The 72,089-nt window shown below is 47.1% G+C and overlaps 2 non-coding genes across 2 annotated transcripts; one reads left to right on the plus strand and one right to left on the minus strand.

Annotated features, from left to right (window-relative positions):
• Positions 1–2,936: 2,936 nt before the first annotated feature.
• On the plus strand, positions 2,937–3,010 carry TRNAS-ACU (transfer RNA serine (anticodon ACU)). The gene has a single exon. It is a non-coding gene; the product is annotated as a tRNA-Ser (tRNA).
• A 38,299-nt stretch (positions 3,011–41,309) lies between these two features.
• LOC134898949 (U1 spliceosomal RNA) lies at positions 41,310–41,475 on the minus strand. Its single transcript, XR_010172637.1, has one exon. It is a non-coding gene; the product is annotated as a U1 spliceosomal RNA (small nuclear RNA).
• Positions 41,476–72,089: the final 30,614 nt, after the last annotated feature.

A 72,089-nucleotide genomic window follows, 5' to 3' on the forward strand; every position in this document is an offset into this window, starting at 1 on the left:
TAAGGAATTAAGAAAATCTTTATTTAAGGGTGAAAATGTTTCTCACAAAATCGTTGCCCCAATGCATCATTGAAATTCAAGCTGGAAAGATGATTTTAATATATCACTTGTACATTTTGTATTGCTCTTCTGGTGACAATGTAGTTTGTTTTTGTCAATTACCATTTTAATAACAGGGTAAAGAAAATTAAGTGGATTTTTGAAAGAAAACAATACTGTCAATATACTATTAAAACAAATTAAAATGGTAAAAGTTATTGTACTGTAAGTAAAAATAAAAGAGCCAACATATCAATCCCAGTTTTGGATTACTTTAATTAACAAAAAAAATGCATATAGCAGAGGATAGTTTCAATCTGCCTACCTCTGGGTTATGTACCCAGCATGCTTCCATTGCTGTACTCTGCTGCACATGTAAGTGCAATAGAACCTGAAGCACTCACTCATCCTGGGAAAGTACCAATGTGTTTCTTCGTTGGTTGATGGAAGAAACATCTTACAAAAACTCTCCAGATTATTGACTTTTTAAAGTTTTTCTAGGAAACGTTTTAGATGAATGCTTATTAGCCTTTGTCAGTATGTACTTTTGCAAAGTGTCACTGTGGCGCAATCAGTTAGTGTGTATGGCTATTAACCAAAAGGTTGGTGGTTCAATCCCACCCAGGGACGTAATTGACCTTGTTATCAGATTTTGGTGATCTTTAAGTAGACAAGTCAAAATTTCAAACCCCCTCTTATGGTGTAGGGTACCTGGCCTTCTCTGATGTAATCAGAGTTAGATTTGATTCAGTGATTTTATAAAAACAGCTAGGAAGCACAATTTAGCAGTGGGTTGCAGAGAAAAAGAAATATGCTGGCAAAAAAATCCAATTGAGTGATTAAACAGCTTTTCATTTTCTGGCTTTATTTTTATGCTAACAAATTTGTTCTCTGAAAAGTGTCCACAAAGCCAAGTCTCTGATTAACACCTTTGTAAGGATGGTTTTTCACCTATTACTAAATTAAACTTGCTTCATTGGAAAGGCAGCAAGATGCATCCTCATTTCAATGTCTACTGAAATAATACAGGTTGACACCAGGAAACATTAACGCCACTGCATCCTTGCTGCTTTCTCATGTGGAAGTCTGTTTAATGTGAAAACAAGGTGATATCTAATTAGCACACAGGTAAGGAATTAAGAAAATCTTTATTTAAGGGTGAAAATGTTTCTCACAAAATCGTTGCCCCAATGCATCATTGAAATTCAAGCTGGAAAGATGATTTTAATATATCACTTGTACATTTTGTATTGCTCTTCTGGTGACAATGTAGTTTGTTTTTGTCAATTACCATTTTAATAATAGGGTAAAGAAAATTAAGTGGATTTTTTAAAGAAAACTATACTGTCAATATACTATTAAAACAAATTAAAATGGTAAAAGTTATTGTACTTTAAGTAAAAATAAAAGAGCAAAAATATCAATCCCAGTTTTGATTACTTAAATTAACAAAAAAAAATGCATATAGCAAAGGATAGTTTCAATCTGCCTACCTCTGGGTTATGGGCCCAGCATGCTTCCATTGCAGTACTCTGCTGCACATGTAAGTGCAAGAGATCCTGAAGCACTCAGTCATCATGGGAAAGTACCAATGTGTTTCTTCGTTGGTTGATGGAAGAAACATCTTACAAAAACTCTCCAGATTATTGACTTTTTAAAGTTTTTCTAGGAAACGTTCTAGATGTATGCTTATTAGCCTTTCTCAGTATGTAGTTTTTGCAAAGTGTCTCTGTGGCGCAATCGGTTAGTGTGTCCGGCTACTAACCAAAAGGTTGGTGGTTCAATCCCACCCAAGGACGTAATTGACCTTGTTATCAGATTTTGGTGATCTTTAAGTAGACAAGTCAAAATTTCAAACCCCCTGTTATGGTGTAGGGTACCTGGCCTTCTCTGATGTAATCAGAGTTAGATTTGATTCATTGATTTTATAAAAACAGATAGGAAGCACAATTTAGCAGTGGGTTGCAGAGAAAAAGAAATATGCTGGCAAAAAAAATCCAATTGAGTGATTAAACAGCTCTTCATTTTCTGGCTTTATTTTTATGCTAACAAATTTGTTCTCTGAAAAGTGTCCACAAAGCCAAGTCTCTGATTAACACCTTTGTAGGGATGGTTTATTAACCTATTACTAAATTAAACTTGCTTCATTGGAAAGGCAGCAAGATGCATCCTCATTTCAATGTCTACTGAAATAATACAGGTTGACACCAGGAAACATTAACGCCACTGCATCCTTGCTGCTTTCTCATGTAGAAGTCTGTTTAATGTGAAAACAAGGTGATATCTAATTAGCATACAGGTAAGGAATTAAGAAAATCTTTATTTAAGGGTGAAGATGTTTCTCACAAAATCGTTGCCCCCAATGCATCATTGAAATTCAAGCTGGAAAGATGATTTTAATATATCACTTGTACATTTTGTATTGCTCTTCTGGTGACAATGTAGTTTGTTTTTGTCAATTACCATTTTAATAATAGGGTAAAGAAAATTAAGTGGATTTTTTAAAGAAAACTATACTGTCAATATACTATTAAAACAAATTAAAATGGTAAAAGTTATTGTACTTTAAGTAAAAATAAAAGAGCAAAAATATCAATCCCAGTTTTGATTACTTAAATTAACAAAAAAAAATGCATATAGCAAAGGATAGTTTCAATCTGCCTACCTCTGGGTTATGGGCCCAGCATGCTTCCATTGCAGTACTCTGCTGCACATGTAAGTGCAAGAGATCCTGAAGCACTCACTCATCATGGGAAAGTACCAATGTGTTTCTTCGTTGGTTGATGGAAGAAACATCTTACAAAAACTCTCCAGATTATTGACTTTTTAAAGTTTTTCTAGGAAACGTTCTAGATGTATGCTTATTAGCCTTTGTCAGTATGTACTTTTTGCAAAGTGTCTCTGTGGCGCAATCGGTTAGTGTGTCTGGCTACTAACCAAAAGGTTGGTGGTTCAATCCCACCTAGGGACGTAATTGACCTTGTTATCAGATTTTGGTGATCTTTAAGTAGACAAGTCAAAATTTCAAACCCCCTGTTATGGTGTAGGGCAGGCATTCCCAACCGCGGTCCTCAAGGCACACCAACAGTGCAGGTTTTAGTGATATCCAGGCTTCAGCACAGATGGTTAATTCAAAATAACTGAGCTACTAATTAAGTCACCTGTGTTCAAGCCTGGATATCACTAAAACCAGGACTGTTAGTGTGCCTTGAGGACCGTGGTTGGGAAACACTGGTGTAGGGTACCTGGCCTTCTCTGATGTAATCAGAGTTAGATTTGATTCAGTGATTTTATAAAAACAGATAGGAAGCACAATTTAGCAGTGGGTTGCAGAGAAAAAGAAATATGCTGGCAAAAAAAATCCAATTGAGTGATTAAACAGCTCTTCATTTTCTGGCTTTATTTTTATGCTAACAAATTTGTTCTCTGAAAAGTGTCCACAAAGCCAAGTCTCTAACACCTTTGTAGGGATGGTTTTTCACCTATTACTAAATTAAACTTGCTTCATTGGAAAGGCAGCAAGATGCATCCTCATTTCAATTTCTACTGAAATAATACAGGTTGACACCAGGAAACATTAACGCCACTGCATCCTTGCTGCTTTCTCATGTGGAAGTCTGTTTAATGTGAAAACAAGGTGATATCTAATTAGCACACAGGTAAGGAATTAATAAAATCTTTATTTAAGGGTGAAGATGTTTCTCACAAAATCGTTGCCCCAATGCATCATTGAAATTCAAGCTGGAAAGATGATTTTAATATATCACTTGTACATTTTGTATTGCTCTTCTGGTGACAATGTAGTTTGTTTTTGTCAATTACCCTTTTAATAATAGGGTAAAGAAAATTAAGTGGATTTTTTAAAGAAAACTATACTGTCAATATACTATTCAAACAAATTAAAATGGTAAAAGTTATTGTACTTCAAGTAAAAATAAAAGAGCAAAAATATCAATCCCAGTTTTGATTACTTTAATTAACAAAAAAAATGCATATAGCAAAGGATAGTTTCAATCTGCCTACCTCTGGGTTATGGGCCCAGCATGCTTCCATTGCAGTACTCTGCTGCACATGTAAGTGCAAGAGATCCTGAAGCACTCACTCATCATGGGAAAGTACCAATGTGTTTCTTCGTTGGTTGATGGAAGAAACATTTTACAAAAACTCTCCAGATTATTGACTTTTTAAAGTTTTTCTAGGAAATGTTCGAGATGTATGCTTATTAGACTTTGTCAGTATGTACTTTTTGCAAAGTGTCTCTGTGGCGCAATCGGTTAGTGTGTCTGGCTACTAACCAAAAGGTTGGTGGTTCAATCCCAACCAGGGACGTAATTGACCTTGTTATCAGATTTTGGTGATCTTTAAGTAGACAAGTCAAAATTTCAAACCCCCTGTTATGGTGTAGGGTACCTGGCCTTTTCTGATGTAATCAGAGTTAGATTTGATTCAGTGATTTAATAAAAACAGCTAGGAAGCACAATTTAGCAGTGGGTTGCAGAGAAAAAGAAATATGCTGGCAAAAAAAATCCAATTGAGTGATTAAACAGCTCTTCATTTTCTGGCTTTATTTTTATGCTAACAAATTTGTTCTCTGAAAAGTGTCCACAAAGCCAAGTCTCTGATTAACACCTTTGTAGGGATGGTTTTTCACCTATTACTAAATTAAACTTGCTTCATTGGAAAGGCAGCAAGATGCATCCTCATTTCAATGTCTACTGAAATAATACAGGTTGACACCAGGAAACATTAACGCCACTGCATCCTTGCTGCTTTCTCATGTAGAAGTCTGTTTAATGTGAAAACAAGGTGATATCTAATTAGCACACAGGTAAGGAATTAAGAAAATCTTTATTTAAGGGTGAAGATGTTTCTCACAAAATCGTTGCCCCAATGCATCATTGAAATTCAAGCTGGAAAGATGATTTTAATATATCACTTGTACATTTGGTATTGCTCTTCTGGTGACAATGTAGTTTGTTTTTGTCAATTACCCTTTTAATAATAGGGTAAAGAAAATTAAGTGGATTTTTGAAAGAAAACAATGCTGTCAATATACTATTAAAACAAATTAAAATGGTAAAAGTTATTGTACTTTAAGTAAAAATAAAAGAGCCAAAATATCAATCCCAGTTTTGGATTACTTTAACAAAAAAAAAATGCATATAGCAGAGGATAGTTTCAATCTGCCTACCGCTGGGTTATGGGCCCAGCATGCTTCCATTGCTGTACTCTGCTGCACATGTAAGTGCAAGAGATCCTGAAGCACTCACTCATCATGGGAAAGTACCAATGTGTTTCTTCGTTGGTTGATGGAAGAAACATCTTACAAAAACTCTCCAGATTATTGACTTTTTAAAGTTTTTCTAGGAAACGTTTTAGATGAATGCTTATTAGCCTTTGTCAGTATGGACTTTTGCAAAGTGTCTCTGTGGCGCAATCAGTTAGTGTGTACGGCTATAAACCAAAAGGTTGGTGGTTCAAGCCCACCCAGGGACGTAATTGACCTTGTTATCAGATTTTGGTGATTTTTAAGTAGACAAGTCAAAATTTCAAACCCCCTCTTATGGTGTAGGGTACCTGGCCTTCTCTGATGTAATCAGAGTTAGATTTGATTCAGTGATTTTATAAAAACAGCTAGGAAGCACAATTTAGCAGTGGGTTGCAGAGAAAAAGAAATATGCTGGCAAAAAAATCCAATTGAGTGATTAAACAGCTCTTCATTTTCTGGCTTTATTTTTATGCTAACAAATTTGTTCTCTGAAAAGTGTCCACAAAGCCAAGTCTCTGATTAACACCTTTGTAGGGATGGTTTTTCACCTATTACTAAATTAAATTTGCTTCATTGGAAAGGCAGCAAGATGCATCCTCATTTCAATGTCTACTGAAATAATACAGGTTGACACCAGGAAACATTAACGCCACTGCATCCTTGCTGCTTTCTCATGTGGAAGTCTGTTTATTGTGAAAACAAGGTGATATCTAATTAGCACACAGGTAAGGAATTAAGAAAATCTTTATTTAAGGGTGAAGATGTTGATAACAAAATCGTTGCCCCAATGCATCATTGAAATTCAAGCTGGAAAGATGATTTTAATATATTACTTGTACATTTTGTATTGCTCTTCTGGTGACAATGTAGTTTGTTTTTGTCAATTACCATTTTAATAATAGGGTAAAGAAAATTAAGTGGATTTTTGAAAGAAAACAATACTGGCAATATACTATTAAAACAAATTAAAATGGTAAAAGTTATTGTACTTTAAGTAAAAATAAAAGAACCAAAATATCAATCCCAGTTTTGGATTACTTTAATTAACAAAAAAAAAATGCATATAGCAGAGGATAGTTTCAATCTGCCTACCTCTGGGTTATGGGCCCAGCATGCTTCCATTGCAGTACTCTGCTGCACATGTAAGTGCAAGAGAACCTGAAGCACTCACTCATCATGGAAAAGTACCAATGTGTTTCTTCGTTGGTTGATGGAAGAAACATCTTACAAAAACTCTCCAGATTATTGACTTTTTAAAGTTTTTCTAGGAAACGTTCTAGATAAATGCTTATTAGCCTTTGTCAGTATGTACTTTTTGCAAAGTGTCTCTGTGGCGCAATCAGTTAGTGTGTTCGGCTATTAACCAAAAGGTTGGTGGTTCAATCCCACTCAGGGACGTAATTGACCTTGTGATCAGATTTTGGTGATCTTTAAGTAGACAAGTCAAAATTTCAAACCCCCTGTAATGGTGTAGGGTACCTGGCCTTCTCTGATGTAATCAGAGTTAGATTTGATTCAGTGATTTTATAAAAACAGCTAGGAAGCACAATTTAGCAGTGGGTTGCAGAGAAAAAGAAATATGCTGGCAAAAAAATCCAATTGAGTGATTAAACAGCTCTTCATTTTCTGGCTTTACTTTTATGCTAACAAAGTTGTTCTCTGAAAAGTGTCCACAAAGCCAAGTCTCTGATTAACACCTTTGATGGGATGGTTTTTCACCTATTACTAAATTAAACTTGCTTCATTGGAAAGGCAGCAAGAAACACTAGACTAATTGGAGGTGCGCCCTAAAGCAAATTACAATGTTAGGAATAGGGGGTTCGGAAAGACCTCTAGTGTATACTGTCACGATTCGGGTATCTGGACGCCATAACTTACCTTTCAGATGCCTCCTAAGGCTGGCTCAGCGCTCCAGGACCGGATCCCATCTGTTATTCTGATGTCCCCATTCCTGCCTCCTCTCCTGTCACTCTGAGACGCTGTCACAGCGGCACCATGTTACATCTTGAATGGCATCTCCCGCGGCCTCCGCCGCCATCCCTGAGTTTCTGCATGCAGGATGTCAGAGTGGCGCTTATGTCAGCCGCGGCCTCCGCTGTTGCCCGCGTGGTTCAAATGTGCACTCATCAGTCTGGCGTCTCCTGTTTACTGTGGCCGGCGCCGCCATTGCTGTTAAAGTTCCCACATGGATTATCAAACCAATCTTCCCTCCAAGTGTCTGCATGGGCGCAGCCATGTTGGATTCTGTCACCTGTTCATTTCCACCAATCCGCTGTTTCCATTGTAATCTGCATAATTGCCTAGCCAATCCCTTCCTTGCTGCAGGTATAAGTATTCTGTGCCTGAGCAAGGAAGGCGTCAGTGATTTGGTTGTCAAACCTAGTTCCAGTTTGTCTCTCTCCCGTGGTTGTTTTCCAGGTTCCAGTTACCATCTCCAAACCTCCACTAAAGAGACCCGCTCTAGTCTACCACCTGCGGTGCAGCCTGACTCTCCAGTCCTCTGGGACTCATCTGTTTCCAGTTACAGATTTACCTGCTTCCAGCCTAGCTTCCAGCAGAGATCAGCTCTTCTTAAAGTGCCGGTATCATTTCCGCAGATTACCACTCACCACCGGCACTATTATTTCACCGCTCTCAAACTCCATATATCAATCATATTTCATCGCTCTCAAGCTTCATTTATTATTTGGCTGGTTCCATCCAGCAATCCACTCCGTGCTTACATCAGTCTGGTTTCAGCCAGTACCCACAGCAGCCATTTTATCCACAGCAGCCCAGCTTTTCCTGGAACACCAGCTAGTATGATCCTGGGCTATCTCCATTGCTACAGTCGGGCCTGGTAAGGACTTTCCAACTAGAAGATAATAAGAACTGTCTCATACTACCAGAGCCCTGTGGTCCTTGTCCTCCTGTAGTACCCAGGAACTGTATTATTTCTCTGCTGATTTTATGTTTCTCTTTTATTACTGCTGTGATGCATGGAGTTTGTCAAAATAAACATCATTGACTTTTATCCTGGTTGTCGTGGGCACGCCTTCGGGCAATTCTTCTACATTTAACTTACATGTCCAGGGGTCTGATACAACCTCCCAGGTTCCACTACACCTCAGCCCCTACAACTGAGGCTGCCTCCAGTCAGCTCAGGCCCTCAGTTGTGACATATACACTGTATATACATTTTAAGATAGGAAGGTACAAATTACATATTCACATTGCATCTATGGGCTGGATTCAAATGTCCCTTTCCTCCCTCAATCGTGCCCGTCAGCAGCTATTCTATTCTATATAAGGAGCCACGCGTCGCCGCCATTTTCACTTGTGCATTGGAGATGATAGGGAGAGGACGTGCAGCGTTTTCTCAGTTTCTGTGTTCAGTGTGCTGCAAATATCTGTGCTCCGTGTGCTTGCAAATATCTGTGCTCAGTGTGCTGAAAATATCTACGTTCTCTGCCTGAAAAATGCTCCATATCTGTTCTGCATTGTATTATATAGTATGAGGACAGGGCAGAATTTTGCTGACCACCAGTATATAATATATAGCAGTACGGTACAGTAGGCCACTGCTCTACCTACCTCTGTGTCGTCAAGTATACTATCCATCCATACCTGTGGTGTATTTTAGTAGTTGTGCGCAGTATATATAGTAGGAGGACAGGGCAGAATTTTGCTGACCACCAGTATATAATATATAGCAATACGGTACAGTAGGCCACTGCTCTACCTAGCTCTGTGTCGTCAAGTATACTATCCATCCATACCTGTGGTGTATTTTAGTAGTTGTGCGCACTATATATAGTAGGAGGACAGTGCAAAATTTTGCTGACCACCAGACTTCTACTTAAGTCCAATGGTGTAGGATGTGCAAAGCTGTTTGGCTGTGCATTTATTGATCTAAGCATGCATTTTTATCAAAGCGTGATAAAATTGACACATAACGCAGCGTTCAATCAGCGTTAATTTATCTTCAGCTGATATCGATTGTGAATTGACGTTTCTTCTCTTCTTGTCACCTACAGGTAATTACAATTGACTACAACCACCAATCTATTCTGCTGCACTATATCTACAAAGCTAATTCTGCTGGGTAATTACAATTGACTACAACCACCAATCTATTCTGCTGCACTATATCTATATATGCAAAGCTAATTCTGCTGGGTAATGCAAATTGAAACATTATTGCATAGTATGTGATTTTGAAGTACTTATTTAAAGTTTTAAATGATATAGACCCAGTTTAATCTTTGTGGAATGCCTGGTTGTTGTTTTTAAGGTAATTTATTGCCTGGCATTTGAGGGGGTGGGGTGTGGTTACAGATTTCAATTATTGGTTTCACTTGTAATAGTCTTCTACTAAAGTCCAATGGTGTAGGCTGTGCAAAGCCATTTGGCTGTGCATTTATTGATCTAAGCGTGCATTTTTATAAAAGCATGATAAAATTGACACATAACAGCAGTGTTCAATTAGCGTTCAATCGAAGTGAAAAAGAAGGAAAACAGAAGCACACCAATCTAACAAAACAAAGAAACCGAAGAACTAATAACAAATGTGAGTCACTTACTCCTCAGATCACTCACCTCCTGATTGTTGCATCTGATTACATAGCACAGAACTACCTTACTTGGACATTTCATAAACCATCCATTTCACCTACAAATGCCTGTATCTGTATTATTGTAATTTTGTTTTTTAAGCACAGCTGCACCAATGCAATTTTACCTGCAAACACTTAAAACATCTAACATAATTACCATTGCTTCTTAAACCTCTCACAATCCTTTCATTTCTTACACTCCAAATACATTTCTGCACCCACTTTATCTACACTTTTGACTCATTTCATACTAAATCTACACCCCTTGAGCCTACACTGCTTTTCTCACCTGCATTTCTACAATTCTTCTGCTCGGATTCCCTTACAGTCTCCTCTCCTACTTCCACTTTCCCTCAACCTATTTACCTACTTAACACTATGTCAATGCTTTCTTATACTCCCCACATCACTCAGTGTCTACCTAATAATGTATCTTTATCCTTCCCCCCCCTAGTCTCCTCCACCTCCTCCTCTGTCTCCCCTCCATCCCTCTGCTTCCTTCCCCCACCTTTCCTGTTACCCCACTTTCATTCACCTCTGCCCCATGGTCCTGCTACCCCACAACTCAGCCCTGCTCCCTCTCTCCCTTCCCTGTCACCACCCCACACCCCCATCCACATCACACTGACCTCCCTCCCTGCCCACCTCCTGCAGTTTCCCCTCCTATCTCAGGCACCCGTACCATCACTACTCTCTCATCCCTGCCCTCAAAGTTAATCCCACCTCATCGCTACAGCAACCCTGAAAATCTAATTCACATCTCTCCCACAAACTCATACCCCCTATCCTGTGCCCTCTGGAATGCCAGATCCGTTTGTAACAAACTGGTCCCCACTCATGACCTTTTCATTTCCAACTCCCTACACCTACTAGCCATTACTGAAACTTGGATTACGCCCTCTGACACTACTTCTGCTGCTGCTCTCTCTGCTGGGGGCCTTACATTCACACACACACCCCGACCTGGGGGTCGCCATGGGGGTGGTGTTGGGGTCCTTTTACCTTCTAGTTACTCCTACCAACTCATACCACCAGAACCATCCCTTATATTATCTACATTTGAGGTCCACTCCATATGTCTCTTCCAACCAGTCCATCTTAGAGTAGCTGTCATTTACCGCCCCCCTGGCACTGCTTCCAAATTCATCGACAACTTTGCTTCCTTCCTGGCTTCCTCACTTCCTCTCTTCTGACATTCCCACCATTATCCTAGGCGATTTCAACATCCCTATTGACATCCCCACACAATCCCCTGCCTCTAAACTCCTTAACCTCACCTCTTCACTTGGTCTCTCCCAGTGGACCTCCTCACCCTCCCATGTGAATGGGAGCTCACTGGATCTGGTCTTCACTCACCGCTGTGATATTTCTGATTTTTCCAACTCCCCATTTCCCCTCTCTGACCACCACCTGCTCTCCTTCAACCTATCTCTCTCGACTTCCCCATCTCAACCTCCTAAGGCTACCATCACTAAGCGTAACATTGAAGCTATTGACACCACATTCCTTTCCTCCCTGTTTGACTCACTTCTCTCTCCTATTCTCTCTCTCTCTCTCTCTCTCTCTCTCTCTCTCATGCCCTGAACAAGCCACTTCCACATACAATGCTTCCCTTACTTCTGCTCTTGACTCTGTTGCTCCACCAACCACTGTTCACCCTCGCAAATTAACACCTCAACCCTGGCACACCAAATGCACCAGATATCTGCAAAAATGCTCACGTACTGCTGAGCGACACTGGAGGAAATCACGCTCTAAGGCAGACTTCCTCCATTTCAAACTTATGCTCTCATCCTTCAGTGCTGCCCTTTCTCTTGCTAAACAGTCATACTTCAAGAACCTCATCTCCTCCCAGTCTTCCAACCCCCGGCGCCTCTTTGCCACTCTCAACTCACTCCTCTGCCCACCTCCACCTCGTCTCCCTTCCTCACTCTCTGCTCTTGACTTTGCCACTTACTTCACATCCAAAATTGACTCCATACGTCAGGACATCACATCACACCAGACTATCAGTAACCAGCCTTCTCCCATCCCTTACCAACCCTCCCCATCCCTCGCACCAACTCTGTCATCTTTCTCCCATGCATCTGGAGAGGAAGTCATGGCCCTCATTCGTTCCTGTCCCCTCACCACCTCCCCACTTGACCCTATCCCCTCCCGCCTCCTCTGCCACATCTCTTCTTCTGCTTGTTCCCATCTTTCCCACCTTCTCAATCTCTCCCTCTCATCAGGCACTGTCCCCTCTGCCTTCAAGCACGCTCTCATCTCTCCTATTCTTAAAAAACCTACCCTTGATCCAAACACTCTCTCCAACTACCGACCCATCTCTCTCCTCCCTTTTGCCTCCAAACTCCTTGAGCGTATTGTCTACAACCGCCTTACTTCCTTTCTTTCCTCACACTCACTGCTTGACCCATTCCAGTCTGGCTTCCATCCTCTCCACTCCACTGAAACTGCCCTTACAAAAGTATGCAATGACCTCCATGCTGCTAAATCTAAGGGACACTACTCTCTACTTATTCTACTTGATCTCTCTGCTGCTTTTGACACTGTGGACCATCCTCTCCTACTGCAAATCCTTCACTCCATTGGTCTGCGTAACACTGCCCTCTCTTGGTTGTCGTCCTACCTTTCTGACCGTTCATTCTCTGTCTCCTCTCATGACTCCACCTCCCCCTCACTTCCACTAACTGTAGGGGTACCCCAAGGTTCTGTCCTTGGTCCTCTTCTCTCTCTATACGTCCTCACTAGGTAAGCTCATTAGTTCTTTTGGTTTCCAATATCATCTCTATGCTGATGACACTCAAATCTATCTTTCCTCTCCAGACCTCTCCCCTACTCTCCTCACTCGTATCTCCAACTGTCTCTCTGCTATCTCTTCCTGGATGTCCCAGCGCTTTCTTAAACTTAACATGTCTAAGACCGAGCTTATCATCTTCCCTCCCTCCCGCATAACCTCACCTCCTACAATCTCATTATCTATTGATGGCACTACTATCTCCTCTACCCCCCAAGTGCGCTGTCTTGGAGTAATCCTTGACTCCTCCCTCTCCTTCAAACCACACATTCAGCACCTCTCACAAACCTGCCGTTTTCATCTAAAAAATATTTCCAGGATCAGACCCTTTCTGACCCAGGATGCTACTAAGACTCTTATCCACTCACTGGTCATCTCCAGACTGGACTACTGTAATCTCCTCCTGACTGGCATTCCTGACAAATACCTCTCTCCACTCCAATCTATCCTCAATGCTGCTGCCCGGCTCATTTTCCTCACCAAATGCACTACGTCCTCCTCTCCTCTCTTACTAGTCCTTCACTGGCTCCCCTTCTTTTTCAGAATCCATTTCAAGCTTCTCACACTTGCTTACAAAACCCTCACCCACTCCTCTCCCATCTACATCTCTGATCTTATCTCGCTTTACACTCCCACCCATCCTCTTCGCTCTGCTAATGCACGCCGACTCTCCTGCCTACGGATTACTTCCTCCCACTCCTACCTCCAAGATTTTTCACGTGCTGCACCACTTCTCTGGAATTCCCTACCTCTCCCCCTCAGACTCTCCACCTCTCTACAAAACTTCAAATGGGCTCTCAAGACCCACTTCTTCACCAAACCCAGCCAAATCTCATCCTAAACCTCTGTTCCACGCTCTCTATGTACCCCATCTGTCTCACCCCTGTCTGTCTACCCCTCCCCTTTAGAATGTAAGCTCTCATGAGCAGGGCCCTCTTCCCTCATGTGCTTACTCTTTTCTTACTTTAATAATCTTCAGCTGCACCAAATCCAGCAGTCTTCTGCCACCTGATACTTATTCCAGTGTCATCTGCTGATGTAGCTATGTTTATTTACCCTGTACTTGTCCTATATTGTCATCAACTGTAAGTTGCTGTTTTCCTGTTTGATTATTTGTTTATGTACTCTGTAATTTGGTGCTGCGGAACCCTTGTGGCGCCATATAAATAAAGGATAATAATAATAAATAATATAATATATAGCAGTACGGTACAGTAGGCCACTGCTTTACCTACCTCTGTGTCATCAAGTATACTATCCATCCATACCTGTGGTGCATTTTAGAAAAAAAAACATATCTCGGCAGAGCAATCTATAAATCCATCATTTTACAGACAGCAACAGTGGGTATTGTAATAGTCACCCAATCCATCACTTTTATAGGGTTACATGCATCCACATGCTACAGCCTGTCTCAATAATTTTACTGTCACGGTGTGTGTGTTTGTGTTTTTATTTGGGTATTTTTGTTGTTGTAGAACTACAGGTACCAGCGAGCCCGTTATTTCCCCGCCTGCTGGTACTTGAGGTTCTCCAAGTACCAGCAAGTGGGGGAGGCTTGCTGGGCCTTGTAGTTCCACAACAAAAAACAATATTCTTTTTTTACACATATGGCTATCAGCCCGGCACCCACCACCCAGGGGTGCTGGGGACAGCCTCGGGCTTCACCCCTGGCCCTTGTGTGCCTCGAGGGGAGGAACCTCTTGATTTAAGGGGTCCCCACTCCTCCAGGGAACCCCGGCCAGGGGTGACTAGTTGGAGGGGTAATGCCAGGGCCGCAGGGACCTACATAAAAGTGTCCCCTGGCTGTGGCATTATCTCTCTGGCTCGTGGAGCCCGGTGCTGGTTTTAAAAATATGGGGGACCCCTACATCTTTTGTCCCACGTATTTTTGGAACCAGGACCCGTCTAAGAGCCCGGTGCTGGTTGTCTAAATACGGGGAACCTCTGTCCAATTTTCCCCCCAGTATTTAAATAACCAGGACCGGCTCAAAGAGGCTGGTTATACTAAGGAGGGGGGACCTCACACATTTTTTTTAACCCATTCAGACCCTTCTCCTTTAAGTTAATGGAAGCCCTGGACAACAAAATTGCATTCATGTCCTCCTCCCTCACCCTTCCCAGTCCCAAACACTCATTTTTTTTCTTTAAAAATTTATAATATATCACAAGAACAATGAGCAGGCAGGCAGCGGGCATTGGCGGCATCGGACTGAGATAGAAATTAGTGGTGGAGGGCTGGGTCAGTTGATTGTGGGAGAGTTTGTAAGCCATTGGCGGTGGCAGTGGGTATCGGCTCAGAGGCAGTAGCGGGCATTGGCTAAGGGTCATCGGCAGGATTCGGCGGACATTATGGCTGTAGTGCCTCACTAGCCACTGACCTCACCGCACGCCACTGTGGGACAGATGTAACATGCAGAGAGAGGTAGATTTTGGGAGAAGGAATGTCCTAGCATAACTGTTAATTGCAGTGTAATACTGTAATTCAACTGTGCAGCATTTGTGGCTAAATGTCAAAGAAGCCAGTATTTACCCTGCATGCAAAACAATAAATGTATTTGCACATACCTCCCAACTAACCCAATTTTTGCAGGACAGTCACTTTTTTTGGGAATGTCCAGCTAACCCAAATAACCCCCCCCCCCAGTGTCCCATAGTCATGGGGAAGGGGGGGGGGGGGGGGGGTGGAAGGCTCCCTGTAGCTTGTTGCTCTGCAAATATGCACATTGTGGGTAATTCAGACCTGATCGCTAGGGTGTGTTTTTTGCATCCCTGTGATCAGGTGGTTGCCGCCTACAGCGGAAGGGAAAATTTGCTGTGCAGGTGTGTGATCACATGTGCACAAGAGCTGCACAGCTCAGCACTTACTCAGCCATTGAGGTGACGTCACAAATCCTCCCACAAAACGCCGGGTCCCTCCAGTGTTTTTCCGGACACTCCCTAGAAACATTCAGTTGCCACCCACACAAACACCCTCTTCTTGTCAATCTTCTTGTGATCTCCGGACCATCGCACCTACGCATTGTGGCGCATACGCATGTGCAGTGCAGACCTGATTGCCCGCTGGGTGAAAATAAATTGAAGCGATCTGGTCTGAATAAGCCCCAATGTCTATTCACGGGAGACAGAGGGGCTGGGGCATGGTCAGCAGCTCACAGAGCACCTATAATGACAAAAATGGGAGACATGGCTCATGATCGCGATATACCTGCGAAGGTATGCCCTCTATTGATTGACAGGCAGAGGCATTCGCATTTTCTGCGGGGCACCCGGAGAAAATGTAGGCACATGCACAGGATGGACCCTGCGTATATGCCCCCATCCTCTTCATAGTTTTTGGGGTTGGAACGAGCAGTGTGAAAACATCAATCGATGGGGGTAATTCCAAGTTGATCGCAGCAGGAATTTTGTTAGCAGTTGGGCAAAACCATGTGCACTGCATTTACGAACAGATGATTTTTTATATAAATTTTAAAATGTTAGTAAATGTGTGTTTTTTTCAACCTGGAAGCCCAACATCGATTAAGATCGATCTTAAATAGACCCTTGGGTTTTAAGGATAACCATGGTTGAGTCCAATGGTTAATTCACATTGACCGAAGTTCTAATTAAGTAGTGATGTGCACCGGAAATTTTTCGGGTTTTGGTTTTGGGTTCGGTTCCGCGGCCGTGTTTTGGGTTCGGACGCGTTTTGGCAAAACCTCACCGAAATTTTTTTGTCGGATTCGGGTGTGTTTTGGATTCGGGTGTTTTTTTCAAAAAACACTAAAAAACAGCTTAAATCATAGAATTTGGGGGTCATTTTGATCCCATAGTATTATTAACCTCAATAACCATAATTTGCACTCATTTTCAGTCTTTTTTGAACACCTCACACCTCACAATATTATTTTAATTGGTATTTGGTACCGGGGACACAGTACCTCAATCAAGTCTATAGTTGGCTCTGAAATCAGCATTAAACTGGATCCACACTTAGATTATCTGTCCAATTTTTTTTTCTAGTTGAAACAAAATTATGCTAATATGTGGCAGCAAATGACAATTGACCATTTGCTCCCAAACACTGGAAAACATCCAAAAATGGTCATTTAGATAAATTGGTTAAATCCATTTCATTTAGCTAATTTATCCAAACTACCTTTATTGTATCTTTGTGGGTGAATGATGTGTGGGTCAGTGTTGAGGGTGGTGGAGGAGATGGGTAATAGGCACAGCAGGGTGTGGACAGTCAAATAGTGTGCTTAGAGGTGCAGATAAATAGGGATATCTAATAATTCACCCACTATTCTATAGAATTATTAGATATCCCTATTTATCTGCATTACTCACCTAACACTCAGCATTTATCTACATGCTGATGCTATTCATAGCACTTAGCTTGCAAGTATTTTACCCATAAGGAGACACATTAGATGTTCCCTCTCTTTTCATTAAAGACGTCCGCAGCAACCATACTGTACTATACTACAACAGGAATAATTACTGTGGGGGATTATACCATTTGATCTGGAATAAAGGGAAAATATTGTGGAAAGAGTGCTGTAAGTGTATGATATGTAGAACTATTGCCAGGTTCTGACATTTGTCAAGTGAATTACTAATATACATTCAACTAATATTACATAGTGTCCAGTAATTCAGTATCAGACTAATTGATATAGTCAATTTGGATCAATAATAAAGACACAACACAGGTAGCGAACCTTGATATTAATAAATGTATTTCCATTTATTATATATGGTAATTACATTATACAAACTTATTGTACTTTATTTCGTGTTTAGACAATTTTAACGAATTTATTAAAAGTTAATTTTTAAATCATCATTTGTGCGCCAGCAAAAGAGACATTCTTTTCTCTTCTCCTTTCCTGCATAACATTACTTGTCTCTGGTAGCACCCCCGAACGTCCTACAATTAATATTTAATATAACTGATGGACATTTATTGGGGCCTCTTCATACAAATATTTAGAATTTAATAGCTGGTGCAGAACACATCCCCTTCCCTGTATATCTGGATTCACCAAGGAAATGCTGATACTGACTCCAAGAAGAAAGGGAGTCTCTTCCCTATGAAGGTGAAGCCTTGTTTGGCGACGGCCTAGTTAATTTGATCTCGGCAGCTCCCGCAGGTAAGTCAACCTTCTTGCACTATGTTCCCTCTCAACGGATAAAGACGCATCATTATCTGATGCAGTCATTTCGGCCCAATAGATATGCAAGAAGTTAAGATTCCCCTTTCTTTGCAGGTAGAGGAAGGAGAAGAGGGAAGAGGTCTGTAGCCTCTTCAAGATTGCAGGAGCAGAGATTGTCCTCTGCTTCTGCCAAATCCACTGCATGACGCTAGGGCTTTCTACCTAAAGAAATTCAATTTCAAGATGGAATCTCTCACGGTAGTGATCTCCAGTCCGGAGGAAGGAGATTTCATGGTTTTGGTAAACTTAAAGGATGCCTACTTACATGTTCCCATTTAGCCACTGCATCAAGCTACCTGAGGTTTGCAATTCAGGATTGTCATTACTAATTTCAGACGTTGCCATTTGGTCTGTCCACGGCTCCGAGGATTTTCACCAGGGTGATGGCGGAAATGATGGTTCTCCTTCGCAAGCAAGGAGTCACAATTATCCCGTACTTGGATGTTCTCCTGATAAAGGCGAGATCCAGGGACCAGTTGGTGCAAAACATTGCACTCTCCCTGACAGTTCTTCAACAACATGGTTGGCTCCTAAACTTGCCAAAATCGCAGTTGGTCCCAATGACGCGGTTGTTGTTTTTGGGAGTGATACTGGACACAGAAGAGGTTTTCCTCCAGTGGAAAGGCTATGGAGATCCAGAGTCTGGTCAAACAAATTCTGAAACCAGCAAGAGTGTTAATCCATCAATGCATTCGGTTGCTGGGGAAAATGGTTTTGGCCTACGAGGCCATTCAGTTTGGCAGGTTCCATGCCAGAGTGTTCCAGTGGGACCTGTTGGACAAGTGGTCCGGATCCCACTTACACATGCACCGGAGGATAATCCTGTCTTCCAAGACCAGAATCTCACTCCATTGGTGGCTGCACAGTTCTCACCTCCTAGAGGGGCGATGGTTCGGGATCCAGGACTGGATCCTAGGGACCACGGATGCAACCCTTTCGAGGTGGGGAGCAGTCACACAGGGGGAAAACGTCCAAGGAAGATGGTCAAGTCAGGAAAGTTGTCTCCACATAAATGTTCTGGAGTTAAGGGCCATTTAATAACAGCAGACACAGTACACACTGGGACGGGTGCCCAGCATCCTCTACGGACTAAGAGAAAGGGATTTACCGGTAGGTATTAAAATTCTAGTTTCTCTAATGTCCTAGAGCAGGGGTGTCAAACTCAAATTCATCGGGGGCCGCATCAGCAGTTTGGTCCCCATCAAAGGGCCGGTTGTATCTGTAGGTCTATGTGTCCACTCTTTATTATCATAAATTAATGTCACTGCATTCAATTATTACTGTTTTTTGTAATAATGTAAGTAATAACTAGCTCTGAAAGGGGGAGACGCAGAGAGAGAGCGCGAGGGGGGAGACGCAGAGGGGGGAGAGACGGAGAGAGGAGCAGAGAGAGGGGGAGACAGAGAGGGGAAATGGATAGTGAGGAGATAGGGATAGAGAGGGGGGAGAGACGGAGAGAGAAAGGGGGGAGACAGACAGAGAGCGAGAAAGGAGGAGAGACGGAGAGTGGGGGGAGACAGAGAGGAAGGAGATGCATAGAGGGGGATACATGAAGAGAGAGGGGGGGCAGAGGAGCGAGAGAGAGGAGGAGCAGCACTTTCCACTTGTACAACAATAGTATTGCATTTTCCTGCCTGGCATCAGTAGTGCTTACAATCAGGGGCTGTCACTGTGCATGGAGATGGCTGCCAGTGACTCTATGCATCCCTCCCATGAACTTTTGGCGCTGGTGACAATCAGGACCGGGGTGTAACAGCCAGGTGTCCGTGTGAACAGCAATAGAGAGAGGGACTTGGAATAGTTAAACAAGTCGGGCACATGCAGCATTTGAGTCTATGGTGGAGGAGCTGAAAGCAGAGCATCTCCTTCTCCCCCTCCGGCCGGGAGTCGGGACCCGAGTCACTGACTGTGCAGTGACTGTCTTAATGCACAGGGCTCCGGGGCACTGGTGGTGGGCAGACAGGCGCAGCGTTGGTGGCGGCATTAAATGAGTCAGTGAGACTCATTGTAATGCCGGAAGCTCGGGGACCTGAACCAGCTCCCACCGCGGGAACAGTCAGCCCCCCTGTCACCGCTGATTGTAACAGCTCAGAGCTAAAGCAGCATCACCACCCGGAGCTGGCCGCAGGATCACGGAGTACCCAGCCCCGATCCCCGGCTGCGGAACACTGGCAGCTCTCAGACCCCAACACCCTCCTCCAGCCGCAGGTTATCCACTGTCCGAAGCACAACTCACCAAATCGAGGAGAGCTGCGCCATCAAGTCCGCACTGGCAAGGCTCCACCTCCTATTTTTAAAGTTTGCAGCCGGGCCACAGAGCCATCAATCAATCTGGCAGGCTAGGGATTGGCTGCAGCGAAGCGCGTCCCACGGACCCACCCATGTTTGAAATGTGAGTCCGCGGGCCATCAGACGAGGTCTGGCGGGCCGGATTTGGCCCGCGGGCCTTGTGTTTGACACCCCTGTCCTAGAGTATGCTGGGGACTCCGTAAGGACCATGGGGATAGACGGGCTCCGCAGGAGACATGGGCACTTTAAGAAAGACTTTAGTTCTGGGTGTGCACTGGCTCCTCCCTCTATGCCCCTCCTCCATACCTCAGTTTGATACTGTGCCCAGTTGAGACTGGGTGCTTTTCAGGAGCTCTCCTGAGCTTTCTGACAGAAAGTATTTTGTTAGGTTTTTAATTTTCAGGGAGCACTGCTGGCAACAGACTCCCTGCATCGAGGGACTGAGGGGAGAGAAGCAGCCCTACTCGCTGAGTTGCAAGGTCCTGCTTCTTAGGCTACTGGACACCATTAGCTCCAGAGGGATTGGTACGCAGGATCTCACCCTCGCCGTCCGTCCCAGAGCCGCGCCGCTGTCCCCCTCGCAGATTCAGAAGATAGAAGCCGGGTGAGTATGAGAGGAAAAGAAGACTTCAGAGGCGGCAGAAGAGTTCATGATCTTCACTGAGGTAACGCACAGCACTGCAGCTGTGCACCATTGCTCCCATACACCTCACATACTCCGGTCACTGTAAGGGTGCAGGGCGCAGGGGGGGCGCCCTGGGCAGCAATATAAACCTCTTTTTGGCAAAAATATAAAATATATACAGCTGGGCACTGTATATGTATGAGCCCCTGCCAATTTTACAGTTTAAGCGGGACAGAAGCCCGCCGCCGAGGGGGCGGGGCTTCTCCCTCAGCACTCACCAGCGCCATTTTTTCTCCACAGCACCGCTGAGAGGAAGCTGCCCGGACTCTCCCCTGCTTATACCATGGTAGACAAGAGGGTTGAAAAGAGAGGGGGGGCACATAATTCGGCGCAAATGACATACAGCAGCGCTACTGGACAAACATTAAGTTACTGTGTTATTTCTGGGTTATATAGCGCTGGGGTGTGTGCTGGCATACTCTCTCTCTCTGTCTCTCCAATGGGCCTTGTGGGGAAACTGTCTTCAGAAAAAGCATTCCCTGTGTGTGTGGTGTGTCGGTACACGTGTGTCGACATGTCTGAGGAAGAAGGCTATATTAGAGAGGAGCGGGAGCAAATGAATGTGGTGTCTCCGCCGACACCTGATTGGATGGATATGTGGAATGTTTTAAATGCTAGTGTAAACTCATTGGCCCTCATTCCGAGTTGATCGGTCGCAAGGCGAATTTAGCAGAGTTACACACGCTAAGCCGCCGCCTACTGGGAGTGAATCTTAGCTTCTTAAAATTGCGACCGATGTATTCGCAATATTGCGATTACTAACTACTTAGCAGTTTCAGAGTAGCTCCAGACTTACTCTGCCTGTGCGATCATTTCAGTGCTTGTCGTTCCTGGTTGACGTCACAAACACACCCAGCGTTCGCCCAGGCACTCCCACCGTTTCTCCGGCCACTCCTGCGTTTTTTCCGGAAACGGTAGCGTTTTCAGCCACACGCCCCTGAAACGCCGTGTTTCCGCCCAGTAACACCCATTTCCTGTCAATCACATTACGTTCGCCGGAGCGAAGAAAAAGCCGTGAGTAAAAATACTTTCTTCATAGTAAAGTTACTTGACGCAGTCGCAGTGCGAACTTTGCGCATGCGTACTAAGCGGATTTTCACTGCGATGCGATGAAAAATACCGAGCGAACAATTCGGAATGAGGGCCCTTGCACAAAAGATTAGACAAGGCTGAAGCTTTGGGACAGTGAGGGACTCAACCCATGCCTGATCCTATGTCGCAGGGACTGTCAGGGTCTCATAAGTGCCCACTATCCCAGATTGTTGACACAGATACCGACACGGATTCTGACTCCAGTGTCGATTACGTTGATGCAAAGTTACAGCCAAAATTGGCAAAATCCATTCGATATAGGATTATGGCAATAAAAGATGTTTTGCACATCACAGAGGAACCCCCTGTCCCTGACAAGAGGGTACATATGTACAAGGGAAAGAAGCCTGAGGTAACCTTTCCCCCCTCACACGAGCTGAACGAGTTATGTGAAAAAGCTTGGGAATCTCCAGATAAAAGACTGCAGATTTCCAAAAGGATTCTTATGGCGTATCCTTTCCCATCAACGGATAGGTTACGATGGGAATCCTCCCCTAGGATGGACAAAGCATTAACACGCACAGCTACAGCTGGAAAATCAAATTTTTTACCTTATGTTCCCTCACAGCATAAGAAAGCTCTGCATTATCAAATGCAGTCCTTTCGGTCACAAAGAAACAAGAAAGTGCGAGGTGCGTCCTTTCTTGCCAGAGGTAGGGGCAGAGGAAAAAAGATGCACAACACAGCTAGCTCCCAGGAACAGAAGTCCTCCCCGGCCTCTACAAAATCTACTGCATGAGGCTGGGGCTCCACTGGCGGAGTCCGGCCCATGTGATGTCATGCAGCCGCTCTGACCACGCCTCCTGTTTCTCCGTTGCCGACCCAATATTGAAACCCTGCCCCCGCACCGCTCCATCTCCGACTTGGAAATGGAGTGTTGTTGACCCCCCTCCCCCCCCCCCTGCACCGATTGACAGGCAGAGGCGATCGCATTATCTGCAGGCGGATGCGTATGCTCTTAGCAATTTTTGCAGTTGGATTGCTTATTGCGATTGCAATCCAACCTGAATCAGGCCCTATTACCTATCACAATGCACTGCGGGAAGTACAAAATGGGGTTAATATAGGAGAAAAACCCCCAGAGCTGTGCTCCTTAACTGTCCCTGGTGGCTAGTGGAGCAGCTGCCCAGTAATCAGTGTCCACGCCAGTGCGCACACGGCCCGCCCCCTACAGCCACGCTGGATCACGGTATAAAGTGGGCACAGAAGCCCCTTACCACCCTTTCATCAGCGGCCTAGTGATCCCGGAGGGCGGTGTGTGTGTGTGTGACTGACCTTAGGAAGAAACCGGAGCCTCCGCTGCAGTGACCCAGCAACCGGGGCACTGGAGTATACTGTGCCGCTGGGAGTGATGGAGCTGCAGTAAATATGTCTATTAGACCTAGGCTGCTGCAGCCCTTGTAGATTCTTATTAAAAAAGTTCTTCTTTTCTTGTCAAAATTAATAGCTAAGAATAAGATGCCTGAGGCAGCCCCCTGTTAAGTGGCCTGCTACTGAAGGCACCAACTACAAACTGAGCTCCCTGTTCATGGAAGCGAGGTTATAGAGGAGGGGGCGCTGAGTATCTTGTGAACAGTCAAAAGCTTTGAGCTTGTTGGTGCCTCAGATCAAGATCCTACTCTACACCCCAATATGAATCCTTGTGGAGTCCAGTGTACCCCACAGAAGAAAAAAATGTGTCACAACCATTGGCAGCAACATAAGAATAGCTGCTGATGGGCACAATTGAGAAAGGAAGGGGGGAAAACATTTGAATCCAGCACATATATGTAATTCGAATATGTAATTTGTACCTTCCTACTTTAAAATGTAATGGATGAACCTCACCCTGTGAGAACTATCTTCATGATCAAGAGATCTCATATGCAAGATAAGTATGTGTTGGGATAGGGCTGTGGAGGGCGGCTGCTCGGGCACACCCCCGTCAAGTTAAGGAGATTCAACTGAGGAAGCACAAGGGAACTCTCATCTGGGGACAACAACTGCAGGGAGAACACATTTTCAGATGAATGTGGGAGGGCAGAAGGCTGCCTAATACTGAAGCACCCCCAAACAACAAACCAAATGCAACAACTAGTGCAAGCATTCCTGGGGGAAGGCCTGCAGCAGATGGATCCAATATCAGCTCCAGAGTTGCTCTACAAGACAAGTAAAAGGGTGTGAGCCCTGCAGCACCACCTGTACTTTGCATACACACATATAGGACAGCATCTCTTATATGCCCCAGGGTCAATAAAATAGTATCCTTATCTAGGGTATCCATCCCCTCAGATAAGGTATCCGTCCATGCTGCTACAGCACTACACACCCAGGCCGACGCAATTGCCGGTCTGAGTAAGGTACCCGAATGTGTATAAATGGACTTCAGGGTTATCTCCTGTTTGCGGTCAGCAGACTCTTTGAGGGTAGCCGTATCCTGGGACGGGAGGGCTACCTTCTTGGATAAGCGTGTTAATGCTTTGTCCACCCTAGGGGAGGATTCCCATCTTAACCTATCCATTGATGGGAAAGGATACGCCATAAGAATCCTTTTGGAAATCTGCAGTCTTTTATCTGGAGATTCCCAGGCTTTTTCACATAACTCGTTCAGCTCGTGTGAGGGGGGAAAGGTTACCTCAGGCTTCTTTCCCTTGTACTTATGTACCCTCTTGTCAGGGACAGGGGGTTCCTCTGTGATGTGCAAAACATCTTTTATTGCCATAATCCTGTATCGTATGGATTTTGCCAATTTTGGCTGTAACTTTGCATCATCGTAATCGACACTGGAGTCAGAATCCGTGTCAGTATCTGTATCAACAATCTGGGATAGTGGGCGCTTATGAGACCCTGACAGTCCCTGCGACATAGGATCAGGCATGGGTTGAGACCCTGACTGTCCCGAAGCTTCAGCCTTGTCTAATCTTTTGTGCACTGAGTTTACACTAGCATTTAAAACATTCCACATATCCATCCAATCAGCTGTCGCAGAGACACCACATTAATTTGCTCCCGCTCCTCTCTAATATAGCCTTCTTCCTCAGACATGTCGACACACGTGTACCGACACACCACACACAGGGAATGCTTTTTCTGAAAACAGTTTCCCCACAAGGCCCTTTGGAGAGACAGAGAGAGAGAGTATGCCAGCACACACCCCAGCACTATATAACCCAGGAATAACACAGTAACTTAATGTTTGCCCAGTAGTGCTGCTGTATGTAATTTGCGCCGAATTATGTGCCCCCCCCCCTCTTTTCAACCCTCTTGTCTACCGTGGTTTCAGCAGGCGAGAGTCTGGGGAGCTGCCTCAGCGGTGCTGTGGAGAAAAAATGGCGCTGGTGAGTGCTGAGGGAGAAGCCCCGCCCCCTCGGCGGCGGGCTTCTGTCCCGCTTAAACTGTAAAATTGGCGGGGGCTCATACATATATACAGTGCTCAGCTGTATATATGTTATATTTTTGGCAAAAAGAGGTTTATATTGCTGCCCAGGGCGCCCTGCACCCTTACAGTGACCAGAGTATGTGAGGTGTATGGGAGCAATGGCGCACAGCTGCAGTGCTGTGCGTTACTTCAGTGAAGATCATGAAGTCTTCTGCCACCGCTGAAGTCTCTTTTCTTCTCATACTCACCCGGCTTCTATCTTCCGGCTCTGCGAGGGGGACGGCGGCGCGGCTCTGGGACGGACGGCGAGGGTGAGATCCTGCGTACCAATCCCGCTGGAGCTAATGGTGTCCAGTAGCCTAAGAAGCAGGACCTTGCAACTCAGAGAGTAGGGCTGCTTCTCTCCCCTCAGTCCCTCGATGCAGGGAGTCTGTTGCCAGCAGTGCTCCCTGAAAATTAAAAACCTAACAAAATACTTTCTGTCAGAAAGTTCAGGAGAGCTCCTGAAAAGCACACAGTTTCCACTGGGCACAGTATCAAACTGAGGTATGGAGGAGGGGCATAGAGGGAGGAGCCACTGCACACCCAGAACTAAAGTCTTTCTTAAAGTGCCCATGTCTCCTGCGGAGCCCGTCTATCCCCATGGTCCTTACAGAGTCCCCAGCATCCTCTAGGACGTTAGAGAAAATAGGATTTTAATACCTACTGGTAAATCCTTTTCTCTTAGTCCGTAGAGGATGCTGGGCACCCGTCCCAGTGCGTACTGTGTCTGCAGTTATTAAATGGCCCTTAACTCCAGAACATTTATGTGGAGACAACTTTCCCGACTTGACCATCTTCCTTGGATGTTTTCCCCCTGTGTGACTGCTCCCCAGCCTCGGAGGGTTGCATCCGTGGTCCCTAGGATCCAGTCCTGGATCCCGAACCATCGCCCCTCTAGGAGGTGAGAACTGTGCAGCCGCCAATGGAGTGATATTCTGGTCTTGGAAGACAGGATTATCCTCCGGTGCATGTGCAGGTGGGATCCGGACCACTTGTCCAACAGGTCCCACTGGAACACTCTAGCATGGAACCTGCCAAACTGAATGGCCTCGTAGGCCACAACCATCTTCCCCAGCAACCGAATGCATTGATGGATTAACACTCTTGCTGGTTTCAGAATTTGTTTGACCAGACTCTGGATCTCCATAGCCTTTCCACTGGAAGAAAACCTCTTCTGTGTCCAGTATCACTCCCAAAAACAACAACCGCGTCATTGGGACCAACTGCGATTTTGGCAAGTTTAGGAGCCAACCATGTTGTTGAAGAACTGTCAGGGAGAGTGCAATGTTTTGCAACAACTGGTCCCTGGATCTCGCCTTTATCAAGAGATCATCCAAGTACGGGATAATTGTGACTCCTTGCTTGCGAAGGAGAACCATCATTTCCGCCATCACCCTGGTGAAAATCCTCGGAGCCGTGGACAGACCAAACGGCAACGTCTGAAATTGGTAATGACAATCCTGAATTGCAAACCTCAGGTAGCTTGATGCAGTGGCTAAACGGAACATGTAAGTAGGCATCCTTATGTCTACCAAAACCATGAAATCTCCTTCCTCCGGACTGGAGATCCCTACCCTGAGAGATTCCATCTTGAAATTGAATTTCTTTAGGTAGAAATTGAGGGATTTCAGATTTCAGGTTGGTCTGACTGAGCCTTCCGGCTTCGGGACCACGAAGAGGCTTGAATAAAAGCCTTCTCCCTGCTGACTAAGGCCGATTTGAACAATCGGTGAGGGGGAACGTCTTGAAACCCCAGTTTGTACCCTTGGGACACTATTTGTAAAACCCACGAGTCCAGGTCCAAATTAATCCAGAACTGACTGAAGTGTTTTAGACGTGCCCCCACTGGTGTGGGCTCCTGCAAGAGAGCCCCAGCGTCATGCAGTGGATTTGGCAGAAGCAGAGGACGATCTCTGCTCCTGCGATCTTGAAGAGGCTACAGACCTCTTCCCTCTTCTCCTTCCTCTACCTGCAAAGAAAGGGGAATCTTAACTTCTTGCATATCTATTGGGCCAAAATGACTGCGTTAGATAATGATGCGTCTACATCCGTTGAGAGGGAACATAGGGCAAGAAGGTTGACTTACCTGCGGGAGCTGCCGAGATCAAATTAACTAAGCCGTCGCCAAACAAGGCTTCACCTTCATAGGGAAGAGACTCCCTTTCTTCTTGGAGTCAGCATCAGCATTCCCTTGGTGAATCCACAATGCCCTCCTATCCGAGACTGCCATGAAATTGGCCCGTGAACTCAAGAGTCCTATATCCCTTGCAGTCGTAAGTATGCTGCAGTGTCCTTGATATGATCCAACGTAAGGAGCATCCCATGTCTCCAGGATATCTATATCGGATGACAAGGTATTCGACCAATTCTTGAATACTACTACTCACCCATGCGCATGTAATGGCAGGTCTAAGTAATGTACCCGTGGTTACATAACTAGAAATAATGTAGCTTCCTGCATACGATCCGCTGGATTTGTGACAGGGCCCCGTGCAGAACAGGGGGTGATTCCCACTTTATTCTGTCCGCGGCAGGAAATGAATAAACAACCGGAAACCTTTTGGGGATTTGAAACCATCTTGTCGAGCTGGCCCAGACTTTCTCAAACAGAGATGGAGGAACGTTACATCAGCTTTCATTATATATCTATATATACATACATATAGACCCCTTTGTCAGGAACAGCAGGGTCCTCAGTGATGTTAATATGTCCTTAATATCCACAATCATGTACTGAATGCTCCTTGCCAATATTGGATCTAATCAGGAAATATTATGGTCGACATAGGAATCAGTATCCGAGTCAGTATCAGTGTGTAGTAACTGGGCAAAATAACATTTTTGCGGGGCCTGAGGGAGAAGAAGCATAGCCATGAACATCACATCTTTTCTCTACGTCTGTGTCTGGGACACAGATTTATCCAACCTCACTCTGATATTACTGAAACTTTCACCCAGTCAGTTATTGGTGGTGCCAACAGGGCCACCATCATATGTCTGCATTCCTAATATAGTTTCCTCTTGGAAAAACATTCAGCCACCGACATGTTGACACACATGTACCAAGTACCCACAGACACATCGGCTTATGGGGGATAGACCTACAGTAAATCTGTCAGAGGGACAGATGGGATTTTTCAGCTCACAACCCAGCGTCAAAAGTACACAGTCTGGGAAATAATAAACTCTATAGTGATAGACTTGTAACGCTCTATAGATGTGCTGGTGAGGTGAGGAAGAAGCCCCGCCGCTGTAATGGCACGCTTCTGTCCCGCTCAGAAACAAATAATTAATTACGCTGGTGGGGTAAGGACAGTGCCCAGGCACTAATGTCCACTTTTGCCAGCCTTTTGTGAGGAATTTATGCGCCCAGGGTGCCCCCCCCCCCCCCCAACGCCCTGCACCCTGCAGTGCCTGTGTTTGTGTGGGAGCATGGCGCACAGCATTCCGCTCGCTGCGTGGTACCTCAGAATGCCATCTGTTCTTCTGCTACTCGCCTGTCTTCTGACTTCTGGCTCTGTAAGGGGGTGACGGCAGGCTACGGGAGTGGGCATCTAGGCGTACCCAGCGATCAGCACCCTCAGGAGCTAATGGTGTCCTGTCAGCCAGAAGTAGAGCCATTGAACTCACTAGAAGTTGGTCATACTTCTCTCCCCTAAGTCCCACGAAGCAGGGAGACTGTTGCCAGCAGCCTCCCTGAAAATAAGAAAAACTAACATAAGTCTTTTCAGAGAAACTCAGTAGAGCTCCCCTGTAGTGCATCCAGTCTCACTGGGCACAATTCTAAAACTGGAGTCTGGAGGAGGGGCATAGAGGGAGGAGACAGTTCACACCCTTTGAAAGTCTTAAAGTGCCCATGTCTCCTGCGGATCCAGTCTATACCCCATGGTTCTTAATGTGATCCCAGCATCCTCTAGGACGTATGAGAAAACAAATAACGCACACACGAGGAGAGAACAAAGGAAGCTATAAGGAGGGGAGGGGAGGGGAGGGGGGGGGGTAAGGTAAGGTAGTAAAGGCATATTGGATAAACTACAACCTTATACATATTCATTAATGTACCAGTAGTTAGAAGTAGAAGAACTCTGACAGAAACCACAAAGCTTATCTAAAGCCACACCACACTGGATATGCCCAATCTCATTTGATCTTTGAAGCAAAGCAGTATTGGACTTTGTTACTACCAAGCAGTCTCCCATCCATGTATTATCAGATTCTTTAGGTGTTTTTAAACTACCAACACCCTTTTCTTGGTACATTTAATTTTTACACATATTCTTTTATGTACCAGAAGTTAGAAGTAGAAAAGCTCTAACAGAAACCACCAGCTCATCTACAGCCACAGCACAATGGATTTGCCCAATCTCTCCTGATCATGGAAGCGGAGCAGTGTTGGTCCTGGTTTTAGTACTAGGATGGGAGACCACCAGGAAATACCAGGAGCTGTGTGTATTTTTACAATACCAACACCGTTCTCTTGATGCATTCCATTTTGAAACATTGGGGCAGATCTATTAAGCCTGGTGAACTGATAAAGTGCAAGGTGATAAAGTACCAGCCAGTCAGCTCCTAACTGTCATTTTTCAAACCCAGCCTGTGACATGGCAATTAGGAGCTGATTGGCTGGTACTTTATCACCATGCAAATTATCATTCCACCAGGTTTAATAAATCGGCCGCTTATTCATTTATGTACTAGTAGTTAGAAGTAGAAGAACTCTAACAGAAACCACTAAGCTCATCTACAGCCACACCACACTGTATATGCCCAATATCACCTGATCTTAGGCCTGGTTTGTTCTTGGATGTGAGACCACCTGGGAATACCAGGTGCTGTAGGTAGTTTTATACTACCAACACCGTTCTCTTGATGCATTCTATTTTGAAACTTATTCATTGATGTAGAAGTTAGAAACAGCAAAAATCATCTACAGCCGCATCACACTGGATATGTCCAATCTCATCTGATGTTGGAAGCTAAGCAGTGTTGTGCCTGGTTAGTTTTTGGATTTCAGGTCCTGCCTTCTGGTTTGGCCACGGCACCTCGGAAATTCACCAAGGTCATGGCCGTGATGACGACCCTTCATCATCGGTGGACCAGGGAGGAATCTCTCCTCCCGATAAACATTCTGGAATTGCGGGCAGTGTTCAATTCATTGATACTGGCCCTGCCTCTAGTACAGAACAGTCCTGTTCAAGTACAATCGGACAACGCCACCACGGTAGTGTACACAAATCATCAAGTCGGCACTCGAAACTGCATGGCAAAGCTGGAAGTATAAAAAAATCCTCAGTTGGGTAGAACGTCATCTGCCAGCAATATCGGCAGTGTTCATTCCCGGAGTCCTCAACTGGGAAGCGGATTTCCTCAGTCGTCAGGACGTTCACGCTGGAGAGTGGAGAGGCTGCAGCAGAAATATCTGCACTGGTGTCAGTAGGTGACTGAGGCAGGGATGACTGGGAGATAGTGGGTGACTGAAGCATGTATGAGTGGGATATAGTGGGTGACTGAAGCCGGGGTGACTGGGAGATAGTGGGTGACTGATGCAGGGGTGACAGTGATAGTGGGTGACTTAGGCAGGGGTGACAGGGAGATAGTGGGTTACTGAGGGAGGGGTGATAGGAAGGGGTTGGGTAAGTATGGGAAGAAAGTGGGTGACAGGGATAATAAATGAATAAGGCAGGGATGATAGGGAGATAGTGGATGACTGTGGCAGGGGTGACAGGGACAGTAAGAGACTGAGGCAGGGTTGACAGGGATAGTGGGTGACTGAAGCAGGGGTGATAGAGTGACAGTGGGTGACTGAGGCAGGGGTGACAGGGATAGTGGGTGACTGAGTCAGGGGTCGCAGGTATAGTGGTTGACTGAGGCAGCGGTGACTGGGAGATAGTGGGTAACTGAGGCAGGGGTGACAGGGAAAGTGTGCGACTCAGGCAGGGGTGATAGGGAGATAGTGGGCAGCATATCTCTGCCTCACTGCAGCAGCACATTCCTGCTTCACTGACAGCAGCACATCCCTGCAACGTTGACAGCAACACATCCCTGCAACATTGACGGCAGCACATCCCTGCCTCATTGACGGCAGCACATCCCTGCCTCACTTATAGCAGCACATCCCTGCCTCGCTGACAGCAGCACATCACTGCCTTGCTGACAGCAGCACATCACTGCTTCACTGACAGCAGCACATCACTGCTTCACTGACAGCAGAACATCCCTGCCTCACTGGCAGCAGCACATCCCTGCTTTACTGACAGCTGTATATAGGGCCTAATTAAGACCTGATCCCTGCTGTGCATATTCACACAACAGGAGATCAGGTCTGAAGTGCGTGTGTGCTGGTGCCACAGTGCACCGGCACATGCCAGAGATGCGATCAGCATCTCTGCCCAGTGAGCACCTCTGCCTGATTGACAGGTAGAGGCGGTCACTGGGCAGGAGGAGTCGGGCCAGCGGCGTTGTGCCGCCATTGGGGGCACAGTCAGGACAACGCAGACATGACCGGACCGTATGGGGGCGGGGCCGTGACGGCTATGTGACCCGGACAGCAACGGGCCTTATTTACTAAAATCTCAGATAAATTTTATGGCATTTATGTGCAGTCTAGTTTGCACAGTTGATAGAGTGTTGATCTTGCACTATCAATGTAAGCCTCACATAGGTTTGATACACATGTAAGTTTGTTTTTATTTTACTACATTGTGGTTTGTGGCTCTATACCATGTAATGCATGTCTTTTAACAGTAGTCAAGTCTTCCAATGTGCTTGTTAGTGAAACCCAATACATAGCTTTATTTTATTTTGTTTCTTCAAATATTACATAGTAACATAGTAACATAGTATCTGAGGTTGAAAAAAGACAATTGTCCATCGAGTTCAACCTATTTGTGGTGTCCTATGCATGATGATTTTACTAAAATTTCTGACTGATGCTGCTATCAGCCATTGCATTTTATCCCTATTTATAGTAACTGTAATGCATGACTATGCACCATACCCCTGGATATCCTTATCCAATAGGAATTTATCTAACCCATTCTTAAAGGTGTTGACAGATTCCGCCATTACAACTCCCTCGGGCAGGGAATTCCAAACACGTATTGTCCTTACCGTGAAAAAGCCTTTACGCTGTATTGTGCGGAATCTCCTCTCCTCTAACCTGAGCGAGTGTCCACGAGTCCTCTGTGTTGATCTAACCAGAAACAGGTCCCGCGCAAGCTCTGTGTATTGTCCCCTTATATATTTGTAGATGTTGATCATATCCCCTCTTAGTCTCCGCTTTTCCAATGTAAACATGCCTAGTCTTTCAAGCCTTTCCTTGTATTCCATCATCTCCATGCCCTTAATTAGTTTGGTCGCCCTCCTCTGTACCTTTTCAAGCTCCAGGATATCCTTTTTGTAGTACGGTGCCCAGAACTGTACACAGTATTCAAGGTGTGGCCTCACTAGTGATTTATATAACGGGAGTATAATACTCTCGTCCCTAGCATCAATACCCCGTTTTATGCATGCTAATATCTTATTAGCCTTCTTTGCTGCAGTCCTACTTTGGGTACTACTGCTTAGCTTGCTATCTATGAGGACACCTAAGTACTTTTCCAGTACAGAATCCCCTAATTTTACCCCATTTAGTAGGTAGGCATATGTCTTATAACTTTTTTTTTCAATATATAAACATTTTTATTATAAGATTTTCAATGACACAAGTACATCCAAGTTGCAGATTATGGATTGTGAAGGACAAATCAACCATATAAACAATTTAAGCAATTTAAATTGCATGCAGGTAGTAGAATATCAAACTCCTTGGATGAAAGTTGGTCGTAATAAACTAGGATAGAAAAGAATAAAGTAGAAAATAAGATTTTAAACCTACCGGTAAATCTTTTTCTCGTAGTCCGTAGAGGATGCTGGGGACTCCGTAAGGACCATGGGGATAGACGGGCTCCGCAGGAGACATGGGCACTTTAAGAAAGACTTTAGTTCTGGGTGTGCACTGGCTCCTCCCTCTATGCCCCTCTATGCCACAGTTAGAGAAACTGTGCCCAGAGGAGACTGACAGTATGAGGAAAGGATTTTGTTAATCCAGGGCAAGATTCATACCAGCCACACCAATCACACCGTATAACTTGTGATAAACTACCCAGTTATGAGTACGAAAAAACAACATACTGTAGCATCAGTGCAGGACCGATGCAACTCTAACATAACCCTTATTGAAGCAATAACTATATACAAGTATTGCAGAAGTAGTCCGCACTTGGGACGGTCGCCCAGCATCCTCTACGGACTACGAGAAAAAGATTTACCGGTAGGTTTAAAATCTTATTTTCTCTAACATCCTAGAGGATGCTGGGGACTCCGTAAGGACCATGGGGATTATACCAAAGCTCCAAAACGGGCGGGAGAGTGCGGATGACTCTGCAGCACCGATTGAGCAAACATGAGTTCCTCCTCAGCCAGGGTATCAAACTTATAGTATTTTGAAAAGGTGTTTGAACCTGACCAAGTAGCAGCTCGGCACAGCTGTAGTGCCGAGACCCCTCGGGCAGCCGCCCAAGAAGAGCCCACTTTCCTCGTGGAATGGGCCTAGACCGATTTCGGTAACTGCAATCCAGCCATAGAATGCGCTTGCTGAATCGTGTTACAAATCCAGCGAGCAATAGCCTGCTTTGAAGCAGGGGCACCAATCTTGTTGGTTGCATACAGGACAAACAGCGCTTCAGTTTTCCTGACTCTAGCCGTCCTGGCCACGTAAATTTTCAAAGCCCTGACCACATCAAGTAACTCGGAATCCTCCAAGTCACGCATAGCCAAAGGCACCACAATAGGTTGGTTCATATGAAAAGATGAGACCACTTTTGGTAGGAATTGAGGACGGGTCCGCAATTCCGCTCTATCCACATGGTACACCAAATATAGGCTTTTATGTGACAAAGCCGCTAATTCCGACACTCGCCTAGCCGAAGCCAAGGCTAATAACATGACCACCTTCCATGTGAGATATTTTAACTCCACCGTTTTAAGTGGTTCAAACCAGTGTGATTTTAGAAAACTTAACACCACGTTAAGGTCCCAAGGTGCCACCGGAGGCACAAAAGGAGGCTGAATATGCAGCACTCCTTTTACAAAAGTCTGAACTTCTGGAAGAGAAACCAATTCTTTTTGAAAGAAAATGGATAAGGCCGAAATCTGGACCTTAATAGAGCCTAATTTTAGGTCCAAATTCACTCCAGTTTTTAGGAAGTGAAGGAAACGGCCCAGATGGAATTCTTCCGTAGGAGCATTCCTGGCCTCACACCAAGAAACATAATTTCGCCATATACGGTGTAATGTTTTGACGTTACATCCTTCCTAGCCTTTATCAGCGTAGGGATGACCTCAACCGGAATGCCTTTCACTGCTAGGATCCGGCATTCAACCGCCATGCCGTCAAACGCAGCCGCGGTAAGTCTTGGAACAAACAGGGCCCCTGATGCAACAGGTCCTGTCTTAGAGGAAGAGGCCACGGATCTTCTGTGAGCATTTCCTGCAGATCCGGATACCAGGTCCTCCGTGGCCAATCTGGAACAATGAGGATTGTTCTCACTCCTCTTTGTCTTATTATCCTTAACACCTTGGGTATGAGAGGAAGAGGAGGAAATACATAGACCGGCCGGAACACCCACGGTGTCACTAGGGTGTCTACAGCTACTGCCTGAGGGTCTCTTGACCTTGCGCAATACCTCTGTAGCTTTTTGTTGAGCCGGGACGCCATCATGTCTATCTGTGGCAGTTCCCACCGACTTGTAATCTGTGCAAAGACTTCCTGATGAAGTCCCCACTCTCCCGGATATAGGTCGTGTCTGCTGAGGAAGTCTGCTTCCCAGTTGTCCACTCCCAGAATGAACACTGCTGACAGTGCGCTTGCGTGATTCTCCACCCAGCGAAGAATTCTGGTGGCTTGTGCCATCGCCACTCTGCTCCTTGTGCCGCCTTGGCGGTTTACATGAGCCACTGCGGTGACGTTGTCTGACTGGATCAGAACCGGTTGGTCGCGAAGTAAGGTCTCCGCTTGACGTAGGGCATTGTATATGGCCCCTAGTTTCAGGATGTTGATGTGAAGACAAGTCTCTTGACTTGACCAAAGACCTTGGATATTTCTTCCCTGTGTGACTGCTCCCCAACCTTGGAGGCTTGCCTCTGTGGTCACCAGGATCCAGTCCTGAATGCCGAATCTGCGTCACTCGAGAAGGTGAGCACTCTGCAGCCACCACAGGAGTGATACCCTGACCCTGGGGGACAGGGTGATCAACCAATGCATCTGCAAATGTGACCCAGACCACTTGTCCAGTAGGTCCCATTGGAAAGTCCTCGCATGGAAATTGCCGAATGGAATGGCTTCGTATGATGCCACCATCTTTCCCAGGACTCGAGCGCAGTGATGCACTGACACAAGTTTTGGTTTCAATAGGTTCCTGACAAGAGTCATGAGTTCCTGGGCCTTTCCTATCGGGAGATAAACTCTCTTCTGGTCTGTGTCCAGAATCATGCCCAAGAAAGACAGACGAGTCGTAGAAACCAACTGCGACTTTGGGATATTGAAAATGCAGCCGTGTTGCTGTAACACTTTCAGTGAAAGTGATACGCTGTTCAGCAACTGCTCTCTTGATCTCGCTTTTATGAGATCGCTCAAGTACGGGATAATTGTGACACCTTGCTTACGCAGGAGAACCATCATTTCCGCCATTACCTTGGTGAAAATTCTCTGGGCCGTGGAGAGACCAAACAGCAACGTCTGAAATTGGCAATGACAGTCCTGTACCGCAAATCCGAGGTACGCCTGATGAGATGGATAAATGGGGACATGAAGGTATGCATCCTGTACACAAATGCGGACAACAGGTGTCAAGCCGTGTGTTGCCTTTGTCAAGCTGTAATAAGTAGGGGTAAGGACGTTAACCACCTCAGAACATCCTCCCTTATACGTCACCTGCAGCGCATTAATCATGTCAGTGACAAGTTCAAAAACTTTGGATGACAGCGGAAGCAGTCCACTGACCACTAAATCCCTTCCTCTTGTAACCAAGCTCCTGCAAACCACACCACCAACTCCCTCAGTGTCAATTTCCTCCTTAGACAGGAAAGCCAATAGTCCTGCAGGCCATGTCACTGGCAAGTCTGACGAGTCCTCTCCTGCCTGGGATTCCTCCGATGCATCCTTGAGTGTAACGCCTACTGCTGCTGGCGCTGCTGTTGTTGCTGCTGGGAGTCGATCGTCATCCCAGAGGGGAAGTCGGAAGACCACTTGTACTACTTCCAGTAGGCAATTGACTGTCCAACAGTCCTTTGCGAGGAAGATGAAATATCACAGCAGTCATCCTGCTGCAAAGCGGATAACTCAGGTCTTGTCAGCCTGGGTGGTGAGAAACGTGGTTCCGGTATCCATCGTTAATTCAGAGGCAACTAGAGACTTGATTGAGGTACTGTGTCCCCGGTACCAAATGCCATCTAGGTTCCATTTCTCTAGGCAGGCGATACCGAAAATGTACACAGACCTCAGAAAAAGAGTCACCAGTGTCCTAAAAAATGCAGTTGTACCCAAGGTGCACTAGTCCACATGTCCGTGGTTAAGTGGAGCAGGGCAGACTCAGGACTATATGACTGTGACAGCCCACTGGGTAGATGTATTGCCTCCCGCAGCAAGAACAGCAGCGGCGGCACCAGTAGCAGCATCTCGCAAATGCCAACTCGTTCCTAGGCAGACTACGCTTTGTATCACCGCTTTCCATAAGAGGCACACAGCTGACAACCTCTTACGGAAACTGAGGAACATCATCGCAGAATGGCTTACCCCAATTGGACTCTCCTGGGGATTTGTGACATCGGACAATGCCACCAATATTGTGCGTGCATTACATCTGGGCAAATTCCAGCACGTCCCATGTTTTGCACATACATTGAATTTGGTGGTGCAGAATTATTTAAAAAAACGACAGGGGCGTGCAAGAGATGCTGTCGGTGGCCCGAAGAATTGCGGGCCACTTTCTGCATTCAGCCACCGCGTGCCGAAGACTGGAGCACCACCAAACATTCCTGCACCTGCCCTGCCATCCTCTGAAGCAAGAGGTGGTAACGAGGTGGAATTCAACCCTCTATATGCTTCAGAGGATGGAGGAGCAGCAAAAGGCCATTCAAGCCTATACATCTACCCACGATATAGACAAAGGAGGGGGAATGCACCTGACTCAAGCGCAGTGGAGAATGATTTCAACGTTGTGTAAGGTTCTGCAACCCTTTGAACTTGCCACACGTGAAGTCAGTTCAGACACTGCCAGCCTGAGTCAGGTCATTCCCCTCATCAGGCTTTTGCAGAAGAAGCTGGAGACATTGAAGGAGGAGCTAAAACAGAGCGATTCCGCTAGGCATGTGGGACTTGTGGATGGAGCCCTTAATTCGCTTAACCAGGATTCAATCTGTTGAAATCAGAGCAATACATTTTGGCCACCGTGCTCGATCCTAGATTTAAAACCTACATTGTATCTCTCTTTCCGGCAGACACAAGTCTGCAGAGGTTCAAAGACCTGCTGGTGAGAAAATTGTCAAGTCAAGCGGAACGTGACCCGTCAACAGCTCCTCCTTCACATTCTCCCGCAACTGGGGGTGCAAGGAAAAGGCTAAGAATTCCGAGCCCACCCGCTGGCGGTGATGCAGGGCAGTTTGGAGTGAGTGCTGACATCTGGTCCGGACTGAAGGACCTGGCAACGATTACTGACATGTCGTCTACTGTCACTACATATGATTCTGTCACCTTTGAAAGAATGGTGGAGGATTATATGAGTGACCGCATCCAGGTAGGCACGTCAGACAGTCCGTATGTATACTGGCAGGAAAAAGAGGCAATTTGGAGGCCCTTGCACAAACTGGCTTTATTCTACCTAAGTTGCCCTCCCTCCAGTGTGTACTCCAAAAGAGTGTTTAGTGCAGCCGCTCACCTTGTCAGCAATCGGCGTACGAGGTTACTTCCAGAAAATGTGGAGAAGATGATGATCATCAAAATGAATTATAATCAATTCCTCCGTGGAGACATTTACCAGCAATTGCCTCCAGAAAGTACACAGGGATCTGAGATGGTGGATTCCAGTGGGGACGAATTAATAATATGTGAGGGGGGCGATGTACACAGTGAAAGGGGTGAGGAATCGTAGGATGATGAGGTGGACATCTTGCCTCTGTAGAGCCAGTTTGTGCAAGGAGAGATTGATTGCTTCTTTTTTGGTGGGGGCCCAAACCAACCAGTCATTTCAGTCAGCCGTGTGGCAGACCCTGTTGCTGAAATGATGGGTTCGTCAATGTTTTTCTTTTCAATCTAAGCCCCTGCAGTTTTCTGTAAGAATCTGCTTCGCTATGATGATCAACAAGTCACAAGGGCAAACACTCAGGGCTGGAGGCGTAGATCTTAGGACCAGCTGCTACAAGCATGGCAAAGGTGTCACTATCATTGGTGACACCCAGAGAGGCAGCGAGGGAGATTGTAATGCAGTGCGCGCAGATAAGCAGCGCAATGGTAAAAAGAGGCATGGTCTCATAGGTAGGGGTGTGGCCTGTTTTCCTGAATCTCCATTTTGTTGCTCCGGGTATCCCGGGGGTTGAGTGCTGCACCCGGGGACTAGTGTGTGAGTTTTGCTGGCTCCTGCACAGTGACAGAAACTGGGTGTTGCACGTAATGTTACAGTGAAACACCCATATTCTGTCACTGAAGAGGAGCTGGCACTTTGGTGTCACCCCCCTTGGCGGGTGACACTCGGGTGTGGGCCGCAACCCCGTTGTGATGCCACTGACCCATGGGAAGCTTTACGTGGCTTACCCATGTGTTAGTAGCCCCAAGCATCTTTTGTGTTAGTCCCTGAAGAAAAACTTCAAATATTTACAAATACATTTTGTAATCAATGGGCCTAATTCAGTAAGGATTGCAAATTCTGCTAAGTAACAGAATTTGCAATCCTTTGGTTCGCATGCTGGGGCCACCCAGCATGCCGCCTCCCTTCTTGACCACGCTGAAATTGCAGTCTCAGTGCAGTTCAGCGTGATCATAAAAAATGGGTTAGCCTCCTGTTGGTGCAGACTGTATGTGTGCGCAGGAAGCCGCCACCATTTTTGTGATCGCAGCTGTTGCATGTGATGTCATGCAGCAGCTCTGACCACGCCTCCTGTTTCTCCGTTGCCGACCCCATTTTGTAGCCCTGCCCATGCACCGCTCCATCTCCGACTTGGAAATGGATTGTTGCTGACCCCCCCCCCCGAGCACCAATTGACAGTCAGAAGCGATCGCATTATCTGCGGGGTGCCGCAGAAAATGCAGGCGCATGCGTATGCTCTTAGCAATTTTTGCAGTTGGATTGCTTATTGCGATTGCAATCCAACCTGAATCAGGCTCTATTACCTATCACAATGCACAGCGGGTAGTACAAAATGGGGTTAATATAAGAGAAAACCCCCCCAGAGCTGTGCTCCTTAACTGTCCCTGGTGGCTAGTGGAGCGGCTGCCCAGTAATCAGTGTCCACGCCAGTGCGCACATGGCCCACCCCCTACAGCCACGCTGGATCTCGGTATACTGTGGGCACAGAAGTCCCTTACCTCCCTTTCATCAGCGGCCTCGTGATCCCGGAGGGCGGTGTGTGTGTGACTGACCTTAGGAAGAAACCGGAGCCTCCACTGCAGTGACCCAGCAACCAGGGCACGGGAGTATACTGCGCCGCTGGGAGTGATGGAGCTGCAGTAAAGATGTCTATTAGACCTAACCTGCTGCAGCCCTTGTAGATTCTTATAAAAAAAGTTCTTCTTTTCTTGTCAAAATTAATAGCTAAGAATAGGCTGCCTGAGGCAGCCCCCTGTTAAGTGGCCTGCTACTGAAGGCACCAACTACAAACTGAGCTCCCTGTTCATGGAAGCGAGGTTATAGAGCAGGGGGCGCTGAGCATCTTGGGAACAGTCAAAAGCTTTGAGCCTGTTGGTGCCTCAGATAAAGATCCTACTCTACACCCCAATGTGAATCCTTGTGGAGTCCAGTGTACCCCACAGAAGAAATGAATGTGTCACACCCATTGGCAGCAACATTAGAATAGCTGCTGATGGGCACAATTGAGAAAGGAAGGGGGGAAAACATTTGAATCCAGCACATATATGTAATTTGAATATGTAATTTGTACCTTCCTACTTTAAAATGTAATGGATGAACCTCACCCTGTGAGAACTATCTTCATGATCAAGAGATCTCATACGCAAGAAAAGCATGTGTTGGGATAGGGCTGTGGAGGGCGGCTGCTCGAGCACACCCCCGTCAAGTTAAGGAGATTCAACTGAGGAAGCACAAGGGAACTCTTGTCTGGGGACAACAACTGCAGGGAGACCACATCTTTTCAGATGAAAATGAGAGGGCGGAAGGCTGCCTAATACTGAAGCACCCTCAAACATCAAACCATATGCAACAACTAGTACAAGCATTCCTGGGGAAAGGTCTGCAGCAGACGGATTTGCATACGGTGATGTCATCCAAGCAGTGGGCCAAAGTTGGCTGGAACCCTCATCTGCATATGAAAAAAGAAAAGGGGCGCTTGGATGACCCCTAGTTCGCATTGAACACCCCCCACCCTCCTTTGGTGTGGGGCTCATGTTGGCCATGCCCCAGCCCCTGAAGCATTCAAGCTGATTTCTTGCAGCAGCTGGGCACTGTAACAGCTCCAGAGCTGCTCTGTAAGGCAAATAAAAGGGTGTGGGCCCTGCAACACCACCTGTAGTTCGCATTGTGCGTTGGAAGGCACAAAGTAAGCAGACGGGAGAAGTCAGGATAGTGCGCAAGGGCATAGAAGGGAGGGGCTCAAGAAAAGAGAAGTGGAAACAGACAGCAAACTAGGCTGGAGAGAGACCTGAGACAATGAGATCTAAATTATACCAGAGCCAACCAGGGGAAAGCACAAATGCAGCCCCCCCCCCTACCACAAATTATGCAGTCGAGATTCCCACATTTGGGGAAATCACAGAGGTCAGCATACCCAGAATGCAATGAATGAACCTCACCCTGGGAAAACAATCTTCATGACCATGGTATCACCTAAGCAAAATAAGTATGATTTGAGAAAGGGCTGGGGAGGGCCGCTGCTCAGGCACACCTCCGTCAAGTAAAGGAGATTCAACTGAGGCAGCACAAGGGAACTCTCATCTGGGGACAACAACTGCAGGGAGAACACATTTTCAGACGAATGTGTGAGGGCAGAAGGCTGCCTAATACTGAAGCACCCCCCAAACAACAAACCAAATGCAACAACTAGTGCAAGCATTCCTGGGGGAAGGCCTGCAGCAGATGGATTCGCATATGGTGATGTCATCCAAGCAATGGGTATAGTTGGCTGCAACCCTCGTCTGCATATGAAAAGAGAAAATGGTCGCGCAGGGCATGGCGGCCTTTGTGGGGTTGCGCTTGGATGACCCCTAGATCGCTTTATACACCCCCATCAGTGTGGGGCTCATGTTGGCCATGCCCCAGCCCCTGAAGCATTCAAGCTGATTTCTTGCAGCAGCTGGACCCAGTAACAGCTCCAGAGTTGCTCTACAAGACAAGTAAAAGGGTGTGAGCCATGCAGCACCACCTGTAGTTTGCATACACACATATATAGGACAGCATCTCTTATATGCCCCAGGGGCAATAAAATAGTATCCTTATCTAGGGTATCCGTCCATGCCGCTACAGCACTACACATACACACCCAGGCCGACGCAATTGCCGGTCTGAGTAAGGTACCTGAATGTGTATAAATGGACTTCAGGGTAATCTCCTGTTTGCGGTCAGCAGACTCTTTGAGGGTAGCCGTATCCTGGGACGGGAGGGCTAACTTCTTGGATAAGCGTGTTAATGCTTTGTCCACCCAAGGGGAGGATTCCCATCGTAACCTATCCGTTGATGGGAAAGGATACGCCATAAGAATCCTTTTGGAAATCTGCAGGAGATTCCCAAGCTTTTTCACATAACTCGTTCAGCTCGTGTGAGGGGAAAAGGTTACCTCAGGCTTCTTTCCCTTGTACATATGTACCCTCTTGTCAGGGATAGGGGGCTCCTCTGTGATGTGCAAAACATCTTTTATTGCCATAATCATATATCAAATGTATTTTGCCAATTTTGGCTGTAACTTTGCATCATCGTAATCGACACTGGAGTCAGAATCCGTGTCGGTATCTGTGTCAACAATCTGGATAGTGGGCACTTATGAGACCCTGACAGTCCCTGCGACATAGGATCAGGCATGGGTTGAGACCCTGACTGTCCCAAAGCTTCAGCCTTGTCTAATCTTTTGTGCAATGAGTTTACACTAGCATTTAAAACATTCCACATATCCATCCAATCAGGTGTCGGCGGAGACACCACATTCATTTGCTCCCGCTCCTCTCTAATATAGCCTTCTTCCTCAGACATGTCGACACACGCGTACCGACACACCACACACACAGGGAATGCTTTTACTGAAGACATTTCCCCCACAAGGCCCTTTGGCAGAACTGGCCCTAATCAATATGATGCCCTAGGCAAAATTTTGCCTGGTGCCCCCTAGCACCACCGCTGGTTCCGCCTCTGACCTTGCACCTCTTTCCCAGCACCATCAACCCTCACCCATAACAGTACTTATTTTGGTGTTTGTACCCCCTATATTTTAAACAGGAACAGTTCGCACATTTGGCGCACAGTCCAAAAAGGGGTGTGTTTTTGCTGGCAATGGGCATGTCCACACAATAGTACCCCCAATTAAAATTCTGCCACACAGTACTGCAATTTTATTCACATTTGATCACGCGATAGTGTCCATAATTCACATTACATCCCACAGTAGTATCACTTTACCTTATAAACGTTACTTCTCACAGTAGTGCTCCTTATTCACATTACATCACACTGAATTGCTCCTTATTTACATTACACCACACCCTATTGCTCTTTATTCACATTAGACGACACAGTAAATGCCCTTTCTATACACAACGCTACATATTAGAGCACCTTATACACATAATGCCACACATTAGTAATGCATTTATACACATAATTCCACACAGTAATGCCCCTTACACATATGAGACACATCATTAATGTCCTTATAAACATAATGCGTCTTACACATTATGACAACCTTTATTAATGCCCTTTTACACATAATGGCCCTCATTCCGAGTTGTTAGCTCGCAAGCTGCTTTTAGCAGCATTGCACACGCTAAGCCGCCGCCTACTGGGAGTGAATCTTAGCTTATCAAAATTGCGAACGAAAGATTAGCAGAATTGCGAATAGACACTTCTTAGCAGTTTCTGAGTAGCTCCAGACTTACTCGACAACTGTGATCAGTTCAGTCAGTTTCGTTCCTGGTTTGACGTCACAAACACACCCAGCGTTCGCCCAGACACTCCCCCGTTTCTTCAGACACTCCCGCGTTTTACCCAGAAACGGCAGCGTTTTTTCACACACACCCATAAAACGGCCAGTTTCCGCCCAGAAACACCCACTTCCTGTCAATCACACTACGATCAGCAGAACAAAGAAAAAACCTCGTAATGCCGTGAGTAAAATACCTAACTGCATAGCAAATTTACTTTGCGCAGTCGCAGAGCGAACATTGCGCATGCGCAATTAGCGGAAAATCGCTGCGATGCGAAGAAAATTACAGAGCGAACAACTCGGAATGACCACCCTTGCGCATGCGCAATTAGCGGAAAATCGCTGCGATGCGAAGAAAATTACCGAGCGAACAACTCGGAATGACCACCAATGTCCCTTACACATATGCCGCACATTATTAATGCCCTTATACACATAATGACACACATAGTGCCCCTTACACATATGTTGCACATTATTAATGCATTTTTACATGACACACATAATGCTCCTTACTCATATTCCGAACACTACTGCACAATCAACCCACTCACATGCACACAGCACTCACACTGCCACTAACACTGTGACCTCTGCCTCTGCTTGGATACAGATGTGTCCTCATAAATCTTGCCTCAATGCTAACGTTGGGGCACCTTTTTTTTATTAAAATGCATCTTATTTGCATTGCTATGTTGTTAGGATGCACACGCAGCTTCTGCCGATTAAAATGATATGCAGCACGCCTATATACTGTGTGAGACTGTGGCTGTATCTGCATATGAAATGCTACACACAGAATATAGGCATGCCGCATATCATTTTAATCAGCAGAAGTTGCTGATGCCCCTAGGCATATCAAATGCCCTAGGCAATTGTCTAGTTTGCCAATGCCTATGGCCGGCTCTGCCCTTTGGAGAGACAGAGAGAGAGTATGCCAGCACATACCCCAGCGCTATATAACCCAGGAATAGCACAGTAACTTAATGTTTGCACAGTAGCGCTGCTGTATGTAATTTGCGCCAAATTATGTGCCCCCCCCCCTCTCTTTTCAACCCTCTTGTCTACCGTGGTATAAGCAGGGGAGAGTCCGGGGAGCTTCCTCTCAGCGGTGCTGTGGAGAAAAAATGGCGCTGGTGAGTGCTGAGGGAGAAGCCCCGCCCCCTCGGCGGCGGGCTTCTGTCCCGCTTAAACTGTACAATTGGCGGGGGCTCATACATATATACAGTGCCCAGCTGTATATATATGTTATATTTCTGCCAAAAAGAGGTTTATATTGCAGCCCAGGGCGCCCCCCCTGCGCCCTGCACCCTTACAGTGACCGGAGTATGTGAGGTGTATGGGAGCAATGGCGCACAGCTGCAGTGCTGTGCGTTACCTCAATGAAGATCATGAAGTCCTCTGCCGCCTCTGAAGTCTTCTTTTCTTCTCATACTCACCCGGCTTCTATCTTCCGGCTCTGCGAGGGGGACGGCGGTGCGGCTCTGGGACGGACGGCGAGGGTGAGATCCTGCGTACCAATCCCTTTGGAGCTAATCCCTTTGGAGCTAATGGTGTCCAGTAGCTTAAGAAGCAGGACCTTGCAACTTGGAGAGTAGGGCTGCTTCTCTCCCCTCGATGCAGGGAGTCTGTTGCCAGCAGTGCTCCCTGAAAATTAAAAACCTAACAAAATACTTTCTGTCAGAAAGCTCAGGAGAGCTCCTGAAAAGCACCCAGTCTCCACTGGGCACAGTATCAAACTGAGGTATGGAGGAGGGGCATAGAGGGAGGAGCCAGTGCACACCCAGAACTAAAGTCTTTCTTAAAGTGCCCATGTCTCCTGCGGAGCCGTCTATCCCCATGGTCCTTACGGAGTCCCCAGCATCCTCTAGGACGTTAGAGAAAATAGGATTTTAATACCTACCGGTAAATCCTTTTCTCTTAGTCCGTAGAGGATGCTGGGCACCCGTCCCAGTGCGTACTGTGTCTGCAGTTATTAAATGGCCCTTAACTCCAGAACATTTATGTGGAGACAACTTTCCCGACTTGACCATCTTCCTTGGACATTTTCCCCCTGTGTGACTGCTCCCCAGCCTCGGAGGGTTGCATCCATGGTCCCTAGGATCCAGTCCTGGATCCCGAACCTTCGCCCCTCTAGGAGGTGAGAACTGTGCAGCCACCAATGGAGTGAGATTCTGGTCTTGGAAGACAGGATTATCCTCCGGTGCGTGTGTAGGTGGTATCCGGACCACTTGTCCAACAGGTCCCACTGGAACACTCTGGCATGGAACCAGCCAAACTGAATGGGCTCGTAGGCCGCAACCATCTTACCCAGCAACCAAATGCATTGATGGATTAACACTCTTGCTGGTTTCAGAATTTGTTTGACCAGACTCTGGATCTCCAGAGCCTTTCCACTGGAAGAAAACCTCTTCTGTGTCCAGTATCACTCCCAAAAACAACAACCGCGTCATTGGGACCAACTGCGATTTTGGCAAGTTTAGGAGCCAACTATGTTGTTGAAGAACTGTCAGGGAGAGTGCAATGTTTTGCACTAACTGGTCCCTGGATTTCGCCTTTATCAAAAGATCATCCAAGTACGGGATAATTGTTACTCCTTGCTTGCGATCACCCTGGTGAAAATCCTCAGAGCCGTGGACAGACCAAACGGCAATGTCTGAAATTGGTAATGACAATACTGAATTGCAAACCTCAGGTAGCTTGATGCAGAGGCTAAATGGGAACATGTAAGTAGGCATCCTTTATGTCTACCAAAACCATGAAATCTCCTTCCTCCGGACTGGAGATCACTGCACTGAGAGATTCCATCTTGAAATTTAATTTCCTTAGGTAGAAATTGAGGGATTTCAGATTTCAGATTGGTCTGACCGAGCTGTCCGGCTTAGGGACCTCGAAGAGGCTTGAATAAAAACCTTCTCCCTGCCGACTAAAGCCGATTTGAACAATCGGTGAGGGGGAACGTCTTGAAACCCCAGTTTGTACCCTTGGGACACTATTTGTAAAACACACGAGTCCATGTCCGAATGAATCCAGAACTGACTGAAGAGTTTTAGACGTGCCCCCACTGGTGCGGGCTCCTGCAAGAGAGCCCCAGCGTCATGCGGTGGATTTGGCAGAAGCAGAGGATGATCTCTGCTCCTGCGATCTTGAAGAGGATGCAGACCTCTTCCCTCTTCTCCTTCCTCTACCTGCAAAGAAAGGGGAATCTTAACTTCTTGCATATCTATTGGGCCGAAATGACTGCATCAGATAATGATGCGTCTTCATCCGTTGGGAGGGAACATAGGGCAAGAAGGTTGACTTACCTGCGGGAGCTGCCGAGATCAAATTAACTAGGCAGTCACCAAACAACGCTTCACCTTCATAGGGAAGAGACTCCCTTTCTTCTTGGAGTCAGCATCAGCATTCTCTTGGTGAATCCACAATGCCCTCCTATCCGAGACTGCCATGAAATTGGCCCGTGAACTCAAGAGTCCTATATCCCTTGCAGTCTCACGTAAGTATGCTGCAGTGTCCTTGATATGATACAACGTAAGGAGTATCCCATCTCTCCAAGGTATCTATATCGGATGACAAGGTATTCGACCAATTCTTGAATACTACTACTCACCCATGCACATGTAATGGCAGGTCTAAGTAATGTACCCTTGGTTACATAACTAGAAATAATGTAGCTTCCTGCATACGATCCGCTGGATTTGTGACAGGGCCCCGTGCAGAACAGGGGGTGACTCCCACTTTATTCTGTCCGCGGCGGGAAATGAATAAACAACCAGAATCCTTTTGGGGATTTGAAACCATCTTGTCGAGCTGGCCCAGACTTTCTCAAACAGAGATGGAGGAACGTTACATCAGCTTTCATTATATATCTATATATACATACATATAGCCCCCTTTGTCAGGAACAGCAGGGCCTTCAGTGATTTTAATATGTCCTTAATATCCACAATCATGTACTGAATGCTCCTTGCCAATATTGGATCTAATCAGGAAACATTATGGTCGACATAGGAATCAGTATCCGTGTCAGTATCAGTGTGTAGTAACTGGGCAAAATAACATTTTTGCGACCCCGCGGGGCCTGAGGGAAAAGAAACATAGCCATGAACATCACATCTATTCTCTACGTCTGTGTCTGGGACACAGATTTATCCAACCTTACTCTGATATTACTGAAACTTTTATCCAGTCAGTTATTGGTGGTGCCAACAGGGCCACCATCATATGTCTGCATTCCTAATATAGTTTCCTCTTGGAAAAAACATTCAGCCACCGACATGTTGACACACATGTACCAAGTACCCACAGACACATCGGCTTATGGGGGACAGACCGTCAGTAAATCTGTCAGAGGGACACAGAGGATTTTTCAGCTCACAATCCAGCGCCAAAAGTACACAGTCTGGGAAATAATAAACTCTATAGTGATAGACTTGTAATGCTCTAAAGATGTTCTGGTGAGGTGAGGAAGAAGCCCCGCTACTGTAATGGCGCGTATCTGTCCCGCTCAGAAATAATTAATTACGCTAGCGGGGTAAGGACAGTGCCCAGGCACTAATGTCCACTTTTTCCAGCCTTTTGTGAGGAATTTATGCTGCCCAGGGTGCCCCCCCCCCCCCCGTGCCCTGCACCCTGCAGTGCCTGCGTTTGTGTGGGAGCATGGCGCGCAGCGTTCCGCTCGCTGCTCGGTACCTCAGAATGCCATCACTGGAGAAGAAGTCTTCTGTTCTTCTGCTACTCACCTGTTTTCTGGCTCTGTAAGGGGGTGACGGCAGGCTGCGGGAGTGTGCATCTAGGCGTACCCAGCGATCAGCACCCTCAGGAGCTAATGGTGTCCTGTCAGCCTGAAGCAGAGCCATTGAACTCACTAGAAGTTGGTCATACTTCTCTCCCCTAAGTCCCACGAAGCAGGGAGACTGTTGCCAGCAGCCTCCCTGAAAATAAAAAAAACTAACAAGTCTTTTCAGAGAAACTCAGTAGAGCTCCCCTGTAGTGCATCCAGTATCACTGTGCACAATACTAAAACTGGAGTCTGGAGGAGGGGCATAGAGGGAGGAGACAGTTCACACCCTTTGAAAGTCTTAAAGTGCCCATGTCTCCTGCGGATCCCGTCTATACCCCATGGTTCTTAATGTGACCCCAGCATCATCTAGGACGTATGAGAAAACAAATAACGCACACATGAGGAGGAGAGAACTAAGGAAGCTATAAGGAGAAGAGGGGAGGGAGGGGGGGTTGAAAGGTAAGGTAGTAAAGGCATATTGGATAAACTACAACCTTATACATATTCATTAATGTACCAGTAGTTAGAAGTAGAAGAGCTCTAACAGAAACCACAAAGCTTATCTAAAGCCACACCACACTGGATATGCCCAATCTCATTTGATTTTTGAAGCAAAGCAGTATTGGACTTTGTTAATACATGGATGGGAGACTGCTTGGTAGTATCAGATTCTTTAGGTGTTTTTAAACTACCAACACCATTTTCTTGGTAGATTTAATTTTTACATGTATTCTTTTATGTACCAGAAGTTAGAAGTAGAAGAGCTGTAATAAAAACCACCAGCTCATCTACAGCCACAGCACACTGGATTTGCCCAATCTCTCCTGATCATGGAAGCTGAGCAGTGTTGGTCCTGGTTTTAGTACTTGGATGGGAGACCACCAGGAAATACCAGGAGCTGTGTGTATTTTTACAATACTAACACCGTTCTCTTGATGCATTCCATTTTGAAACATTGGGGCAGATCTATTAAGCCTGGTGAACTGATAAAGTGCAAGGTGATAAAGTACCAGCCAGTCAGCTCCTAACTGTCATTTTTCAAACCCAGCCTGTGACATGGCAATTAGGAGCTGATTGGCTGGTACTTTATCACCATGCAAATTATCATTTCACCAGGTTTAATAAATCGTCCGCTTACTCATTTATGTACGAGTAGTTAGAAGTAGAAGAACTCTAACAGAAACCACTAAGCTCATCTACAGCCACACCACACTGTATATGCCCAATATCACCTGATTTTAGGCCTGGTTTGTTCTTGGATGTGAGACCACCTGGGAATACCAGGTGCTGTAGGTAGTTTTATACTACCAACACCGTTCTCTTGATGCATTCTATTTTGAAACTTATTAATTGATGTACCAGTAGTTAGAAGTAGAAGTTAGAAACAGCAAAAATCATCTACAGCCGCATCACACTGGATATGTCCAATCTCATCTGATGTTGGAGGCTAAGCAGTGTTGTGCCTGGTTAGTTTTTCGATTTCAGGTCCTGCCTTCTGGTTTGGCCACGGCACCTCGGAAATTCACCAAGGTCATGGCCGTGATGACGACCCTTCACCATCGGTGGACCAGGGAGGAATCTCTCCTCCCGATAAACATTCTGGAATTGCAGGCAGTGTTCAATTCATTGACACTGGCCCTGCCTCTAGTACAGAACAGGCCTGTTCAAGTACAATCGGACAACGCCACCACGGTAGTGTACACAAATCATCAAGGCGGCACTCGAAATTGCATAGCAAAGCTGGAAGTATCAAAAATCCTCAGTTGGGTAGAACGTCATCTGCCAGCAATATCGGCAGTGTTCATTCCCGGAGTCCTCAACTGGGAAGCGGATTTCCTCAGTCGTCAGGACGTTCACGCTGGAGAGTGGAGAGGCCGCAGCAGAAATGTCTGCACTGGTGTCAGTAGGTGACTGAGGCAGGGATGACTGGGAGATAGTGGGTGACTGAAGCATGTATGAGTGGGAGATAGTGGGTGACTGAGGCCGGGGTGACTGGGAGATAGTCAGTGACTAAGGCAGGGGTGATAGGGATATAGTGGATGACTGTGGCAGGGGTGACAGGGACAGTAGGAGACTGAGGCAGGGGTGACAGGGATAGTGGGTGACTGAGGCAGGGGTGATATGGAGATAGTGGTTGACTGAGGCAGGGGTGACAGATAGTGGGTGACTAAAGCAGGGGTGACTGGTATAGTGGGTGACTGAGGCAGGGGTCGCAGGTATAGTGGTTAACTGAGGCAGCGGTGACTGGGAGATAGTGGGTAACTGGGGCAGGGGTGACAGGGAAAGTGTGTGACTCAGGCAGGGGTGATAGGGAGATAGTGGGCAGCAGATCACTGCCTTGCTGACAGCAGCACATCCCTGCTTCACTGACAGCAGCACATCCCTGCCTCATTGACAGCAGCACATACCTGCCTCACTTATAGCAGCACATCCCTGCCTTACTGACAGCAGCAGATCACTGCCTCACTGACAGCAGCAGATCACTGCTTCACTGACAGCAGCACATCCCTGCCTCACTGGCAGCAGCAGATCCCTGCCTCACTGGCAGCAGCAGATCCCTGCCTCACTGGCAGCAGCAGATCCCTGCCTTACTGACAGCTGTATATAGGGTCTAATTCAGACCTGATCTCTGCTGTGCATATTCACACAACAGGAGATCAGGTCTGAAGTGTGTGTGTGTGCTGGTGCCGCAGTGCACCGGCACATGCCAGAGATGCGATCAGCATCTCTGCCCAGTGAGCGCCTCTGCCAACACATACTTATCTTGCATATGAGATCTCTTGATCATAAAGATAGTTCTCACAGGGTGAGGTTCATCCATTACATTTTAAAGTAGGAAGGTACAAATTACATATTCAAATTACATATATGTGCTGGATTCAAATGTTTTCCCCCCTTCCTTTCTCAATTGTGCCCATCAGCAGCTATTCTAATGTTGCTGCCAATGGGTGTGACACATTCATTTCTTCTGTGGGGTACACTGGACTCCACAAGGATTCACATTGGGGTGTAGAGTAGGATCTTGATCTGAGGCACCAACAGGCTCAAAGCTTTTGACTGTTCCCAAGATGCTCAGCGCCCCCTGCTCTATAACCTCGCTTCCATGAACAGGGAGCTCAGTTTGTAGTTGGTGCCTTCAGTAGCAGGCCAGTTAACAGGGGGCTGCCTCAGGCAGCCTATTCTTAGCTATTAATTTTGACAAGAAAAGAAGAACTTTTTTTTATAAGAATCTACAAGGGCTGCAGCAGGCTAGGTCTAATAGACATCTTTACTGCAGCTCCATCACTCCCAGCGGCGCAGTATACTCCCGTGCCCTGGTTGCTGGGTCACTGCAGCGGAGGCTCCGGTTTCTTCCTAAGGTCAGTCACACACACACCGCCCTCCGGGATCACGAGGCCGCTGATGAAAGGGAGGTAAGGGGCTTCTGTGCCCACACTATACCGAGATCCAGCGTGGCTGTAGGGGGCGGGCCGTGTGCGCACTGGCGTGGACACTGATTACTGGGCAGCCGCTCCACTAGCCACCAGGGACAGTTAAGGAGCACAGCTCTGGGGGTTTTTCTCCTATATTAACCCCATTTTGTACTACCTGCAGTGCATTGTGATAGGTAATAGAGCCTGATTCAGGTTGGATTGTAATCGCAATAAGCAATCCAACTGCAAAAATTGCTAAGAGCATACGCATGCGCCTGCATTTTCTGTGGCACCCCGCAGATAATGCGATCACCTCTGACTGTCAATCGGTGCGGGGGGGGGGGGGGGGTCAGCAACAATCCATTTCAAAGTCGGAGATGGAGCGGTGCAGGGCTACAAAATGGGGTCGGCAACGGAGAAACATGAGGCATGGTCAGAGCGGCTGCATGACATCACATGCAGCCGCTGCGATCACAAAAATGGTGGCGGCTTCCTGCGCACACGTACAGTCTGCACCAACAGGAGGCTAACCCATTTTTTATGATCACGCTGAACTGCACTGAGACTGCAATTTCAGCGTGGTCAAGAAGGGAGGCGGCATGCTGGGTGGCCATGCCCTGTGATGGGTGGCCCCAGCATGCGAACCAAAGGATTGCAAATTCTGTTACTTAGCAGAATTTGCAATCCTTACTGAATTAGGCCCATTGATTACAAAATTGTAAACAATATTTGAAGTTTTTCTTCAGGGACTAACACAAAAGATGCTTGGGGCTACTAACACATGGGTAAGCCACGTAAAGCTTCCCATGGGTCAGTGGCATCACAACAGGGTTGCGGCACACACCCGAGTGTCACCCGCCAAGGGGGGTGACACCAAAGTGCCGGCTCTTCTTCAGTGACAGAATATGGGTGTTTCACTGTGACATTACGTGCAACACCCAGTTTCTGTCACTGTGCAGGAGCCAGCACCACTCACACACTAGTCCCCGGGTGCAGCCCCCAACCCCCGGGATACCCGGAGCAACAAAATGGTGATTCAGGCCACGCCCCTACCTATGAGACCATGCCTCCTTTTTACCATTGCGCTGCTTATCTGCGCGCACTGCATTACAATCTCCTTCGCCACCTCTCTGGGTGTCACCAGTGATAGTGACACCTCTGCCATGCTTGTAGCAGCTGGTCCTAAGATCTACGCCTCCAGCCCTGAGTGTTTGCCCATGTGACTTGTTGATCATCATAGCGAAGCAGATGCTTACAGAAAACTGCAGGGGCTTAGATTGAAAAGAAAAACATTGATGAACCCATCATTTCAGCGACAGGGTCTGCCACACGACTGACTGAAATGACTGGTTGGTTTGTGCCCCCACCAAAAAAGAATCAATCAATCAATCTCTCCTTGCACAAACTGGCTCTACAGAGGCAAGATGTCCACCTCATCATCCTCCGATTCCTCACCCCTTTCACTGTGTACATCCCCCTCCTCACAGATTATTAATTCGTCCCCACTGGAATCCACCATCTCAGATCCCTGTGTACTTTCTGGAGGCAATTGCTGGTGAATGTCTCCACGGAGGAATTGATTATAATTCATTTTGATGATCATCATCTTCTCCACATTTTCTGGAAGTAACCTCGTACGCCGATTGCTGACAAGGTGAGCGGCTGCACTAAACACTCTTTTGGAGTACACACTGGAGGGAGGGCAACTTAGGTAGAATAAAGCCAGTTTGTGCAAGGGCCTCCAAATTGCCTCTTTTTCCTGCCAGTATACATACTGACGTGCCTACCTGGATGCAGTCGCTCATATAATTCTCCACCATTCTTTCAAAGGTGACAGAATCATATGCAGTGACAGTAGACGACATGTCAGTAATCGTTGCCAGGTCCTTCAGTCCGGACCAGATGTCAGCACTCACTCCAGACTGCCCTGCATCACCGCCAGCGGGTGGGCTCGGAATTCTTAGCCTTTTCCTCGCACCCCCAGTTGCGGGAGAATGTGAAGGAGGAGCTGTTGACGGGTCACGTTCCGCTTGACTTTACAATTTTCTCACCAGCAGGTCTTTGAACCTCTGCAGACTTGTGTCTGCCGGAAAGAGATACAATGTAGGTTTTAAATCTAGGATCGAGCACGGTGGCCAAAATGTAGTGCTCTGATTTCAACAGATTGAATCCTGGTTAAGCGAATTAAGGGCTCCATCCACAAGTCCCACATGCCTAGTGGAATCGCTCTGTTTTAGCTCCTCCTTCAATGTCTCCAGCTTCTTCTGCAAAAGCCTGATGAGGGGAATGAACTGACTCAGGCTGGCAGTGTCTGAACTGACTTCACGTGTGGCAAGTTCAAAGGGTTGCAGAACCTTGCACAACGTTGAAATCATTCTCCACTGCGCTTGAGTCAGGTGCATTCCCCCTCCTTTGCCTATTTCGTGGGCAGATGTATAGGCTTGAATGGCCTTTTGCTGCTCCTCCATCCTCTGAAGCATATAGAGGGTTGAATTCCACCTCGTTACCACCTCTTGCTTCAGATGATGGCAGGACAGGTTCAGGAATGTTTGGTGGTGCTCCAGTCTTCGACATGCGGTGGCTGAAGGCAGAAAGTGGCCCGCAATTCTTCGGGCCACCGACAGCATCTCTTGCACGCCCCTGTCGTTTTTTAAATAATTCTGCACCACCAAATTAAATGTATGTGCAAAACATGGGACGTGCTGGAATTTGCCCAGATGTAATGCACGCACAATATTGGTGGCGTTGTCCGATGTCACAAATCCCCAGGAGAGTCCAATTGGGGTAAGCCATTCTGCGATGATGTTCCTCAGTTTCCGTAAGAGGTTGTCAGCTGTGTGCCTCTTATGGAAAGCGGTGATACAAAGCGTAGCCTGCCTAGGAACGAGTTGGCAATTGCGAGATGCTGCTACTGGTGCCGCCGCTGCTGTTCTTGCTGCGGGGGGCAATACATCTACCCAGTGGGCTGTCACAGTCATATAGTCCTGAGTCTGCCCTGCTCCACTTAACCACAGACAAGTGGACATTGGGTACAACTGCATTTTTTAGGACACTGGTGACTCTTTTTCTGAGGTCTGTGTACATTTTCGGTATCGCCTGCCTAGAGAAATGGAACCTAGAGGGTATTTGGTACCGGGGACACAGTACCTCAATCAAGTCTCTAGTTGCCTGTAAATTAACGATGGATACCGGAACCACGTTTCTCACCACCCAGGCTGACAAGACCTGAGTTATCCGCTTTGCAGCAGGATGACTGCTGTGATATTTCATCTTCCTCGCAAAGGACTGTTGGACAGTCAATTGCTTACTGGAAGTAGTACAAGTGGTCTTCCGACTTCCCCTCTGGGATGACGATCGACTCCCAGCAGCAACAACAGCAGCGCCAGCAGCAGTAGGCGTTACACTCAAGGATGCATCGGAGGAATCCCAGGCAGGAGAGGACTCGTCAGACTTGCCAGTGACATGGCCTGCAGGACTATTGGCTCTCCTGTCTAAGGAGGAAATTGACACTGAGGGAGTTGGTGGTGTGGTTTGCAGGAGCTTGGTTACAAGAGGAAGGGATTTAGTTGTCAGTGGACTGCTTCCGCTGTCATCCAAAGTTTTTGAACTTGTCACTGACTTATGATGAATGCGCTGCAGGTGTCGTATAAGGGAGGATGTTCCGAGGTGGTTAACGTCCTTATCCCTACTTATTACAGCTTGACAAAGGCAACACACGGCTTGACACCTGTTGTCCGCATTTGTGTACAGGATGCATACCTTCATGTCCCCATTTATCCACCTCATCAGGCGTACCTCAGATTTGCGGTACAGGACTGTCATTGCCAATTTCAGACGTTGCTGTTTGGTCTCTCCATGGCCCTGAGAATTTTCACCAAGGTAATGGCAGAAATGATGGTGCTCCTGTGCAAGCAAGGTGTCACAATTATCCCGTACTTGGGCGATCTCATAAAAGCGAGATCAAGAGAGCAGTTGCTGAACAGCGTATCACTTTCACTGAAAGTGTTACAGCAACACGACTGGATTCTCAATATCCCGAAGTCGCAGTTGATTCCTACTACTCGTCTGTCTTTCTTGGGCATGATTCTGGACACGGACCAGAAGAGGGTTTATCTCCTGATAGAAAAGGCCCAGGAACTCATGACTCTTGTCAGGAACCTATTGAAACCAAAACTTGTGTCAGTGCATCACTGCACTCGAGTCCTGGGAAAGATGGTGGCATCATACGAGGCCATTCCATTCGGCAGGTTCCATGCGAGGACTTTCCAATGGGACCTACTGGACAAGTGGTCCGGGTCACATTTACAGATGCATTGGTTGATCACCCTGTCCCCCAGGGTCAGGGTATCACTCCTGTGGTGGCTGCAGAGTGCTCACCTTCTCGAGGGACGCAGATTCAGCATTCAGGGCTGGATCCTGGTGACCACAGACGCAAGCCTCCAAGGTTGGGGAGCAGTCACACAGGGAAGAAATTTCCAAGGTCTTTGGTCAAGTCAAGAGACTTGTCTTCACATCAACATATACAATGCCCTACGTCAAGCGGAGACCTTACTTTGCGACCAATCGGTTCTGATCCAGTCAGACAACGTCACCGCAGTGGCTCATGTAAACCGCCAAGGCGGCACAAGGAGCAGAGTGGCGATGGCACAAGCCACCAGAATTCTTCGCTGGGTGGAGAATCACGCAAGCGCACTGTCAGCAGTGTTCATTCCGGGAGTGGACAACTAGGAAGCAGACTTCCTCAGCAGACACGACCTACATCCGGGAGAGTGGGGACTTCATCAGGAAGTCTTTGCACAGATTACAAGTCGGTGGGAACTGCCACAGATAGACATGATGCCGTCCCGGCTCAACAAAAAGCTACAGAGGTATTGCGCAAGGTCAAGAGACCCTCAGGCAGTAGCTGTAGACGCCCTAGTGACACCGTGGGTGTTCCGGTCGGTCTATGTATTTCCTCCTCTTCCTCTCATACCAAAGGTGTTGAGGATAATAAGACAAAGAAAAGTGAGAACAATCCTCATTGTCCACGGAGGACCTGGTATCCGGATCTGCAGGAAATGCTCACAGAAGATCTGTGGCCTCTCCCTCTAAGACAGGACCTATTGCATCAGGGGCCCTGTCTGTTCCAAGACTTACCGCGGCTGCGTTTGACGGCATGGCGGTTGAATGCCGGATCCTAGCATTCCGGTTGAGGTCATCCCTACGCTGATAAAGGCTAGGAAGGATGTAACGTTAAAACATTACACCGTATATGGCGAAATTATGTTTCTTGGTGTGAGGCCAGGAATGCTCCTACGGAAGAATTCCATCTGGGCCGTTTCCTTCACTTCCTACAAACTGGAGTGAATTTGGGCCTACAATTAGGCTCTATTAAGGTCCAGATTTCGGCCTTATCCATTTTCTTTCAAAAAGAATTGGCTTCTCCTCCAGAAGTTCAGACTTTTGTAAAAGGAGTGCTGCATATTCAGCCTCCTTTTGTGCCTCCGGTGGCACCTTGGGACCTTAACGTGGTGTTAAGTTTTCTAAAATCACACTGGTTTGAACCACTTAAAACAGTGGAGTTAAATTATCTCACGTGGAAGGTGGTCATGTTATTAACCTTGGCTTCGGCTAGGCAAGTGTCGGAATTAGCGGCTTTGTCACATAAAAGCCCATATTTGGTATTCCATGTGGATAGAGCGGAATTGCGGACCCGTCCTCAATTCCTACCAAAAGTGGTTTAATCTTTTCATATGAACCAACCTATTGTGGTGCCTGTGGCTACGCGTGACTTGGAGGATTCCGAGTTACTTGATGTGGTCAGGGCTTTGAAAATTTACGTGGCCAGGACGGCTAGAGTCAGGAAAACTGAAGCGCTGTTTGTCCTGTATGCAACCAACAAGATTGGTGCCCCTGCTTCAAAGCAGGCTATTGCTCGCCGGATTTGTAACACGATTCAGCAAGCGCATTCTATGGCTGGATTGCAGTTACTGAAATCGGTCAAGGCCCATTCCACGAGGAAAGTGGGCTCTTCTTGGGCGGCTGCCCGAGGGGTCTCGGCACTACAGCTGTGTCAAGCTGCTACTTGGTCGGGTTCAAACACCTTTGCAAAATACTATAAGTTTGATACCCTGGCTGAGGAGGAACTCATGTTTGCTCAATCGGTGCTGCAGAGTCATCCGCACTCTCCCGCCCGTTTTGGAGCATTGGTATAATCCCCATGGTCCTTACGGAGTCCCCAGCATCCTCTAGGACGTTAGAGAAAATAAGATTTTAAACCTACCGGTAAATCTTTTTCTCGTAGTCCGTAGAGGATGCTGGGCGCCCGTCCCAAGTGCGGACTACTTCTGCAATACTTGTATATAGTTATTGCTTCAATAAGGGCTATGTTATAGTTGCATCGGTCCTGCACTGATGCTATGTTGTTTTTTCATACTGATAACTGGGTAGTTTATCACAAGTTATACGGTGTGATTGGTGTGGCTGGTATGAATCTTGCCCTGGATTAACAAAATCCTTTCCTCATACTGTCCGTCTCCTCTGGGCACAGTTTCTCTAACTGTGGCATAGAGGGAGGAGCCAGTGCACACCCAGAACTAAAGTCTTCCTTAAAGTGCCCATGTCTCCTGTGGAGCCCGTCTATCCCCATGGTCCTTACGGAGTCCCCAGCATCCTCTACGGACTACGAGAAAAAGATTTACCGGTAGGTTTAAAATCTTATTTTCTACTGTATTCTTTTCTATCCTAGTTTATTACGACCAACTCTCATCCAAGGAGTTTGATATTCTACTACCTGCATGCAATTTAAATTGCTTAAATTGTTTATATGGTTGATTTGTCCTTCACAATCCATAATCTGCAACTTGGATGGTTTTGTGTCATTGAAAATCTTATAATAAAAATGTATATATATATATTAAAAAAAAAAAAGTTATAAGACATATGCATTCAATATTTGAAGAAACAAAATAAAATAAAGCTATCTATTGGGTTTCACTAACAAGCACATTGGAAGACTTGACTACTGTTAAAAGACATGCATTACATGGTATAGAGCCACAAACCACAATGTAGTAAAATAAAAACAAACTTACATGTGTATCAAACCTATGTGAGGCTTACATTGATAGTGCAAGATCAACACTCTATCAACTGTGCAAACTAGACTGCACATAAATGCCATAAAATTTATCTGAGATTTTAGTAAATAAGGCCCGTTGCTGTCCGGGTCACGCAGCCGTCACGGCCCGCCCCCATACGGTCCGGCCATGTCTGCGTTGTCCGGACTGTGCCCCCAAAATGGCGGCACAACGCCGCTGGCCCGACTCCTCCTGCCCAGTGACCGCCTATGCCTGTCAATCAGGCAGAGGCGCTCACTGGGCAGAGATGCTGATCGCATCTCTGGCATGTGCCGGTGCACTGCGGCACCAGCACACACGCACTTCAGACCTGATCTCCTGTTGTGTGAATATGCACAGCAGGGATCAGGTCTGAATTAGGCCCTATATACAGCTGTCAGTAAGGCAGGGATGTGCTGCTGCCAGTGAGGCAGGGATGTGCTGCTGGTAGTGAAGCAGTGATGTGCTGCTGTCAGCGAAGCAGTGCTGTGCTGCTGTCAGCGAGGCAGAAATGTGCTGCTGTCATCGAGGCAGGGATGTGCTGCTGTCAGCGAGGCAGGGATGTGCTGCTGTCAGCGAGGCAGGGATGTGCTGCTGTCAGCGAGGCAGGGATGTGCTGCTGTCAGCGAGGCAGGGATGTGCTGCTGTCATTGAAGCAGGAATGTGCTGCTGCAGTGAGGCAGAGATATGCTGCCCACTATCTCCCTGTCACCCCTGCCTGAGTCACACACTTTCCCTGTCACCCCTGCCTCAGTTACCCACTATCTCCCAGTCACCGCTGCCTCAGTCAACCACAATACCTGCGATCCCTGCCTCAGTCACCCACTATACCAGTCACCCCTGCTTTAGTCACCCACTGTCACCCCTGCTTCAGTCACCCACTATCCCTATCAACCCTGCCTCAGTCACCCACTATCTCCCAGTCACCCCTGCCTCAGTCAGCCACTATCCCTGTCACCCCTGCCTCAGTCTCTTACTGTCCCTGTCACCCCTGCCACAATCATCCACTATCTCCCTATCACCCCTGCCTTAGTCATTTATTATCCCTGTCACCCACTTTCTTCCCATACTTACCCAACCCCTTCCTATCACCCCTCCCTCAGTAACCCACTATCTCCCAGTCACCCCGGCCTCAGTCACCCACTATCTCCCACTCATACATGCTTCAGTCACCCACTATCTCCCAGTCATCCCTGCCTCAGTCACCTAATGACACCAGTGCAGACATTTCTGCTGCGGCCTCTCCACTCTCCAGCGTGAACGTCCTGACGACTGAGGAAATCCGCTTCCCAGTTGAGGACTCCGGGAATGAACACTGCCGATATTGCTGTCAGATGACATTCTACCCAATGGAGGATTTTTGATACTTCCAGCTTTGCCATGCAGTTTCGAGTGCCGCCAAGTTTCGAGTGCCGCCTTGATGATTTGTGTACACTACCGTGGTGGCGTTGTCAGATTGTACTTGAACAGGCCTGTTCTGTACTAGAGGCAGGGCCAGTGTCAATTAATTGAACACTGCCTGCAATTCCAGAATGTATATCAGGAGGAGAGATTCCTCCCTGGTTCACCGACCCTGGAGAAAGTGTTGCTCCAACACCGTGGCCCAGCCCAAAAGACTGGCATCCATTGTCAGGAGGACACAGCTGGAGATCCAGAAGGGATGGCTCCTGCTCAACTGTTGGTCCTGTAGCCACCAGCTCAGTGTCAGACGAACCTCCGGAGTCAAGGAGATCATTTGAGACATTATCCAATGAGGCAGGCCGTCCCACTTGGAGAGGATTAACCTCTGCAGAGGGCGGTAATGAAATTGAGCGTACTCTACCATATCGAAAGCCGACACCATGAGGTCTAGTACTTGCATCGCCATGTGTATCAACACTCTTGGGCGAGAGAGAAAGATACTGTCCTGAATTTTCAGGACTTTCTCTGGAGACAGAAACAATTGTTGGCTGTGTGTGTCCAGCAGTGCCCCTAGGTGCACCATGTTCCGAGCAGGGACCAGCAAGGACTTTTTTCAGTTGATGAGCCACCCGTGGACTTGTAGGAATTGGACCGCCAGTTCCAGATAACTGTGGAGAACCTCTTGGGAGTTCACCAGGATCAGCAAGTCGTCCAGATTTGGCAGGATCCTGATTCTCTGATGGTGAAGGGTCGTCATCACGGCCATGACCTTGGTAAATATCCGAGGTGCCGTGGCCAAACTAGAAGGCAGGACTTGAAATCCAAAAACAAACCAGGCACAACACTGCTTAGCTTCCATCATCAGATGAGATTGGACATATCCAGTGTGATGCGGCTGTAGATGATTTTTGCTGTTTCTAACTTCAACATCAATGAATAAGTTTCAAAATAGAATGCATCAAGAGAACGGTGTTGGTAGTATAAAACTACCTACAGCACCTGGTATTCCCAGGTGGTCTCACATCCAAGAACAAACCAGGCCTAAAATCAGGTGATATTGGGCATATACAGTGTGGTGTGGCTGTAGATGAGCTTAGTGGTTTCTGTTAGAGTTCTTCTACTTCTAACTACTCGTACATAAATGAATAAGCGGACGATTTATTAAACCTGGTGAAATGATAATTTGCATGGTGATAAAGTACCAGCCAATCAGCTCCTAATTGCCATGTCACAGGCTGGGTTTGAAAAATGACAGTTAGGAGCAGACTGGCTTGTACTTTATCACCTTGCACTTTATCAGTTCACTGAACTAATCTCCTCTTGCGCTATAAATAGTATGATATGGCTCAAAGTTCAATAAAAACAAATAAATAATTTCATATATTCTATATTTTTTATTACATATATATATATATATACACTTTACAATAAACTATTAGACCGGTCAAATAAAATCACTAACAATATATTTGCATAGCTATAGGAGGTGGATCTTAGATAAACTCTGTGCACAGAGAAATTTTCAAAAATAAAAATCAGTCCATATATTGGATTAAAAAATCAATTTACCAGCTGTAATTCGCACCCATGTAGTAGATAACATATTTATAAGTTGTTATATATTGGAATTCCTCAATATGCTGCCACTTGGCAAAGGAGATGATATTGTGCAAAATAACCGCTCCACACTGGAGCCTTACGTGTAGCTTGCACCAGTTGTTATAACACGGGAGAGTCATTGGACCCTTATACCAGCCTTATTTGCACCCCCAAAATATACCATCATCTAGCGGTAATATCCGTGGACTAAACGGAGATCGGGAGAACACAACCGTGATTGTGGTGTCTGCATACGGCACTTGGAGGCGTGGACTCATAAAGCTTGGAAGTCGGGTAATTATTCAGCACAGCAGGCGCCAGTGAAGCGCCGTTCCCGCAGCCCGAGACCGTCTCTTCTGTCATTGGACTCTCCCGTGTTATAACAACTGGTGCAAGCTACACGTAAGGCTCCAGTGTGAAGCGGTTATTTTGCACAATATCATCTCCTTTGCCAAGTGGCAGCATATTGAGGAATTCCAATATATAACAACTTATAAATATGTTATCTACTACATGGGTGCGAATTACAGCTGGTAAATTGATTTTTTAATCCAATATATGGACTGATTTTTATTTTTGAAAATTTCTCTGTGCACAGAGATCTAAGATCCACCTCCTATAGCTATGCAAATATATTGTTAGTGATTTTATTTGACCGGTCTAATAGTTTATTGTAAAGTATATATATATATATATAGATATATATATTTATATGTAATAAAAAATATAGAATATATGAAATTATTTATTTGTTTTTATTGAACTTTGAGCCATATCATACTATTTATAGCGCAAGAGGAGATTAGTTCAGTGTTCCAGTGTTACCGGAGACTTTAAAGTGCCGGTTCTTTTTTTACTTGATTTACCCCAAGTCAAGCTCTCTCCTGCAGCTTAAGTATACATTAATTGCAGTATTATTTGTACATAATTTTTAATACCAGTAATTTGATCACCAGAATATGGTGATGATGTATTAGCGCCTGGTTATATTCTTTTGTATTTTTTTACTTTATCAGTTCACCAGGCTTAATAGATCTGCCCCAATGTTTCAAAATGGAATGCATCAAGAGAACGGTGTTGGTATTGTAAAAATACACACAGCTCCTGGTATTTCCTGGTGGTCTCCCATCCAAGTACTAAAACCAGGACCAACACTGCTCAGCTTCCATGATCAGGAGAGATTGGGCAAATCCAGTGTGCTGTGGCTGTAGATGAGCTTGTGGTTTCTGTTAGAGCTCTTCTACTTCTAACTTCTGGTACATAAAAGAATATGTGTAAAAATTAAATGTACAGTACCAAGAAAAGGGTGTTGGTAGTTTAAAAACACCTAAATAATCTGATAATACATGGATGGGAGACTGCTTGGTATTAACAAAGTCCAATACTGCTTTGCTTCAAAGATCAAATGAGATTGGGCATATCCAGTGTGGTGTGGCTTTAGATAAGCTTTGTGGTTTCTGTTAGAGCTCTTCTACTTCTAACTACTGGTACATTAATGAATATGTATAAGGTTGTAGTTTATCCAATATCCCTTTACTACTGTACCTTACCTTCCCCCCCCCCCTCCCCTCCCCTCCTTATAGCTTCCTTTGTTCTCTCCTCCTCGTGTGTGCGTTATTTGTTTTCTCATACGTCCTAGAGGATGCTGGGATCACATTAAGAACCATGGGGTATAGACGGGATCCGCAGGAGACATGGGCACTTTAAGACTTTCAAAGGGTGTGAACTGTCTCCTCCCTCTATGCCCCTCCTCAGGGCCGAAACTAGGACTACCGGCACCCGGGGCAAGACAGAAATTTTGCGCCCCCCCCCCCAAAAATAAATAAATAAATAAATATATATATATATATATATATATAATAAAATAGAAAAATAAAAAAAATAAGAAACAAACAAATTCAACACAGATATCCCTCAGACCAGCAGACACCAGTAATACACACATGATAGATATATATATATATATATACACACACACACACACACACACACACACACACACACACACACGCGTGTATATATGTACACAGCCACATACATATATTATATATCTATATATATATATTTATATCTATATCTATCTATCTATATATATATATATATATATATATATTATATATTTTATATATATATATATATATATATATATATATATATTATAAGGTCACGGTCGTGCCCTTATATTAAGGCTGAATCGAACAAACGGAATTCTCCCATAGGGAACTTCTGAGATGGGGGCATGGTGTTTGAGGGGCTACACCTCAAAACTGGTTGGACGTACTGAGCTGAAATTTGCCATGGGAGCGTAGAATCGTCACACGGTGCTGCATGCCAAATTTCAGGGCAAAATAATAAAAAATGAGGAATTGGGAGTAACCTAAAGTTCCAACTGTCAGTTTTTTTCTGCCACTCCCTCTGTGGCTTTTTGACACCGTATTCCCATAGAGTGAATGAGGATTTTTTTGGGAAGGCATAACTCAGGATAGAGGACGAATTAAGACTTGGGGTTTGTTTTACTAGATAGAGTATGTCCCAGTGTAGTGCCTTTTGGGGTTAAGGTTTTTCAGGAAGTTACAGTTTTTTTTTAATTAAGTAAAATATGCCCCATTATAAAGATAGGGCTTTTCAATTTGTTGCGGCTGCGCAGTGGCCGCCAGCAGGGGGTGTACAGAGAGTAGCTCTGGCAGTTGGGCACGAGGAGACAGAGTGGGAAGGAGTCACGTGGAGCTGCAGGAGGACAGCCAGCGGTTCCCGGCGCGTGAGTTCACTGAGGTCCATGAAGCGGGAGGAGCTCGCCGGAGCTGCGTAGCACTGGGTGAGTTCTGTCAGGCAGCCCACCGCTGTGTACCCAGCTTCCACTTCTCCCCCGCTTGTCCGCCCTCCCTCCCGCTGTGTGCCCGGCCGCCCGCCGGACCTTCCCTGGTTGCTGCCTGCGTCTCCTCCCCGCGTCTGTGGTGCGGCTGGCAGTAGGAGCCGTCTCGGGCAGCTGTGTCCGGCCACTCCTCCCTCCTTCTCCTCCTGCTGTGTCCGGCCCTCCCTCCCTGCAGTATGCGATATTTATCAAGGTCTCTATGGTCACCAGTCCTCCCCTCCCTCCCTGCTGTGTGTCCGTCGTCCCCCACCCCCTCGCCCTCCCTGCTGTGTGTCCGTCTCCCCCCCCCTCGCCCTCCCTGCAGTGTCCCCCCCCCCGCCCTGCAGTGTGTCGTCCCTCCCTGCAGTGTGTCAGGTGTGTCCCCCCCCTGCAGTGTGTCCGTTAGTCCCCCCCTCCCTGCTGTGTGTCCGTCCGCCCCCCCCTGCCCTCCCTGCTATGTGTCTGTCCGCCCTGCTGTTTGTCCTTCCATACCCCCCGCCCTCCCTGCTGTGTGTCCCCCCCCGCCGCCCTCCCTGCTGTGTGTCCGTCCCCCCGCCCTCCCTGCTGTGTGTCCAGCCACCCTCCCCTCCCGTGCTGTGTGTTCGGCCAACCCCCCTCCTCCCGCTGTGTCCGGCCACCCCCTCCCCTCCCTGCTTTGTGTCCGCCCCCCCCCCCCCTGCTGTGTGTCCGGCCACACCTCCTCCTCCCTTCCGTGTGTCCGGTCACCCTCCTCCTCCCTTCCGTGTGTCCGGTCACCCTCCCCTCCCTGCTGTGTGTCCAGCCACCCCCCCCCCGCCGTGTGTCCAGCCACCCCCCCCCGCCGTGTTTCCCCCCCCCCCGCCGTGTGTCCAGCCCCCCCCCGCCGTGTGTCCAGCCACCCTCCCCTCCCCTGCTGCGTGTCCGGCCACCACCCCCTCCTCCCTGCTGTGTCCGGCCACCCCCTCCCCTCCCTGCCATGTGTCCCGTCACCCCCCCCCCCCTGCTGTGTGTCCAGCCACCCCCCCTCCTTGCTGTGTGTCCGGCCACCCTCCCCTCCCCTGCTGTGTGTCCGGCCACCCCCCCTCCTCTTGCTGTGTCCGGCCACCCCCTACCCCCATCCCTCCCTGCCGTGTGTCCGGTCGCCCTCCCCTCCCTGCTGTGTGTCCAGCCACCCCCCCCTCCTCCTCCTCCTCCCTGCTGTGTGTCCGCCCCCCCCTTCCCCCCTGCTGTGTGTACGGCCACCCCCCCCCCCCCCCCCGCTGTGTGTCCGGCCACCCCCCCTCCCTGCTGTGTGTCCGGCCACCCCCCTCCCTGCTGTGTGTCCGGCCACCTTCCCCAGACACGCAGCGCCTGACACACACAGACATGCAGCGCCTGACACACGCACATGCAGCGCCTGACACACGCATATGCAGCGCCTGACACACACGCACACACGCAGCACCTGACACACACGCAGCACCTGACACACACACACAGACGCAGCACCTGACACTCAAACGGACCTGACACACACGCACACACTCACACACAGCACCTGACACACACACAGACACGCAGCGCCTGACACACACAGACACGCAGCGCCTGACACACACAGACACGCAGCGCCTGACACACACAGACACGCAGCGCCTGACACACACAGACACGCAGCGCCTGACACACACACACTCACGCACCTGACACACACACACTCACGCACCTGACACACACACACTCACGCACCTGACACACACACACACTCACGCACCTGACGCACACGCACACTCACGCACCTGACACACACGCACACTTACGCACCTGACACACACGCACACTTACGCACCTGACACACACGCACACGCAGCATCTGACACACACGCAGCACCTCACGCACACGCAGCACCTGACACACACGCACACGCAGCACCTGACACACACACTCACACGCACCTGACACTCATACTCATGCACCTGACACACGCACTCACACGCAGCATCTGACATACACGCAGACACGCAGCACCTGACACACACACAGCACCTGACACACAAACACGCAGACATGCAGCACCTGACACACACACGAAGACACGCAGCACCTGACACACACACACACACACGCAGACACGCAGCACCTGACACACGCAGACACGCAGCACCTGACACACACGCAGCACCTGACACACACACACACACACAGCACCTGACACACACACACACACAGCACCTGACACACACACACACACACACACACAGCACCTGACACACAGACATGCAGCACCTGACACACACACACGCACACACACACACGCAGCACCTGACACACACGCAGACAGGCAGCACCTGACACACACACACACGCAGCTCCTGACACACACACGTAGACACGCAGCACCTGACACACACACACGCAGCACCCGACACACACACACACACGCAGCACCTGAAACACACACACACAGCACCTGACACACACACACACACACGCAGCACCTGACAGACATGCAGTGCCTGACACACACACACGCAGCACCTGACACACACACGCAGACACGCAGCACCTGACACACACACGCAGCACCTGACACACACACGCAGACATGCAGCACCTGACACACACACGCAGCACCTGACACACACACACATACGCAGCACCTGACACACACACACACACACACACAGCACCTGACACACACACACACACACACACGCAGCACCTGACACACAGACATGCAGCGCCTGACACACACACGCAGACATGCAGCACCTGACACACACATGCAGCACCTGACAGACACACACACACACGCAGCACCTGAGACACCCACACACACAGACATGCAGCACCTGACACACCCACACACACACACAGCACCTGACACACATACATACATGTGGCATTTAACGCACACATGCACAGCACCTGACACACAATCATATACACTCAGAGCACCTAACACACACATACACTCGCAGCACCTCACAAACACTCGTATACACACGCAGCACCTGCCACTCACACATATATACACATGCAGCACCTGACACACACATACACGCGCAGCACCTGACAGTCACACACATACAGATGCGACACAAACACATACACGCTCAACACCTGACACCCACGTGGCAGCTGACGCATACAAATGCAGCACCTGAGATACACACATATACACGTGCAGCACCTGAGACACACACATACACGTACAGCACCTGACACACACACATGTATGTACACGCGCGGCTCCAGGCACACACATACGTACATACACACGCGGCATTTAACACACACACACATACACGTGCGGCACCTGACACACACGTACGTACACGTGTGGCACCTGACACACACACGTATGCACACGCATGGCTCCTGACACACACACACACAAGCACGCGTGGCTCCTGACACACACACATGTACGAACACGCGCTGCTCCTGACACACACACACACACGTATGTACGTATATGCTCGGCACCTGACACCTACACGTATGTACGTATACGCACGGCTCCTGACACCCACACACATGTACACGCGCGGCTCCTGGCACACACACACACACACACACGTACACGCGCGGCACCTGACACACGCGTGTACGTACACACATGCACAGCACCTGACATACACACATGTAGGTACGCGCCACCTGACACACACACACACATACACGCACGACACCTGACACACACGTACGTACACGCAAGGCACTGACACGTACGTACGCGCACGGCACCTGACACACACGTACATACTAGTGATGAGTGGGTTCGGTTCGTCGGAATCCGAACCCCCCGAACTTCACCCATTTTACACGGGTCCGAGGCAGGTTCGAACCTTCCCGCCTTGCTCGGCTAGCCCGAGCGCGCACGAACGTCATCATCCCGCTGTCGGATTCTCGCGAGATTCGGATGTCTGCATTCGTGGAAAGGGGTCCCATGTGTAAACATGGGACCCCTTTCAGTCCGTCTGGTCCGGGTGTTCGGTTTGTTGTTTTGCCAAGTACGTGGATTTAATCTGGAACCTGGATCAGGTGAGTATAATTATCTTATTTTCAGGTACCCGTGGATTCTACTTGGAGAAGAGGACCGACTGCTTCATGTCAACATAGGTAAGTATGTGTGTGTCGGCAGGTGTGAAATAAAGTTATACTTTCACGGTGCCTGTGTCCTGTTTTTATTTGGGTATTTTTTTCCCAGTAGAACTACAGGTACCAGCGGGCCCGTTTTTCTCCTGCATGCTGGTACTTGTGGTTCTCCAAGTACCAGCTTGCGGGGGAGGCTTGCTGGGACTTATAGTACTACTAGAAAAAACAATATTCTTTAAATTTTCTCAAGGCTATCAGCCTCCCATCCGCAGCCCTTGGATGGGGGGGGACAGCCTCGGGCTTCACCCCTGACCCTTGGGTGGCTGGGGGGGGACCCCTTGATTGAAGGGGTCCCCACTCCCCCAGGGTACCCCGGCCAGGGGTGACTAGTTGGATATTAAATGCCACGGCCGCAGGGCACTGTATAAAAGTGACCCCCGGCTGTGGCATTATCTGTCCAGCTAGTGGAGCCCGATGCTGGTGTAAAAAATACGGGGGATCCCTACTCTTTTTGTCCCCCGTATTTTTTGCACCAGCACCAGGCGCAGAGCCCGGTGCTGGTTTTAAAAATACGGGGGATCCCCTGTCCGTTTCCCCCCCGGATTTTTAGAACCAGGACCGGCTCGAAGAGCCCGAGGCTGGTTATGCTTTGGAGGGGGGACCCACACAATTTTTTTTCTGGGTTTTTCACATTCCATTTAAAAAATAAATAATATTTTAAAAAATATATAAATAATACTTGTGCCTCCAAAAAAGACAAACCAAGTACCTAATCCCATCTAATATAAATAGATATGCTATTACCAAAAAAAAAAAAAAACAGCAAAAAAAAACATGTTTTTAAATTTTTTTAATTAGATTCCGCCAGCAAAGTGTTGCAGATTGAGAATGACGAATTTACTGTTTAAAAGCACTGTTGTCGAATTTACAAACTTCAATTGAATATACTTTTGTCGAATTGCCGCATTTGTACCATTGCAGAAAAGTCGAATTTGTCAAATGTCGAATTTTAAAGTCGAATTTTGAAAGCCTGTAAGAATAGGCCCCGCCCCCTTCTTCACATCAGCCGTCCCCTTCTACCCCTGTACCTTGCTCTCTCCTGTCTGTGCTCTCTCCCGTCTGTAGGACTAGGCCCCGCCCCCTTCTTACCCTCCTGTGACTGCTCTCTCCTGACAAGTGGACCAGGCCTGCCCCCTACACGCTGCTGGTGTCTTCATTGTTACTTGGTCTGGAGCTCCGTTGGGGAGAGAACTCACGTGAGCTCATTAAGAATTAGGAACTGGGATGTTTTAATTTTATTGTGAGTAGTGTAGTGTGGTGATGTAGTATGTTGTATGGGGGGTATAGTGTAATTATGAAGTGCAGCATATGGGAGGGCTGTAGCATAGTGATGTAGTGTGGCATATGGGGGGTGGTAGCGCATAGGCGTGCGTACAGGGGGTGCCTGGTGCGCACAGGCACTCCCTAATGTCCAGCACCGCTGCACGCCACGCTTGCTGTAGCACAGTGATCGCTGAGTGTGTGATCGGTGGAGCCTAGCCTGCAGCTCATTTCCGTACCTCCCACCACCGCTGCACCCGCCCCCCCTCTGCCTGCTGCTAATACTATGCTGAGTGCATTCGTCGGCAGCCTCACTGGGGGGACTGGTGTCACCTTGCAATGTGACGTGGTGATGTCCGCCCATGCTCTCCTCCCGCCCACCTGTGCTTTCCTCCTGCTGCGGTCTCTCAGTCCTAGTGTGCCGCGGCCGCCACACCACTGGCAGTGTTCCTCTAGGAGGGACTGGGAGCTGCTGGCAGACACATTCTGCTGAGACTTACTTGTCAGTGTGGGTTCCGGACGGCAGGCGGCGGGTGGGAGGGCAGACGGGGAGCAGGTGTCACAAGGAGTGTGTGGGTAACTAATTCACAATACTTCCGCTCAACGTGGCACTGCTGGTCCTTCATCTCCCATGTCTCTTCACCAGGTGGCGGGCGGCCCGGAAATTAAGTGATGTGTTGTGCAGCAGTCAGTGTGAAGTGACTGTGAGTAACACTGGTGGTGCTGATGATGATGCTGCAGAATCGGGAAGCAATTAATTCATAAATATAATGTACTCTATCAGTGTATTATACATACATAAACATGTACATACGTGTATTTGTGTATACATGTATATGCATGTATATACATGAGTGTGTGTGCATATATATATATATATATATATATATATGAAAAAAAGGGGAATAGGGGTACCAGCGACTTACAGTGTCTATCAAATTAAAGTAACTATGAAGAATATAGCAGGATACGGTTTTAGAAAAAGGGTAACAATATATTTATTTATGCAATTTATAATATAATGATGGGATAAAAAAGTAGGTAAAAAATTTTTTTTTGATATGCAGTAAAAAAAAAAGATTTTAAAAACATAAACAGGTAAAAATAGAGTATATAATTTAGCTAGAATCCAAAATCATGTAAAATCAGTAAAAACAATTTCATACTGATAAAAAATATTTCAGGATGATAAAAATGATGCTTATCTTTTTGAAGATGGAGAGTCAGTGGAGGTACACCCAACGCGTTTCGTCCTTAGACTTCATCAAGGGGTGATGAAGTCTAAGGACGAAACGCGTTGGGTGTACCTCCACTGACTCTCCATCTTCAAAAAGATAAGCATCATTTTCTCTGACGTCCTAAGTGGATGCTGGGGACTCCGTCAGGACCATGGGGGATTAGCGGCTCCGCAGGAGACAGGGCACAAAAGTAAAAGCTTTAGGACTAGGTGGTGTGCACTGGCTCCTCCCCCTATGACCCTCCTCCAAGCCTCAGTTAGGTTTTTGTGCCCGGCTGAGAAGGGTGCAATCTAGGTAGCTCTCCTGAGCTGCTTAGAATAAAAGTATAGACTTAGGTTTTTTTATTTTCAGTGAGTCCTGCTGGCAACAGGCTCACTGCATCGAGGGACTAAGGGGAGAAGAAGCGAACTCACCTGCGTGCAGAGTGGATTGGGCTTCTTGGCTACTGGACATTAGCTCCAGAGGGACGATCACAGGCCCAGCCATGGATGGGTCCCGGAGCCGCGCCGCCGGCCCCCTTACAGAGCCAGAAGAGTGAAGAGGTCCAGAAATCGGCGGCAGAAG

Source organism: Pseudophryne corroboree, chromosome 3 (assembly GCF_028390025.1).
Source record: "Pseudophryne corroboree isolate aPseCor3 chromosome 3, aPseCor3.hap2, whole genome shotgun sequence".
In the NCBI taxonomy this organism is placed as follows: domain Eukaryota; kingdom Metazoa; phylum Chordata; class Amphibia; order Anura; family Myobatrachidae; genus Pseudophryne; species Pseudophryne corroboree.